The sequence below is a fragment of the Archocentrus centrarchus genome, unplaced genomic scaffold (assembly GCF_007364275.1).
Source record: "Archocentrus centrarchus isolate MPI-CPG fArcCen1 unplaced genomic scaffold, fArcCen1 scaffold_24_ctg1, whole genome shotgun sequence".
Lineage (NCBI taxonomy): Eukaryota > Metazoa > Chordata > Actinopteri > Cichliformes > Cichlidae > Archocentrus > Archocentrus centrarchus.
In genome coordinates this window covers 1,625,630-1,697,718 of record NW_022060254.1, presented here as the reverse complement: position 1 = coordinate 1,697,718, position 72,089 = coordinate 1,625,630, and the positions used below count along the sequence as shown (strand labels likewise).

At 40.6% G+C, this 72,089-nt stretch overlaps 3 protein-coding genes across 3 annotated transcripts; 2 read left to right on the top strand and 1 right to left on the bottom strand.

The window, feature by feature from the left end:
- Positions 1 to 7,805: 7,805 nt before the first annotated feature.
- cunh4orf54 (chromosome unknown C4orf54 homolog) lies at positions 7,806 to 12,453 on the top strand. The gene has a single exon (XM_030723347.1). It carries the CDS (start codon positions 7,873 to 7,875, stop codon positions 12,451 to 12,453), a length of 4,581 nt encoding a protein of 1,526 aa, XP_030579207.1. The 5' UTR covers positions 7,806 to 7,872.
- A 29,625-nt stretch (positions 12,454 to 42,078) lies between these two features.
- Positions 42,079 to 49,912, top strand: trmt10a (tRNA methyltransferase 10A). The gene is made up of 7 exons (XM_030723272.1): positions 42,079 to 42,501; positions 43,134 to 43,291; positions 43,490 to 43,563; positions 45,784 to 45,858; positions 47,614 to 47,763; positions 47,854 to 47,959; positions 49,040 to 49,912. The coding sequence occupies exons 2-7, from the start codon at positions 43,234 to 43,236 to the stop codon at positions 49,228 to 49,230; spliced, it is 654 nt and encodes a 217-aa protein (XP_030579132.1). The 5' UTR covers positions 42,079 to 42,501; positions 43,134 to 43,233; the 3' UTR covers positions 49,231 to 49,912.
- A 1,443-nt stretch (positions 49,913 to 51,355) lies between these two features.
- On the bottom strand, positions 51,356 to 70,913 carry slc1a1 (solute carrier family 1 member 1). The gene is made up of 12 exons (XM_030723303.1): positions 70,625 to 70,913; positions 66,366 to 66,506; positions 63,840 to 63,932; positions 63,568 to 63,682; positions 62,967 to 63,009; positions 61,465 to 61,560; positions 60,906 to 61,090; positions 59,837 to 59,944; positions 57,123 to 57,245; positions 56,762 to 56,956; positions 52,043 to 52,177; positions 51,356 to 51,950 (listed from the first exon to the last, which is right to left on the bottom strand). The coding sequence occupies exons 1-12, from the start codon at positions 70,722 to 70,724 to the stop codon at positions 51,710 to 51,712; spliced, it is 1,575 nt and encodes a 524-aa protein (XP_030579163.1). The 5' UTR covers positions 70,725 to 70,913; the 3' UTR covers positions 51,356 to 51,709.
- Positions 70,914 to 72,089: the final 1,176 nt, after the last annotated feature.

Below are 72,089 nucleotides of genomic sequence, written 5' to 3'. Positions count from 1 at the left end.
CCTTTCATCAGTGGTTATAAACCATCTACCTGTCATATAAGGCAATGCTAGTAGAGTCCCCTGGTATAGAATCATGCTGTGCTGATGTAAATAGATCACTAATGCTCAAATAATTTAGTTGATCTGAGTGACCATTATCTCTTTAAGTACTAGTAGTACTAGTGTACTAATAGGACTATGCCCTACCCAGAACACATGACCCTGCTTTTTTATCTGTGGACCTCCAAAGAGCCACAGAGTTGCCTGAGGAAAGGAATCAGGAACACCAGACTTAAGTACATGTAAGTGCATTGAGGAGCTCTTAAACAGTAACAACTCCAGATACATGTGGCAGGGGAGAAAGACTCTTACTGGCCAAAAGGACAGGTACACAGCCACAAAACCACAAAGCCCACAAACTGCACATTATCAGACTGAACCATTTCTTTTACCATTTTGACTACCAGAACGAAGAGTACATACATAAATAATATAAATAATATATAAACCATACCATGGCAGTAAAAGAAAAACAAAAAACAAAAAAAACTATCCTACTAGAGAAGGATAATCCCACAGAGCTGCACCAACATCAGGTCAGATCCACATGTGTATGGAGAGAAATTTGTCTCAAAAGGTTCAGAAATGTGTATGATACAATCCACAAGTGTAAACTAAGATTCACAAATGTGTACAGTGATTTCTGTGTTGAGGACTCCCAAATGTGTGCTCCAATCCTCATCCAAATACAAAGGAATCTGACCACATATTAAACCACTTTATAAATACATTCCTCCGGCATTTTTTTCAAATAAAATGCAGCTTCTCACGCCTCTACTATAAAACATAGATTAACCAATTACAGCCACTACACAGTAGCCTAAGAAGGTTAGCATATGATTTAAGCTGCTGCTACTGGATATTCTTCTGCTGGGTAAGTAAGTAAGCCAGCAGTCTGACAGTAAAGAGCTCTATTGGGGTAATATGGGACTATGAGGTCTTTGAGATAAGATGGGGGCTGAATATTCAAGACCTTGTATGTGAGGAGAAGGATTTTAAATTCTATTCTAGATTTAACAGGGAGCCAATGAAGAGAAGCCAATATGGGAGAAATCTGCTCTCTCTTTCTAGTCCCTGTCAGTACTCTAGCTGCAGCATTTTGGATCAGCTGAAGGCTTTTCAGGGAGCTTTTAGGACAGCCTGATAATAATGAATTACAATAGTCCAGCTGATTAATTTGTCAGCGTGCAGGTGGTTGCCTTTTGCAACACCCCCTTTTTTTTTTTTTTTCTTTCCCCTCTTTTTGTTCCCCCTTTTTTTTTTTTTTTTTTTTTTTTTTCTTTCGGAGTATGTGTGTTCGGCTACCTCCCTCTAGACAAGTATTGGTGTTACTTAATATGTATGCGTATCACAGTTCACAGCCATTTTCATGTGTATCACATCTAGGGTACTATGCAAAGTATTAACGCCCCATTAGCACCAGGGGGTGCTTTAAGATTTGTCAGTTGGAATGTTAAAGGCTTAAACTCTCCTATAAAAAGTATTTAGTCACCTAAGGCATCTAAATACAAGAATTGCCTTTTTACAGGAAACCCATTTAAAATTGTCAGACCAGCTTAGGCTCCAGTGTGGGTGGGTTGGTCAGGTCTATCACTCATCATTTAACAGCAAGGCACGTGGGGTTGCTATTCTAGTCCACAAATCTGTCCCCTTCTCTGTGAGTAAAGTGATATCAGACCCTAACGGCCGTTATATTATTGCTCTGGGAAGAATTAATGGTTGTAACTTGGCATTAATAAACCTGTATGGTCCGAACTGGGATGACGAGGATTTCTTTAAAAAAATGTTCTTTTCGCTTCCTGATATAAATAGTAGTCAGCTTATTCTTGGGGGTGACTTTAATTGTTGCCTTGACCCGTTACTTGACCGTTCCTCAAATAAGCCATATTTAATTTCCAAGTCTTCCAAAGTTATACATTCATTTATGCAGCAATATGCAGTGTCAGATGTTTGGCGTCATTTCAACCCTAATGCCAGACTGTTTTCATTTTTCTCTCCAGTGCATTCTACCTTTTCTAGAATTGACTTTTTTCTTGTGGACAACAAACTGCTCTCCTCAGTTAAGTCATGTTGCTATAATCCCATAGTAATCTCAGACCATTCTCCCGTCATTCTGGATCTCTCTCCCGGGTAGACCTATTTCACGATCTCCATGGCGTTTCAATTCAGTTTTAGTTAATAATCCAGATTTTGTCAAAACTATTAATGACCGTTTAGATCTTTTTGTTTCCACTAATGTCACTCCAGATGTATCTGCCACGACGATTTGGGAGGCATGTAAGGCATATTTACGAGGCGAGATAATAGCTTATTCAGCATATCTTAGAAAAACAACCACACAAAAAAGTCTTGTCCTATCTAGCGCTATATCCGAATTACAAAGAAAATGTGCAGAGTCCCCTGCTCCAGACCTGATAAAAAGCTTGTTGATAAAAAAGGCTGAATTTGATACTCTTGCCTCTGACACAGCTGCGGCATTACTATTGAAAACTCATTGTAATTATTATGAGTTTGGTGATAAGCCCAGCAAAATACTGGCTCACCAGATTCGGCAGAGAGCCTCAACCCAGCATATTCCTGAAATCAACACGCTTAACGGATTTTCTATTAATCCGCTAACCATCAATAATCAGTTTAGAGATTTCTATTCTTCTTTATACACTTCAGAGTGTTCACCGGGCGAGGCTCATTATGAAAGTTTCTTTAATAATTTTACCATCCCTACTATTGACCTGAAAACAGCCTCTGAATTAGATAAACCCTTTACCCTTGCTGAGGTCAAAAGTGCTATATTATCAATGCAGAGTGGAAAATGCCCTGGACCTGACGGTTTTCCATCAGAATTCTATAAGGTTTTCTCAGACAAGCTATCTCCCCTTCTGCTTAATATGTTTAAAGATGCATATGAACTTGGTGTTCTTCCACTCACAATGCGACAAGCTACTATCTCTCTTATCTTAAAGAAAGATAAGGATCCACGAAGTTGCAACAGCTACCGCCCGATTTCATTACTTTGCACAGATGTCAAGGTTTTGGCAAAAATGCTGGCAAAACGTTTGGAGGCAATTATGACGAAAATCATTAACCCTGATCAGACAGGCTTCATTAAAAACAGACGCTCCTTTCATAATATTAGGCGGTTACTAAATATAATATACTCATCTTCATCAGCTGGTAAGCCGGAAGTGATTATCTCGATGGATGCTTTTGATCGGGTGGAGTGGTCATATTTGTTTTACACTCTGAGTCGTTTTGGGTTTGGCTGTTCCTTTATTTCTTGGATTAAATTGTTGTATGCTTCTCCGTTAGCCCGCGTTCGTACAAATAACGACCATTCAGAATACTTTCACCTAGGCCGTGGTACCCGTCAGGGGTGCCCGCTCTCTCTCCCTTGTTGTTCGCTATTGCTATAGAGCCTCTGGCTGCAGCCTTCAGATTTAGTCCCATGCAAAGCATCACAAGAAGTGGTCTAGAGCATAAAGTATCCTTATACGCTGACGATCTGTTGCTCTTTCTTTCAGACCCAGAGACATCTTGGCCCCCAGTATTAGGCTTACTTGAGCAGTTTAGACAAATATCTGGATACAAATTGAATTTTAATAAAAGTGAATTATTTCCCATTAATAGTGCAGCCATAGCCGACCCATTCACTAGCTTACCATTCAAGACCTCACCGCAAGGATTTAAATACCTAGGAATACATGTGACTAAGAATTACTCACATCTTTTTATCTTTTTAAAGCCAATTTCATCCCTTTACTTGACCAGTTGACTCAGGACTTACAGCGTTGGTCTATGCTGCCACTGTCTCTAGCAGGCAAGATTAGCTGTATCAAGATGAATGTGTTGCCAAAATTCTTGTATCTTTTTCAGTGCATACCAGTATTCATCCCAAAACAGTTTTTCCGCTCACTGGACGCTTCAGTTTTTCAGTTTATATGGAATAAAAAAGCTCCTAGGATACGAAAGAATATCCTACAGAAAAGTAAAGAAATGGGGGGCTTACCGCACCAAACTTCCTTTTTTATTATTGGTCTGCTAATATCCGTACAATGTTATTTTGGTGTAGCGCTAAACCTTGAAATTCCTAAATGGCTACCAGTGGAGGAGGCCTCATGCGGTTCTGCCTCTTTGCATTCTCTCTTATGTCTTCCTCCAGCAATATCGCCCCTATCTCATACTAACAACATAATTGTCAAGAATTGCCTTAGAATATGGGTTCAAATTATAAAACATGTCGGGAGCCAGAGAATACCTCTCTTATCACCTCTTGATTCTAACCCCTTATTTCCAACTTCACTCATTGATAAGACTTTTGCAGTGTGGAAAAGCCATGGGCTACTGTTTGTGAAGGATCTATACTTAGATGGAACTTTTGCCTCATTCACTCAACTGTCTTTGAAATTCAACCTGCCGAGTGCCCATTTTTTTAGATTTCTGCAAGCTAGAGACTTTATTCGTCACCGTTTCTCTGGTTTCCCGATAATCCCCACCTCCACTATGGTTAACAGACTGTTAGAAATGAATCCAACTCCAAAGGGTACAATATCAAAAATATACAATATTTTGATTTCCAACTTGACCCCTGGGTTTAACCATCTTCGCGCTACCTGGTCTGACGATCTGAACATAGAAATAGAAGACGAAGTGTGGCAAACTATTTTAAAACGCATTCACTCTTCATCAATATGTGCGTGGCATAGAATCATACAGTGTAAAGTAGTCCATAGAGTACACTGGTCCAAAAGTAAGTTAGCTCGAATCTTTCCTGACGTAGATTCAAGCTGTGTGAAGTGTGGTTTGAGTCCAGCCACTCTTGGTCATATGTTTTGGACCTGTTCCTCTCTATCCTCAATTGTAAATCTGTCTTTAATTCACTTTCTGGAATCACCTTAACCACAATACGGCCCTCTCCACTCACTGCTTTATTTGGGGTCCTCCCCAAAAATCAGTTACTGTCACCCTATCTTGCTGACTTTGTGGCCTTCCTTACATTATTAGCTAGACGTGTTATTCTGATGCACTGGAAAAATTCTCTCCCACCTACACATTCTCACTGGATAAAAGATGCCCTCTTCTTCATGAAACTGGAAAAAATTAGGTACTCTCTTAAAGGCTCCGAAACCACATTCTCAAAAATCTGGTCACCGCTCTTGAATCATGTTATGTCTTTGACACTGGATGTGACTCCATGAGTGGCGCTATCTCCACTCATCCCAGCTGTAGCTGCGCATACCTGGTACATAACTCTTATTAATTATAGTAGCACAGAATACATTAAGCCCTGTATCTGTTTTCTTTTTGGTGTGTACCCCCCCCCCCTTTTTTTTTGTTTTTCTTTCCACTTTTTATTATTTATGAAACTTATGAAATGTCTGTTTATTTACTTCCCCTTTTTGGGTTTTTTTTGGGTTCTTTTTCTCTTTTTTTTTTTTTTTTTCTCTCACCTACCTATTTTGGTATGGATGTGTGTATGTACATATATATATATATATATTTTTTTTTTTTTTTGTTTTGTTTTGTTTTGTTTTGTTTTTTTGTTTTGTTTTTGTAATTTACTGTTTCATGTTTATTATTCCAATTAATGTCTTATGTTATAACTGGAAATTATATGATGATGTTCATCAATGTGTAAAAAACAGAAATAAATCATATTTAAAACAATAGTCCAGCCTAGAAGTAATAAATGATGAATTAGCTTTTCGGCGTCAGTTTGAGACAGGATGTTTTTAATTTTAGAAATATTGCACAAATCCAAGAAAGCAGTTCTACACATTTGTGCATTGAAGGACATATCATGGTCAAAAAATCTCCAAGATTCCTCACAGTGTTACTGGAGGCCAAAGTAATGCCATCCAGACTAAGTATCTGGTTATACGCCAAGAATTTTAGCACAATATTCAACCATAATTAACCTTAGTGTGTGAAGAAGACTCCCCATTTACATGAACAAATTGGAGTCTATTAGATAAATATGATTCAAACCACTGCAGTGCAGTACCTTTAATACCTATAGCATGCTCTAATCTCTGTAATAAAATGTTATGGTCAACAGTATCAAAGCTGCACTGAGGTCCAACAGGACAAGTACAGAGATGAGTCCACTGTCAGAGGCTGGAAGAAGATCATTTGTAACCTTCACTAATGCTGTTTCTGTACTGTGATGAATTCTGAAACCTGACTGAAACTCTTCAAATAAACCGTTCCTCTGCAGATGATCAGTTAGCTGTTTTACAACTACTCTTTCAAGAATCTTTGAGAGAAAAGGAAGGTTGGAGATTGGCCTATAATAAGCTAAGACAGTTGGGTCAAGTGATGGCTTTTTTAAGTAATAGTTTAATTACTGCCATCTTAAAGGCCTGTGGTACACAGCCTTAGAGATAGATTGGTCATATTTAAGTATTATGGAACCAGAAGTAATGAGGGAAGAGGAAATAGGTGGGGAACTGAACACATCTGAAAGCAATCTACACAGCAAGCAGGGGGGAGAAAAACTGCAGACGATAAATAATAACAAACTGCTATCAAAATAAAGCATGAAATAAGACATGAGAAAAAAGATGAACTTGACAGAGAGGACAGAGGAAGGCAGGGGACACTGAAAGACAAAAGACAGCACAGAGACAAGACTGAAGGAACAGAATGAAAACATAACAACTCTTATGAATAGAAAACTGAATACTATCTAGAACCAAAACATACAAACCCAATCCTAAAACGCAAGGCTTGAATAAGCTAAATATGTAAAAGAGCCATTTGGGAAGGATAATATATAAAATACAAATAAACAAAGGACAAAGCCCCAAAACAAGAATTTTCCTTTTGTTTTGTCAAGTGACTTATGACATCATGATGTCATGAGTCACTTGGACACTTTACTCCACTGCCATCACTTATGCACGCAGTACACATATACAGGTAGTCACTCCCACCCTTAATGCATACTGTGTATGCTGTGTACAACTTTTTTTTATCGGCTACAAATGTATATAATGTTTTTGATATCTGTATATGTGTATTGATGTATTTTTATGTATATAGTGTTTTCTATTTCATTTTATTTTATTTTATTTCGTCCTTCTTCTCTGTACTTGAGCTGCTGTAGTGTGCAGATTTCCCCGTTGTGGGATCATTAAAGTTTATCATATCTTATCTTCAAGCGCTGTGCTGTTGTGTTTTATGACCCCTGGAAAATTCAGCTGTTAAATGTGCCCTGCGGATCTTTTCTGAGCGGGTGGTGTGTTGATGCTGAGCTGTTTTCACTTGGGTGTGTATCCGCGAGACAGCCTTCATAAGTGGTGTCACAAAATCCTCCGTGCATTCTCTTCCTACTTAAAGCACATTTTGTCACCATGACAAAATGACGCCCTCCCTCCCTCCTCCATCTACCTATCTATAAGCAGCTATTACTGTATATCTAAGCTATATAACTCCTTTGCCTGTTTGATTAAAAAAAAAAAAAAGTGAAGTCTTGATGAGACTTGTCCAAAAGCTATATTATTTTATTAATATCCAGGTTTAAACTGGATGTTCATTTAAAAAAATACAGGTTTTGTAAATGCGTTGGTCCACGAACCCCAGACTGAGAACCATGTGGCCTAGACAGTAGTTAGTAATGTCTCTGTTGCTTTTTAGATACTCAGCTTTAGGCTTCATGTCGCGATGAGCTGGAATGTCTGGAGCGCTTTGGTGACATCGGAGTCTGTCTGTCAGACAGACTTTTGCGCGCAGCACCATCTCTAGCTAAAGGACCGCGAAATCCTGTCGGACTCCATCTCTGCCATCTCTTTCCTCTCAGACACCAAATGTGAGCTGAAATTTGCTACTTGAGCAATGAAGACTGAGAAAAGCTGTGCGGAAATATCGGCGACGCGCCGCCAGGTGAAAGATCAGCTCCAAAAACCAAGAGAAGATGTCCCTGAGAAGCAGGATGAACGGAAATACGTCGATTTGGAGTTAGTAAATGTGAAGACAGAGGCGACAAAACCGCAGCCAGACCGACGTTTTAGTGAGAGAAACCAAATGTCTTTAATTGTCTCCAACAGTGGAACCGGAGCGCCGTGCGCACCAGAACGAAAGGATTTGGCGATAAAAAGCGAGACAGCTAATAAGACGAGAGATAAAGTCACAACTGGGAAATGTGGAGATGATGTCAAACAGCATCACGCTGATCTGTCATCACCATCAGTTCCTTTTCGTTCAAATGCAAATTCAGAGGATTTTCTCAAATCGGGAGACACTGGGGGTGGCTCCATAACGCAGCACGAGGTGTCCAAAACAGAAAGCAACGGAAACCTACAACCAGATGAAGAGTTAGACAGTGGCGATAATTATCTGGGGGGGAGAAGCGAGCTTGATGATTATGAAGTGGACGATGATGTAAGTTTGGTGCTTTCTGATGACTGCGTTCCGTGCGCAACGGAAGACGAATCCCATTACATTACCACGCACGAGATCCAGCTCTCAGAGCTTTCTGACCATGAGGAAGACTACGAAGCCGGCGCGGGCTCTTCCACGAGCTGGGACATTGAAGATGACAATCAGGTTTACTCATTTGTTGATTACGCTTCTTTTGACGGCGATGGAGCGGTGGGCGAGAGGGGGGACGGCCACCGGCCTCGCTCTCAGGGCGCAGCAGCAACAGTCAGCACTCTGCTGGAAAGTGATCTGCGCGACGCGGCCAAATTCACCAGCTCAAATGAGAGTGTGTCAAAGCCCGAGCAGCAACACTGCAGTGGCAACAGTACCGGACAGATCCACCTGTCAATCAGAACCACCTCTCGAGCTATAAATGACCCTAGCAACATCCAAGAACAGGAAAATATTCTTTATCATGCCAGGCGCTCCGGAGACATGAGTCACTATGTGTGTAGAGGAGTTGATGGGGAGGCAGAGACGTTGTGTGACAGGGCAAAATGTTTTGTAGCAGCACCCGGGCGCTTACACTTTGGCGGCAAATTGAGGGGGAAAGAAGTCACCGAATATTCCAGCGGCACGTCCAGTGCTGTCAGCGAGCTGGACGACGCTGACAAGGAGGTGCGCAATCTGACAGCCAGAGCCTTCAAGAGCCTGGCCTATCCTTACTTTGATGCCATTAATTTCAGCACCTCCAGTGAGTCCTCTGCATCAGAGCATGGGGTTGGGATAAACAGATGGTCCACGTTTGTCGACCTGAAATATGGCAACATGAATATGGACCAAAGTGTTGTTTCTCATCAAAGCTCAGCGGCCTCATTTGAAATAGCCAAAACCATAGAGAGTAGGGGTTATAAGGGCACTGGATTGCCAAGCATCAAAGCGCCCACCAACAAGATATTAACTCTAAATGAAAATCCCCAAAACGCATCGTCATCTTCAAAGAAAATAGAGCTAATGGGGAAATTTGGTCAGGGCCACAGTGGTGTGATAAGGCTCACAGAGACTCTGAATTTTCGTTGCAATGTTAAATCTGGAATGTCTGCGGGAGAAAGACGCACTAACTTCACGCAAAACGCAACAGGATCACGTTCCACAGATGAAGTTACCAACGGTTTGCTAAGAGGCCAGAGTAGAGGGGCCAGCAAGCCGCCCTCTAAAACCATGGAAGACACACACAAGAAAGCTATATTTGCTTCGAGCCTTATCAAAAATGTGATTTCTAAGAAGATGCAGTTCGAGCAGGAGCGCAAGATGGAAAGAGGAGAAATAAGTGAGCCGCAGCAGACGCCTTCACCCTGCTTTTTGCACCAGGATAGTGACTGCCTCAGAGGGAAGGCGAGCAGGGAGCTGCACAGACAGAGCTCCAAGTTTTCCGAGAGCAGCTCCGACTACGCCATAATATGCTTAAATGAATTAGGGGATGTCGTGGACAGCGGCTCGTGTGATACCAAGAGCGACTTTCAGAGAGAAGAAACAGCCGCTCCAGCAGCAGAAACTAATTTGGAACCGGCGAATGAAGTTGGAATTGATACTAAAAAAGGCGCACGGGAAGCATCCAAAAGCACGCTGCTTCGCAGCCAAAATAGCGCCTTCAGATGTTGGAAGGATGAGGAGCTAGAGTTTCAAAAGGATCATAAAAACGGTAAAACACCAGGGGAGAAGCTGCTTTCAGCTAACGACAAAGAGGGTGAAGTGGATCGGTACTCTGCAGACAACAGCAAACTGAAGAAAATGTCTCATTTATTTGTGCCAAGTATCCAACTGCTACCCAGTGAAGGAGAAGCCACACACCAGCTGCAGAGCAGGAATTATTCTCCGTGCGGACATGGAGGTGCAACGAAAGTACACCCTGACAACTCTCTGTATATTACAGACTCCAGGAGTCTGACTACATCTAAATCTCCGGAAATTAAAATTAACTTAAGGCGCGTCAAAGATAATAAAACTGAGCCTTTTGGCGTCTCCAAACTGCGCGCTCATAATATAGGCTGCAACACGAGCAACCTCACGAGTACAGATCACTTCAATTGCCAAGCCCTTGCTACAGCTTTGAAGGGTGAGTCTTCAGATAAAGTTCCGCATTTCATGGTTAGAGACATTAGAGATAATAAGGGGAAGCTGCAGACACCCATTTATCAAGTGAGAGACGTGCGTAAGCTGGTTAAAAGTTCCTATCACTTTGTTTCTTTGGATAACAACGAAAATAAATCCAATATTGCTTCTGCTGACAGCCACCCAGAACAACAGCAAAACAAGCAACTGCCCAATCAAAATATTCATTCTGTGTCCCCGATAGTGATTAAGTGTCAGTCTGTGAATACTAACGGGAAACAATCTGGAAATCCTGAAGTAACTAAACGGGAGCCGTTTGATGCAGACAGATCACCACTAGAGGGCGTTAAAAATGCTCAAAGGGCTGCAGGGACCGCATGTCAGCTCCCAAATAATTCCGCACAGGGAAACACTGGTTTAAGAACTGAAAGCAGAACATCGTCAAAGAAGCAAGAGAAAATCTCAGATATCATAGATAAAAAACCTGCATCAAAGTTGCCAAACCAAGCAGCTCTGGAAAAACTCCAGGCTGCTGTGAAAACAATGGAGCAGCTTTATGTGTTTGAAAAAAATGAATGGAAAAGGAAGAATGAACCCCAGCCCCTTACAGACAGCCACGTGCTTTCACTGATAGCCAGCGAGGAGCATGCAGGATACGAAGAGGAAACTGCAAGGGGGTCTAATGTGGACAAGTCCGCCAGAAGAGACTCCCACTCTAACACAGACAAGGCACTGGCGGCAGGAGCAGGAGAGAGCCTGCTGAGACAGGATGAGAAAGACCTACTCAAAGCCCTTCCCACACCTGGTGGCTGTGATGGCAGGCCTAAGTCAGTGCAAGCCCCTAGCACCACAGAGAGCAAAAACATGTTCAGCCTCAGCTCCAGTGTCAAGGTCTCCACAACTTCAAAGATGCCCCAACCAAACACCATCACACAAACACCTTTTAGTACCAAAAGCTTTGTACCGAAGTCCCCCAAATTGCCCAGGTCATTAACAATCAAAGAGACAAGGCCAACTGGGAATGAAGAAGTGGGACTGAAGGAAGTGGACAGATTTGCACAGGAATTTTCAGCTGACAGTGAGAACTACTTAGCTATTCCAGTCAAGTCTCACCCTAGCAAAAGTAAACAGTCTTCATCTGCTGATAAAGCACCGGTCTATATGTTCTCCACCCAGTCACACCCAACTACACCTCCAGGACATGTGGACTCTGGCAGCAGAGGTCCAGAAGACTACAAACAGACTGCTAAACACTCCAGCATTGTAATGGAGACACGCTCACCAGAGATCCCTTCTGCTACACTCTACCATTCGTTGCCACTGGGCATGTCCGCCAATCAGTCACAGGTCTACTGCTTCTCCCCAGCAATCACCCCAGCGCCCACCCTGGACCCGTTCCAGGCCACCCAGAGGAAGATGCTCCTGGATCCCACCACTGGAAACTATTACTTGGTAGACACTCCAGTGCAGCCTGCTACTAAGCGTCTCTTTGATCCAGAAACAGGCCAATATGTGGATGTGCCTATGCCACAGCCGTCCATGACACCTGTACCTATGGCCATCTCACCTTTAGCCCTCAATCCTGGCTTTTATGGTCACACATACATGATCTACCCGGGTCTCATGCCACCACCTTCAGTGATACCTAGCAGGGCATTTCTACAGTCGCAGATGTCCGTGCAGTCAGAGGTAGAGAGCGATGACAAAACCTCTTCACAGCAGACTGAGGGCATGTACATTGAGAGTCCTTTCTACATGTCCACTGGAAAATCTTCCCAGGTGGCGTCAGGTGTTCAACAGCAGGCTGCTGCCAACAGGCCGCAGCAGGGCTTTTCCAGCATCAAGCAGCCGGTCATCAGCATCACCTCCCAGCAAGGCCCCCGGATCATTGCCCCACCCTCATTTGATGGAACAACCATGAGCTTCGTGGTGGAGCACAGATGAATGGCAGCTCAACTGGACAGGTGAGCAGCTCTGGCTTATGCTTGCTTATGCAGCAGGTCTGAGTGCATTGGAGAGAATCAGGCTTGTGTACTGTGTCAAATAAAAAAAAAAACATAGAGAATTTTACCTTTGGACACAGCATCTTCAAGACTATTAGAGCCAAAGATAACATTTATTTAATGATACACTAAAAGTATAATATAATATACAATCAAATGACCAAATGGCTTAATAAAAATGGCTAAACTCTATAAGTGAAAAAAGAAACATGGTAAAATAGCATTTCAAACAGGAAGCTGCATTATGAAAAAGTTCATTGCATTTTTTTATTTTACAGTGATATATTAAACTGTTTATGTTTATTTTTACAACAATAATTCAAAAATATAGGGAAAATGCTTAAACTATAAATAAAAACAGAATGCAATTATTTGCATCAACCCATATTTTTTTCAGAATAGAATAAAGAAAACAATTCAGTCATTTAAACTGAGACATTTTACTATTTCATAGAAAATTTGAGCTCATTTTGAATTTGATGGCAGCAGCACATCTCAAAAAATGTGGGACCAACAGTAAATAGCTGGAGGAACATTTTGCAACTAATTTGGTTATTTGACAACAGGTCAGTAACATGATTGGGTATTTAAAAAAAAGCATCTTTATATGAGGTTTTCAGAAGTAAAGATGAGCAGAAGATTTGTAAAAATCTCTGTCTACAGACTGTGTAATAGTTTCTAAAGAATGTTCTGTAACAAAAATTTCTGAAGACTTTGAATATCTCATCATCTACAGTACATAATGGTGACAAAAAGGTGACATCATCAAAAGAGTCCAAGAATCCTTGTAATTATTTAACTTTAATTAACCAGGAAAAAGATAATACTCTTGAGAATAACAATCTCTTTTGAAAGAGTGTCCTGTTCAAGAAGGACAGCAGTACAATCATAAGTTGCATAAATTAGTAGCACATACACACATATACATCTGTGCGTGCAAGGGACAAGGACAAAACTCAGTGCCTGTGATCTTTGAGCTGTCAGGTGGCACTGCATTAAAAACAGGCATGAGGCTGTCATGGAGATCATTGCATGGGCTCGGGAACACTTAAACACTGTGTAAACACGCAAAGAGCCATCATGCAAAGAAGATGTCATATATGAACGTGATTCAAAAACAGTGCTGTCTTCTCTGGGTCAAAGCTTATTCAAAATGGACTGGGGTAAAGTGGAAAACTGTTCTGTGGTCAGTCAAATCAAAATGTGAAATTCCTTTTGAAAAACATGGATGCCACTTCCTGCATCCATGTGTGTTACCAGCACTCAGTTCAAAAGCCTGCATCTCTGATGGTATGGGGGTGCATTTGTGCCTATAGAACTGGCAGTTTGCACATCTGGAAAAGCATCTTCAGAGATGAAAGGTATATACAGGTTTTAGAGCAACATTTGCTCCCATCCAGAACGTCTTGCATATTTCAGCCAGACAATGCTAAACTGCATGCTTCAGCTCTTCCAACAGCATGGCTTTGTAGTAGAAGAGTCTGGGTGCTGAACTGATCTGCATGGAGTCCTACCTTTCACCAACTGAAAACATTTAGCACATCCTAAAATGAAAAATACAAGATTGAAGACCCAGAACTGGTTAAGCACTTAGAATCTCTTCAAAAAGCCCAGCAGATGGTCTCCTCAGTTCATGTTTATGGACTGTATTTATGAACAGGAGGTGATGCTACACAGTGGTAAACATGGTCCTATCCCAACTTTTCTGAGACGTGTTGCTGCCTTTCCTGTTTAAACATGATCTGTTTTTTACTGTGAACAAAACGTGGCTTTATGAGGTTTGCAAATCATCATATTCAGTTTTTATTAATATTTTACACAGCATCCCAACTTTTTTGGATTTGGGGTATATTTATGTGTGAGTGTATGTTTGAGTGTGTTACACATCGTTTGGCAGTTTAACCAAGAACTTTGCATTATATCATTTTAACCAGGAGTCTGCATGAGACATCTTATTCTGTGAAAGTAACTAATGAGAAAAGAAACAGAAGGAATCTGATTACTTTTCTGGATGTGGAGGATTCCACTCGTTGCTTAGCATCACATGCTAATGATGTGGACTTATTACTGGTTCTTACTCTACTACTGCTAATGGTACTACTATTGCTACAACCCCCTGCTGCTACTTTGCTGCTGTTTGGTATTAAAGCACTTAACAGTTTTGAGGTGAAAACTGTGGATTAATTCAGTTATTAAACAACTATCAATAAAATGGTTATATGACAAAATACTAACAAAAAGCATAATAAAGTAAGTGTGCAAAACATTTGAATTAACTTAAATGAAAATTATAACTAGACTTTTAACCCCCCCCAAAACAAAACAAGAATGAACTGAAACTGTAAACATAAATCCATCCGTCCTTGCATCATTCCGTCCATCCCAACCATCCCAAGTCACAAAAAAACTTAAACCAATGAAAACTGAACTAATGCTAAACATTTTCAGATGATTTAAAACCAAATCCAAATGATCAAACCCACTCTGAAACTACATTATAAAGCAAAAAATTCAAAACAAAATAATAATAAAAACTATTTAGAAAATACAAAACTATATGTGAAAAATAATCATTTGAAAAAAATAACATGGACACTCCTGTTGACCAAGCCTAATCACCAACATTAATTTCTTAATTTTCTAAAACTATTCTAATTACTGCCTGTTCACGTGGCAGAGTAACAGAAATCCTACCACTTGTTTAAGTATGTACTGGAAATTGGAATTATGAAATACGTCTGCCATTGAAACACATCCCCTTTGCGGAACAAACAAAACAAAAAAGGATGTCTATTTATTTTTGAACACCAAACCAAATGTGCTGTCTTTTCTTGGAAGTGTCGATGTTTTAGCAGAGTGTAAAAATGGCTTACACTGAGAGAAAACCTGTAACATTGAAGGTTTATATCTATTTATTATTTATTTTAATAAATAGCCAATCATATAATAGGACTGGTTGCATATACTGGTATATGCATTTACCACTGAAGTAGGAGGACACATGGTGTGATTGTAAAGTTTGCAGATGAACACCTCAGGTAACTAGCACTCACAAGCTTGTAAATTCTGATATCACAGCAGAGATACAAAGGATTATCCTTATATAAGATTCTCCATGGGCAAGGTGTTTGTGTATGTGTGTGTAGTCAGCATGTATACAGGAATTAAAGGTCAGGCAAGCATTTGTTATGTGTGGACAAGCTTCAGCTGCTGTTGGGTATCAAGAGCCTTGCTGGCAGATCCTGCAGGCTCAGCCGGCTTTTTATAGGAGCAGTCATTTAAAGGCAGAGTGGGTGAGACGCCAGGTTCACATGGCTCTGATCAGCAATTACATAAACACACATAGCAGCAGAGAGCTTCAGCTGTACAGTGAGGGAACATTTGGAGTTCCCCTTCTCATTTGAGTTTCTGACCCACATACCGGAGAGCTCAGTTACGTTTATAAAGTAAACAGATAGTCTGCAGTCTGAGGGCTGGAGAAACTGGAACTTGATTGGGTGAATTCTCTCTCTTCCTCCTGAGAGAGAGATGAAAATAATGGGACCAAGATAAAAGAATTATCTTGTCTTGACAGGACTGGTGAATGGCATCTATCTCCTCCTGTGGCCAGCTTATTATTCCAGCTGGGAATCGGATGACAGGTACAGTTTATGTATTCCTACCGAGGGGTCAGTGTGCTGGCTTTTCAGCACCTGGCTTATCTTATCGAGTTATTTCCCTGTGGCTAACCTTCGTGCATCCTCATCATGGCTCCTGTTGGAATCCTGTGAGTATACCTGGGTACTTGTAGCTATCCTGTATGTCTGCTACCTTGCCTTCTGGCAACTCCATCCCTTCAGTCCAGCTCACCTTCGTTTTCATGCAACCAATCAGCCACACTAGAGCCTGGTGAGGTGGATCAGTGAGTCAATGTCTCTCACTTCTGGCATACAGCTTGATGTCATCCATGTACAGGAGGTGGCCAATGAGTCTAGATTTGTATGCACTCTTAGTGATGAGCAGGATTAGGGGGGGTGAGGCCTGTGCAGAACAGCAGTATAGTCTACACTTCATGGTGAGTTGTGCGATTGGCTTGCCGTTGTCCTCCAGTGTTTTTTTCTACAGTCCCATTGAGTTCCTGATGGATGTTATTATTGGACTATTAGCCTTTTACAGTGCCAACACTCACGTATGTAATAAAATATAAAAGGGAGGGGAATAGCCAACATTATAATAAAGTCAATATACATTTACTATTATTTCGTTAATTAATAAAGATGTGAAAAAACAATAGGTCACGCACAACTGAGATTGTATTATAAACAGTAGAACACTTCTACTGCTGTATATCAGAAAGGAACACTTGTTGCTTCCATAGCTATTCTATTCTATTCTATTCTATTCTATTCTATTCTATTCTATTCTAGAGTTTGTTCCCTCTGTTCTGTCTAGTGCAGCTTTGTATTAGAAGAAAATGTTAAAGTATTTACCATTTCTCTTTATTTCAAATCATAACTGAGTAGAAGACATAAATCAGAGGTGTGTAGGGGTAGCTATCTACTGAAAGCTTGACCTTTCTTACCTTGTTTCCTTGTGTTATAATCTATAGCATGTGCAAATGAAGGGGCATAAAATTGTTCTGGTCCTCCAATGTACCTGCAGGAACCAATATTTATTGGTATTTGATCCACGTAGTTTCACTGCATGGATCAAATGCAGAGCAGTGTGATTATGATTTATCTGTTGACATGTTCATAAGAAGTTTAAATTCTGTGTTGTTGTTGTTTTTTCATTCCAACAGGACTGAGCTGTATGCCGGACTGCTCTGTGTTTTGATCACTTCATTGCTCGACATATCTTTTTTTTGTATTAACAGACATGATTGTTGAATGCTTTGTATGAAATGGCTCATTTACATCCTGTGTCAACAAAGTAGCCAAAGGTTACACAGGCTCTAAATGAGCCCAGTTTGTATATATTTTTGTTTTGTTACTGTGCTGTAAATAAATACATAGATAAATAAAAAATAATAATGAAAGAAAGAAATTTGAAATTAAAAATGTATGCATACAGTGCTTAACAAATGTATTAGACCACCTGTCATAATAACAGGAAAACACAAGTGATATTGTTATTCATTAGGCAAAGAATAAACTGAAACAACTAAATAGTGCTCACACATAATTACTAAAATTATTGCACGGCCTCATTTGGCCTTGATAACAGTTGAATGCTTGCTGGCATTGTGTTTATGTACTTTTGACAGTCTCTTGTTACTGAGTTCCAAATAGTTTATAGTTATTCCCAGAGACTTCCCAGATCGATCTTTGAATCCACTAAATCTCAAATCTATTCAATAGGATTCAAGTCTGGACTTTGACTCAGCCAGTCCATCAGTTCCGGTCCTCTAGATTCCTTTTTCTTGGTCAAATAATTGATACTGTTGATTTTCACCAATTTACCCAGAAAATGGAACCCCATACCATAATGGAATTTCCACTGTGGGTGCAGCGCATGAAGCATCAAAATGTTCTCCAGCTTTTCCGCAGACATAAATACAATGATGCTGACCAAAGAGTTGGACTTGGACTCGTCCATTCGGAGTACCTTCATCCAGTCAGCTACAGTTCAGTTTTTGTGCTCCCTGGCAAATCTGAGGCGTTTCTGGATGTTTGCAGGCCTCAATAATGGCTCCTTAGCAGCTATTCTACCTTTTAAGCCTTGTTCATTGAGTCATTTGATTATGGTCATTCTGGTGACCTTCTCAGACTCTGATCTAGAAGCATTTATCTCTGCCTCAAGATCAGGAGTGGTCTTCTTTCTGTCACTAGTATTGACATCTGCTTCAGTCACCTTCCATTTTCTGCATCTTCCTTGGCACATTTTGCAAGTACCACTTTCGGGAATCAACTCTAAAGCAAACCTGACCACACTGTGAGAACAGACAACGTGCTTTAATGCAGGCTCCTCCTTTTCAGTGAATTCTCCATTTTTTACCATTTTCAACAGGAGTGCAGAATTTTAAATCGAATTCACGCTTTTATATCCAAATTTGAGCTGGCACATCCCTGAAAAGTCTGAAATGAATCAAGCATAACATTCAACAATTAAAACTATATTTTCTCTTCAGGAATGAAAGTAAAAAGCTGTAATTTGGCATCTTAATAAAAAATAATAATATGCTTTACTGTTTTTTTTTTCTTTTTGTAAAACAATAAACCTGAAAATTCACGGATACAATTATAGTTTAGAATTCAAAAAATTTGGAGCATGGTGGTGCAGTGGGTAGCGGTGCCACCTCATAGCAGGAAGGTCCTGGGTTTGAATCCAGTGTGGGACATTTCTCTGTGGGGTTTGCATCTTCTCCCCATGTCGGCATGGATTCTGTTGAGGTACTTTGGCTTTTACCATTACAGAAACATAATACATAATTATTGATAATGACCACTAATAATAATTTTGGGGCAGCTGTGGCATAAACCTTACACTGGGTGGTGGTCTAATAAATTTGTTTAGCACTGTATAATTAATAATCAAACACAGGCCTACGTTGTGTTCACATTGTTAACAGAGTGATTAGTCACCCCTTAAACTATCATTGTTTTCTTGTGATTTTTGTTGTTATTTCCAAGAGATAGTCAGACAAATATTTTGTATATTAGTAATATGTCAGTTGACTCTTTCTGATCAGTTCTTGTTTGATATCACTTTTAAATTAATCAGCCTATTACTGCTGTGTAATGTGTGCGATGTCCATAAAGAACATGGAAAACATCCTGGAAATCTGTCATCACGATCTACTCCTGCATTTACCTTATAGCAGAATATTCAATTAATTTGTTTATGGTACAGAAAGCTGAAGAGGAAACACATATAATAGCAGAATCTTTTCAAGAGGTCACCAGTGATCATACAAAACTAAAAGTGGCCAGTTATTCTTTCTTCTTATGTCAATATAAAGAATACGCCACAATATAAAAAAATAAAATAAAAAATTTAAGTATGTAAAAAGGCCTGTAGATCATCCATTTTTGTTTTATGGGCATATCAATGGGAAATGGTAAAATTAAATTCGCGGTTGAAAATATGGAGAAAAAAATCAATCAAGCATGAACACATAAAATTCCTTTATTTTAATATTGTACTGTATTTTTACAGATTTTTATTTTAGTGTAGAATTGTTTTATGAGATAAGGAGTGGAAATGCAAATAGTATTCAAATGTGAAACATCTGTGTCTCTGTCCACAACAAATTCAATTCACAGCTGTAAATTTCCATATTAAAAAGTATACTTTGAAAGACATCGCTGGTGTTTAAGCAACAGGTCTCAATTGTTACTTTTATGACATAAGGTGGCAAAAAATTTGGTTTCTAAATTGTGTTCCCACTTACAGCGAGTTAGATGATGAAACAGATGAACAGGGTGTTTTATTGTGACTGCTTAAAGGTTGAAAGAGCACAGCTGTTAAACTTGATGTACTTTTTAGCTCTGTTTGACATTCACTGTTTTAAGACATTATGCTCGGCATGTGTTATTGTTTTGCACTTAAGAGTTGCAGAGTGGGTCTGCTGGACAGTCCATTCTTCTTTCATTTTGAAACAACTGTTGGAAACATGTTACATCATTAATATGAAGCCAGAAAAATATTCTTTTATAATAATCTTTGTAGGTTTTTCAGAGTGTTTGTTTTAAAAAAGAATACCACATATCTCACTGAGACTGGACAAGTTTTTACTGCTCAAAGTTTTACTGTAACATGTGTTTAGCTGTAGTCTAAAGGGTTCAAAGAGCAGTGCAGAAGTTGTACTGAAGGGTTTCACTGTGCTTGAAATATGCACTGTACTGCACTTTTATCCAAGCTGGCATCTTCCCATAATATTTAATATTTTTATACCTGAGCCTAACCAAAGCTTTACCATATCTCATGTCTCACCCACGAGGTGGGAAATACTCGTACAAAACATCCAAGTCTTCTAAATTTATAACATTTTACCATCATGTTAAGTTTTTGATTGTGCATGTTCTTTCTTTCTTTCTTTCTTTCTTTCTTTGTGTAATGTTTGAAATGTTTTGTATGAGTGTAAATACATTTTTCCACAGGTGGGCCTAATGCTTTAATACTTTTGTTGATCCAAATACATTAGGACAATAAATATTGTGAGAGTAAACGACGGAAGGTTTGTCATGGAGAAGAATGTTGTGGACATTTGAGACTCTGAAAATAAAGAGGTGATCAGAGGAGAATCAATGGCTTCATGTGGATGGAAAGAAAAGAAGCAATGAACAATATGTAGGTCTTATTCAAGGCCAAAACTGCTGAAGATGACTTTTTTCTTTATTTTTAGCTTTTTGTGGTTTTTCGATTTGATCTGTTTTGCAAATGTATTTTGTGAAGTCAACATTCTGTCATGATTACATCAAGGAATGTTACACTGGATGGTGATAAATGTAGCTGTGCACTGCAAAAACTTAAAAAACAGGAAAACTGTTTAATCACTTGTTGACTGACCCAGTTTATATTAAGTAACACACTGACACTGCTGTATATTATAATTTAAATTTTACATTTGTAAAGGTAAGAACCTTTGATGTTTTAATTGATTAATTGAGGCTTCTTGTGCTAATTTCCAACACCGTGTTTTTACTCTTGGACACCTGCTTTCTAACTAGCCCATGATTCTCGTGATCCCCATAATTCACAGTTCAGATTCTTATTTATCTCATAGTGGGCTTTGTTGCACTGCCCCAGTTCATCCACTATCTAAAACAGTGTGTCATCTCTGTTTAAGGCCCTCCCCCTAAACAACTTTCTTCTAATTGGCTGCCCCTCGTAAACAGACAGTAAGTGTGTATAGGTGGGGCTGATATGCATACAAACAGAGTTGTTGTCCTTGAGGAGAAGATATTTAGGATATTTTTGGTCGCTGACATTAAGATCCATCCATGTATCCATGGAGGGGTTACGGGAGGAGAGTGCTCAAGACTATTCCAGCTGGGTACAATCTGGACAGGTTACCAGGCCCTATCAGTCATTAAAATCCAAAAATAGAAAAAGAAAAACCTTTTGAGATGGTCCCTCTTGTCTTCCAGGTGCAGCATCTGGCCCTTTCTCTGTCTCTACTCTTTGCTGCTTTCTTTCTCCCCTATCTGTGTGAGTGTAGGCATGAGTGACTATTAACCAATGTCTTCCAGTGGTGGGCATGGGCTCAAGCATAGGTGTAGGAACCGGGGGGACAGAGGGGACATGTCCCCCCCAATATTGGAGACAGGCGCATTTGTCCCACCCAAAAATTACACCGCAGAGGAGAAATTTTTTTAACTTGCGGTGCTTTTATTTTGAAGGCGCAACATAGCGTCATGCCACTGCGCTCCCCCCCGCCCTCCTCTGAACGGCTCCGGAGACAGCGGCAGGAGTCTGTCTGAATGAGGTCAAAAGGTCTGTCGGGAATTGGTGGGACAGATACGGAGAAGATGAACAAGGACACCTGCACAGGTGAGCTGACAGGTGGTACCACAAGGGGTCACATTTTCCCTGGGCTTAAGCCTCAATAAAAGGAAGCTGGCAGTGTTGTTGGGAGGTGCCAATTTCCGGTGGACGGCCAGGTGGTTGTTTTATGGAGCTAAATTCGGGCCATAAAGTTTGTTCGAAAAAAAAATTTTGAAACTGAAAAATTATTTTGAACCCGAAAAAAAAATTTAAACAGGAAAAAAAAAGTTTTGCAACTGAAAAAAAAAAAAAGATGTGAGACTAAAAAAAAAAAAATTTCAAAACTACTTTTCAGATTCAAGTTTTTTTTTTGCACTTTCAGATTTTTTTTCGCGGTTTCTGATTTTTTTTTCGAGTTCAAACTTTTGGCCCTGTTCTGCCGTGGGGGGCGGAGCCTCAGATGACGGGGGTGTGGAATCATGACTGACAGCTCAGCACAGTGGCTGAACAACATAGTCCCAGCTGTTGCATTCAGGGGCCGTGGGAACTGGGAAGGGCTCTAACGCAGGGGTGTCCAAACTTTTTGGACAGAGGGCCACACATGGAAAAATATACAAAAGGCCGGGCCACTTAGTTCAGGACAAATTTTATATATCACAAGTTATTAAACCAAACACATGTGAATAATCATTGACATTGCCTGGATCACAGTTTTTTTATTAATGATTTTTCAATTTTTCATTTATTCTGCTGCTTTACGGGTCTTTTCACTGTTGGCAGCCTCACATTGCTTCTTACTCGGGATCATGATTCCCTCTTCACACCCCTGTATAAAAATGGGGAAATATAAGGGGGAAAGAGGAAGGGTATATGTGAGCTTGTTATGCAAATATGTATGTGGGCTTGTTAACAGATTTATGTTTGTTGCAAAATGTTATCAACTTAAATTGACTGAATTTATAAATTAATTACTTATTTACACATGATTATATAATAATGTGTATTTTTACCTCACCTAAAATGGGAACAGTGCTGCACTCAGTGGGAGCAGTGATGCTGTGCTTTGGCCTGAAGGATGGCTGGCAGATCAGGAGTAAGTTTGGTGGTTGAGATGCGGAGGACATCACAGAGATGGCTGTCAGTCATTTTGGTTCTCAGTCTGCTTTTGTTCAGAGTTAATAATGAAAATGTTTGCTCACATATGTATGTGGAGCCAAACAGACTCATCATTCTTTTTGCATGGCGTCTCATCAGAGGAAACTTGTCCTTTTCCACGCTCCGATAGAAGTCAGGTAGGGACAAAAGCTGGTGTTGATTTCTCAGAGAATCATCACACTGCATATCAATAAGTTCTAATTGCAGACTCTCGTCCACTTCCTCTGCATCCACCAGGAAGGGAGTCGAGAACAGTTTGATTTGTTTTTCAATATTAGAGAAATCTTGGAAGCACTGACTGAATTCTGTCATCAGAGATGTGATAACAGACAAATATTTCCCTTTCTTAAGAGAAAGATTGGCCTTTGGAAAAGCACACTTGATTTCTGACAGCGTGGGGAAGTGCGCAAAATTAAAGTTGCGTAACACTGCCTCAAAGAGACGGAGTTTCACGCAGAATGCCTTCATCTGCGTATAAAGTTGTGGTACAAGCTGGTCTTTGCCTTGTAGGCTCTTGTTAAGTGAGTTAAGATGATCGGTAAGATCAACTAAAAATGCTAGGTCGGCCAACCATAAAGGATCACTCAGCTCATGAAGCGGGCGGTCCTTTTCTTTCAAAAACTGGTCAATTTCCGACCTCAGGGCATAAAACCGCTGCAGCACGGAGCCGCGACTTAGCCAGCGCACATCACAATGGTACAGCAGGTCTCCGTATTCAGCATCGATGTCTGATAGGAACGCTTGAAATTCTCTGTGGTACAGCCCTCGTGCTCGAATTATGTTTAATTATGTTGTTTTCACAACAGTGTTCATCACATCGCCGAGCTGGACTGTCTTGGAGCAGAGGGCTTCTTGGTGAATGATACAATGCATTTTCACAGCCTCACCTCCACTCTCTTTAACCTTGGCACACACCATAGAGGCCATTCCTTTGCGCTCTCCGGTCATAGCTGGGGCTCCATCCGTTGTAACTCCACACAACTTGTCCCATTTAAGTCCCATGTTGTCAACTGCATCTGATACCGCTTCAAAAATGTCCTTACCCGTCGTTGTGCCCTTTAGACTTCTAAGATCAAGCAGCTCCTCCGTGATGCAAAAATTATCATCAACTCCCCGCAAAAAAATTAACAGCTGTGCGGTGTCTGTGGCATCTGTGCTCTCATCACATGCTATCGAGTAAAAATCAAAAGCGCAAGCTTTATCTGACATTTGATGTTTTAAGTCAGCAGACAAGTCTTCTATTCACCGCACAACTGTGTTTCTGGACATGCTCACGCTGCTGAATTCCTGCAATTTTTCCGGGCACATTATTCCTGCAACTTTAGTGAGGCACTGTTTTATGAAGTCTCCATCTGAGAAAGGTTTCCCGTGTTGTGCAATGAGTTGAGCTATCTCGTAGCTAGCCACTGTGGCATTTTCTTGTGCCTTATTAGCACGAAAAAAATACTGTTGCTGAGCTAACAGGCTGGCTGCCATTTGCTTAACTTTATGTTCTCGTTCGGCACCAGTGTAGGATGCATACGTCTGATGTTTGGTTTCATAGTGTCTTCGTAAATTATACTCTTTCATCACTGCCACAGTCTCAGTACAAATCAAGCAGACACACTTCCTCTTCACTTCTATAAAAAAGTATTCATTTGCCCACCGTGTCTGAAATCTTTTGCATTCACGCGCTACCTTACGTTTCTTCATAGACGCCATTTTTTGTCTGCCCTGACATTTTTCTTCACTTATCTTGTTTTGCTGAGAAACTGCCTTGTTCAAGATAGTAGCTCCATCTAGTGTTAAAAAAGTGCAGTGCAGTCAAGCAGAAATTTGACGCTTGGGCCATATTGTATTATACTTATTTTAATTTGCTGCGGGCCAATTAAAAATGGACGGCGGGCCGCAGTTGGCCCGCGGGCCGTAGTTTGGACACCCCTGCTCTAACGCATCATCGATATTCTATATGTATGTGATTGGTTTTGAAAGATAACATGCTTCACCGATACAAGCAGCTTATATGAATACATGACTCGAATCTCAGAGGAAAAAATATGATCTTGACAGATTTGTACAGCATTTTAAGTCCGTGTTGGAATTTTTTTTTTTAGTCTCACATCTTTTTTTTTTCAGTTGCAAAACTTTTTTTTCATTTTCAAACTGTTTTTTTTTTCAGTTGCAAAACTTTTTTTTCCTGTTTAAATTTTTTTTTCGGGTTCAAAATAATTTTTCAGTTTCAAAATTTTTTTTTCGAACAAACTTTATGGCCCCAATTTAGCTCCATATTGTTTGGTATTACATGCTCTGGGTGTGCGATCGTGGTAAGTCGGAAAATTGTATTTAAATTGTTTGAAACAGTCTTGTGTGTACCGACGTGCGATGTATATTTTATAACAGGGCCACACAAATTTTAGGAGCGCAAAAGATTGAATTGGGATTGTTTAGGCCTGGGGTTCGACGCCATATGGCCACACTAGATGTCCTGCAGGATTTGCCGTGACAGGGTGTGGGCTCATGAGACGTTACAGGTATGCAGTGTTTTTAAGTTGTTTTTAAGTTGTTTTTAAGGATTGATGTAGAATAAAGTGTTTTTTGTACTTTTAATGTGTTGTGTGTGGGTTTTTTTTTTTTTTTTAACAGTTTACACTGCTTACCTGCTGTCCTTTTTTGGTTTTTGTGTTTTCTTTTTCCCTCGTGAAAAAACAAGGGAACAGTTTACCCTGCCCGGGATAGGGTTACCGGGGCCCCACCCTGGAGCCAGGCCTGGGGAGGGAGCTCGAGGGAGAGCGTCTGGTGGCCAGGCATTAGCCCGTGCATTAGACTGCAATTTCCCCATTTGTGGGACTAATAAAGGCATTCTTGGTGCTTGGCCGGGCGCAGCCCGAAGAGGTTACATGGGCCCGCCCTCCTGCAGGCCCACCACCCGCAGGAGGTGTCGTAGGGGTCGGGTGCAGTGTGTGTCGGGCGGTGGCCGAGGGCGGAGGCCCTGGCGGACCGATCCCCGGCTATCGAAACTGGCTATTGGGACATGGAATGTCACCTCTCTGGTGGGGAAGGAGCCTGAGCTAGTGCGTGAGGTTGAGAGATACCAGCTAGATATAGTTGGGCTCACCTCAACGCATGGCCTGGGCTCTGGAACCAGTCTCCTGGAGAAGGGCTGGACTCTGTTCCAGTCTGGAGTTGCCCTCGGTGAGAGGCGGCGAGCTGGGGTGGGTATTCTTGTATCCCCCCGGCTTGCTGCCTGTACGTCGGAGTTTTCACCGGTGGACGAGAGGGTAGTTTCCCTGCGCCTTCGGGCTGGGGAACGGGTCCTGACTGTTGTTTGCGCTTATGCGCCGAATGACAGTTCAGGGTACCCACCGTTTTTGGAGTTGCTGGGTGGGGTGCTGGAGAGTGCTCCATCTGGTGACTCCATAGTCTTGCTGGGAGACTTCAACGCTCACGTGGGCAATGACAGTGAGACCTGGAGGGGCGTGATTGGGAGGAACGGCCTGCCCGATCTGAACCCGAATGGTGTTTTGTTATTGGACTTCTGTGCAAACTACAGTTTGTCCATAACAAACACCGTGTTCGAACACAAGGATGTCCATAAGTGCACATGGCACCAGGACACCCTAGGTCGCAGGTCGATGATCGATTTTGTAATCGTATCATCAGATCTGCGGCCGTATGTTCTGGACACTCGGGTGAAGAGAGGAGCTGAGCTGTCAACTGATCACCACCTGGTGGTGAGTTGGATCAGGTGGCGGGGGAAGATGCTGGACAGGCCTGGCACACCTAAACGTATTGTGAGGGTGCGCTGGGAACGCCTGGCAGAAGCCCCAGTCCGGGAGATCTTCAACTCCCACCTCCGGCAGAACTTCGACAGCATTCCGAGGGAGGCTGAGGACATTGAGTCCGAATGGACCATGTTCCGCACCTCCATTGTTGAGGCTGCTGCTCAGAGCTGTGGCTGCAAGGTGGTTGGTGCCTGTCGTGGTGGTAACCCCCGAACCAGATGGTGGTCACCGGAGGTGAAGGGAGCCATCAAGCTGAAGAAAGAGTCTTATCGGGCTTGGTTAGCCTGTGGGACTCCGGAGGCAGCTGACAGGTATCGACAGGCCAAGCAGAATGCAGCTCGGGTAGTGGCCAAAGCAAAAACTCGAGTGTGGGAGGAGTTCGGTGAGGCTATGGAAAAAGACTTTCGGACGGCATCGAAGCGATTCTGGCAAACCGTCAGGCGACTCAGGAGGGGAAAGCAGTGCTTCACTCACACTGTTTATAGTGCGGGGGGGGTGCTGCTGACTTCAACTGAGGCTATAGTCGGACGGTGGAAGGAATACTTCGAGGACCTTCTGAATCCCACTGACACGCCTTCTGTAGTGGAAGCAGAGTCTGGGGATGAGGGGGATGACTTGACCATCACTGGGGATGAGGTCACTGAGGTAGTTAAACAACTCCTTGGTGGCAGAGCCCCTGGGGTGGACGAGATTCGCCCTGAGTTCCTGAAGGCTCTGGATGTTGTAGGACTGTCTTGGTTGACACGCCTCTGCAACATCGCGTGGAGATCTGGGGCAGTGCCATTGGATTGGCAGACCGGGGTGGTGGTCCCCATCTTTAAGAAGGGAGACCGGAGGGTGTGCTCCAACTTTCGGGGTATCACACTACTCAGCCTCCCCGGTAAGGTCTATGCCAGGGTGCTGGAAAGGAGGGTGCGTCCGTTAGTCAAACCTCGGATTCAGGAGGAACAATGCGGTTTTCGTCCTGGTCGTGGAACGCTGGACCAGCTCTTTATCCTCTCAAGGATATTCGAGTGTGCGTGGGAGTTTGCCCAACCAGTCTACATGTGCTTTGTGGACTTGGAGAAGGCATTCGACCGTGTTCCTCGGGGTGTTCTTTGGGAGGTTCTGCGGGAGTATGGGGTGTCTGGCCCATTGTTGCGGGCCATTCAGTCCTTGTACAACCACAGTGAGAGCTTGGTCCGTATAGCCGGTAATAAGTCGGATTTGTTTCCTGTGGGTGTTGGACTCCGTCAGGGCTGCCCTTTGTCACCGATTCTGTTCATAATTTTTATGGACAGAATTTCTAGGCGTAGCCAGGTGGCGGAAGGCTTCTTCCTTGGTGGCCTCAGAGTCTCATCTCTGCTTTTTGCAGATGATGCGGTTCTGTTGGCTTCATCAGGGGGGGGCCTCCAGCTCGCAGTGGAACGGTTCGCAGCCGAGTGTGAAGCGGCTGGCATGAGAATCAGCACCTCTAAGTCTGAGGCCATGGTCCTCAGCCGGAAAAGGGTGGAGTGCCATCTCCGGCTCAGGAACGAGTTCTTGCCTCAAGTGGAGGAGTTTAAGTATCTCGGGGTCTTGTTCACGAGTGATGGGAGCAGGGAACGGGAGATCGACAGGCGGATCGGGGCTGTTTCTGCAGTGATGCGGACGCTGCACCGGTCCGTCGTGGTGAAGAGGGAGCTTAGCGTAAAAGCGAAGCTCTCGATTTACCGGTCGATCTACGTTCCTACCCTCACCTATGGTCACGAGCTTTGGGTAGTGACCGAAAGAATAAGATCGCGAATACAAGCGGCAGAAATGAGTTTCCTTCGAAGGGTGGCTGGCCTTTCCCTTAGAGATAAGGTGAGGAGTGCGGCCATCCGGGAGGGGCTCAGAGTAGAGCCGCTGCTCCTCCACATCGAAAGGAGCCAGTTGAGGTGGCTCGGGCATCTGATTAGGATGCCTCCTGGCCGCCTCCTGGGTGAGGTGTTCCGGGCATGTCCCACCGGGAAGAGGCCCCGTGGTAGACCCAGGACACGCTGGAGAGATTATGTATCTCGGCTGGCCTGGGAACGCCTTGGGGTCCCTCCGGATGAGCTGGAGGAGGTGGCTGGGGAGAGGGAAGCCTGGGCTTCTCTGCTTAGGCTTCTGCCCCCGCGACCCGGCCCCGGATAAGCGGAAGAAAATGGATGGATGGATGGTGTTTTCTTTTTTTTGGTTAGTCCGCCCAGCGTTGGGCTGTGTTCTTTTTTGGTATATGTGAGGGCGGACTAACTATTTTATATTTTTTTGTTTGTATGTCTTCTGTTGTCTTTGGGTCACTTCCCCGACTAGACAAGTATTCCATATTTGCTGTTAATGATAATCCTAAAACCCGATCCTGTTTGCAGTGTATCCTGGGTGTTTGCATGCGATTGAATTGCAGTGAAATGAGTGCATCATATGGGTTGCAGTGTTTATGCGGGTATGACCGCCTGAAGTGGTGTTCTGATTCGGGTTTAATGGCATGTGATTAACAGTGAATGGAAAAGATTTTCAAGAAGGGGAAACCCCCTATTCTGTGTGACAATAAATGCTATTATTGCTATAACTTGCATATTTATTCTTTGTGATTTATTCTGGCCACGGGACTCGTAACAGGATGTTTTTATCTAGCTTTTATTTCAGTTAGCTAACGGCTGCAGAGATGCTCTTTATTCCAGGTGACGTACAGGATAAAAATGTTGAAGGAATTCCCTGACTTACACTGTCTTTGTGTCTTTGTTTAGAAGCAGAGCCACACAGATGGATCCAGTTCTCAACCCTGTCATCGCTGTGGTGGTGGGAAAGCGTTTCTCTGTGACCTTTGTGGGAAAACTTTCAATCAGCAACAGAGCCTAAAAAGACATCAGCGTAGACACACTGGACACAAACTGAAGGACTGCAGAGAATGTGGGAGAAGCTGCACCACAACAGGTGCATTAAAACGCCATGAACTCTTCCACAGTGGGGTTAAAAAGCACCTCTGTGACCAGTGTTACATCTGTAAGAGGGTGTGTTTGTCTGTGCAGGTGCCAGGTTTCAGTTGGTACAGTGTGCTCCCTCCTGTGGATGATTGGCTGTGGTTGAGGTTCACGTCCTATTTAGGAGGCTGGATGAACAATGGTGAGGAGAGCATCTCCTCTGGATGGTTTTGTTACTGTTCAGTGTGGGTCATCCTTCATCACTGCAGGTGAACTTAAAGTGCACAAACGAACACAAATGATCCCATGTGTGGTATAATGGTATGGTATGAAAATGTCCACATTCAATGGGGCTAAACTGACCTGAGCAGGTCAAATTAAAAAAAAAAAAAAATCCATTTTAGTTTTGGAAAAACTTGTTTCATTTGTTCATTTGTTATTGTTATTTTTTTTCTGTTATGCTTGTTTTATGATGCATGTCCTTATTATGTTACATTTTAATTAAAAAAATTTTACCAAAACGAGTGGCATTTCTATTCATAAATGTGATTTAACAAAGGTAAACACCACAAATTTAACCCATGTGTTATTTATATTACTTGCAGTTGGGATAAAGTAAACATCTGCTGAGTATATTAACAAAAAATTGATTATGTTGAATTAAAAGCCCCAAAATGCAATGGGTCCATCAGACCAAGCAGGACTCTTTCTGTAACAAAAAAATGAAGACCCTATAAAGGTTAAAGTGCATAAACGAACACAAACGATCCCACGCTGCAAAGAAACTGTTTCACTGTTACCAATGTGCAAAAACATTCTCTTCATTATCTGCTCTGTGCAAACATCAGCGTGATCGTGCAGGTCTGAAATCATTCCCATCATTGGATCACAATGAATCTGCAGACACACAAAGATCCTCTTCTGGTCAAACTTAAAAACCTTGAGATCTGGCTCCACAGAATTCTGATGGATCTCCTGTAAAGATCTGATGAGGGAGCTGTGAAAGAAAATGTTACCATAGTTACATTTTTTTCTAGAATTTAGTAACATACAGTTATTTATATTTATTTTTAGTATTTGTATGATAAAGTTGCAGAAATGTGTTTAAATGTGTGCAGATTAAAAAATCAGTTCTTATGTTAGTTTGTATTGAATCTGTTTTATCTTCATGTTGTTGCTGTTTTATTGTTTGTGTTGTCAAATCTTACAAAGTTTCAATAAAAATATTCTGTGGAACCAGCTTCCAGCTTGGATTCTGGAGACAGACACCCTCTCTATTTTTAAGATTAGGCTTAAAACTTTCCTTGATGATCAAGCTTATAGTTGGGGCTGGATCAGGTGACCCTGAATCATCCATTAGTTAGTTATGCTGCTATACGCCTAGGCTGCTGGGGGGTTCCCATAATGCACTGTTTATTTTCATTCACCTTATTTACTTTGTTTATACCCCACTCTGCATTTAATCATTAATTGTTATTAATCTCTGGCTCTCTTCCACAGCATGTCTTTTGACTTGTCTCCCTCTCCTCACCCCCAACCAGTCACAGCAGATGACTGCCCCTCCCTGAGCCTGGTTCTGCTGGAGGTTTCTTCCTGTTAAAAGGGAGTTTTTCCTTCCCACTGTCACCAAGTGCTGCTCATAGGGGGTCGTTTTGACTGTTGGGTTTTCTCTGTATTATTGTAGGGTCTTTACCCACAACACAAAGCGCCTCGAGTCGACTGTTGTGATTTGGCGCTATATAAATAAAATTGAATTGAATTGAACTTATTAAAAACTCTGACATTAACACGAAGAAAAATAAGGCCTTAAAATGTAGGCTCCAGGCTCCGACCCTGAACAAGATAAGTGGAAAAGAATGGATGGATTGGTTTACATATTTGTTTTTTGTATTTTCCCTTTTTTTGGCCTGCTTTAATGATTTTAATAGCATCAAAGCTTCGTAATCAATGTTACATAACTATGTATTTGCGTTTCTTAGATTTTATGAACAGCCATTTATAAGCCATTATTAGAAATCTAATTATATGAATCAACAACTCTTACTACGTAGGCAAAGTTTGCTGTATAACAAAAACACTAGTAATCAGTGTGAGGGGGTATCTTGGAATGGAGAATGACTAGCGTATGTTCCCTATGTGTGTCACCCACACACACACACACACCCCAGTGCTCTTGAAAAAATTTGAACTTGTATTAGGGGAAATGTATAACCAAAAAAATTATATGCCAATAGCACAATATGTTGCATGGTGTTGTAAATATATTTTAGGGATTTACACAGAGAAATGGGCATGTTTTTTATAATATATTTTTATTGCTGGAGCTCCATGTTTTCCGTATTTTGAAAGGCAAGTTATATCCCTTTATTAATGTTATAAGTAGTGCTATACATTAAATATACTTATACAATTATATCCTGTAGAAAATGAATACAATAATTCACAATGATGTGTGACTTAGTTATGTATGTTTTAATTTGGTCTTGTTCTTACAGGCTTGTAAAATTAGACTTAAAGACAAAGACATAGTAAAAACCAGAGACTTTCATAGCCCCAGGTGTGAACATAAAGAAATATAGCATTCATAGAGAAAGTGGATTCTGGGCAAATGTCTGTAAAGACTTGGGAGTGCCAAATAATTGTAAAGTTCAGAAAAAAAACTCTCCCATGTGGCTCTGCATTATCATAAGGTAAGTGCTATTTTTCAAATTTATATTTGCAAGAATGGTTTTAAAATTTTTTTGAAGTCTTTCATAGACATGAAGAAAAAAATATATATGTGTGTGTATATATATATATATATATATATATATATATATATATATATATATATATATATATATATGTATAGTTAGTTTTCAGAGCATTAGTTTTTATATTTGGTTTCATGCTTAGTTTTGGTTTAGTTTTCGTCAGTTTTAGTTTTTCATACTTCAGGTCAGGTGCAAGAGTGACTATTGTGTAATAATAACTCAACAAAAGATACCGTGTAAAAAATTGCATTCAACAACCAACTGTTCACAAAATAGCAGCATTACGTGTTTAATGTGTGTAATATTAAGGAAACACATGAACATCAACAAGGAGAAACATAAAGAAAAACACGAACTCCAAAACTGAATAAACTACAACAAACTTCATTTTGTCATTTCATTTTGGCGGTTACAGAAGGTCAGCAAATTCACTAAAAAATCCCCAAATGAAGTCACTTGGGAAAGAAAAGGCTAACAATAATGAATATTGAGAGAAACTGATGGATGCTTGAATGTGTGTCTGTGTGTGTGTGTGACTCTGAGTACTGCTGTGTATTTGTATTGGCATGAGTGTCTCAGAGAGAGAGAAAAAAAAATGTGTGCTTCATTTAGTATGTGTGTGCAATGGTCTTTGTATCTGTGTGTATAAGTGAAACAGTAGTACAGAGAGGAAGAGAGAAATAGGAAATAAGGACAAAATATTTTGAGGTGAATTACTTCGCAAAGTATGGTGTCATTTGTTGTTTGAATAGGAATAGAGTTTAGAGGAATAGAACAATTTTGCAATAACAGATTCAAGATGAGTGCATTCATTAGATTTAAAATTTAGATTTGAATAACATTTCTATTCTCATGTATTATTTTATATTACAATAATATATAATGAGGTTCAGTTAGCTTTACAGAAAAATAGCAGGTAGAAACGCCCTCCAAAGAGCTACGTTTACTTTCGTACTTTGAGTAAATTTCAGAGCCTGTACTTTTTAACTTTTGCTTAAGTAAGGAAGTTGAACCAGTACTTCGACTTATACCAAAGTATTTTTTCAGGCAGTGACCATATTAGGACATTGCCATCTAAAGCACATTTCTTTAAAAAAAAAAAAAAAACCTTTATTAAGGATTAAAGTGCAAAACAATATAAGGAGGCACACATTTTACAACAGCGGCTAAAACAGAATTTAACTTGCATGATAAAAGAAAAATGGTGTCGATGTCCTGTATAGACCATAGACGTCATCAATTTAAGTCATCAGTGATGGCCTGAAAAAAAATTATATCTCATACATAAAAGAGGCACAAACAGAGCACTAAGAAAAGTAGACCACTGTGGTTTGTTTTGGAGCAGGATGGGGGGATGGTGACGTCTTCGGCCAAAATTATGATTCATAATAACTCAGAAACTAAAGCAGCACAAACAAAAATTTAAACGGCACAAACCAGCACAAACGGAGCACTAACCGCTCAATCTATTTGCTGAAATTTTTCACGTGGGTGGGGTGTCAAGCGATGGCTTTTTAAGTAGTGGTTTTCCAGGCTAAATGAGCATCTTCTAATTTAGTGAGACGCCATTCCCTCTCCAGCTTACGGGTTATCTGCTTTAAGCTGTGCATTTGTGAATTATACCACGGAGTCAGGCACTTCTGATTTGAAGCTTTCCTTTTCAGAGGAGCCACAGTATCCAAAGTTGTACGCAGTGAGGATATAAAACTATTGACGAGATAATCAACCTCAATGGGAGCAGAGTTAGCTGCTCTGCACTGTGTTGGCACTGAAGAGCATAACAATGAAGGAATTAGATCCTTAAACTTAGTTACAGCACTTTCACAAAGACTTCTGCTGTACTAAAACTTATTCCCCACTGCTGTGTAATCCATTAAAGTAAATGTAAATGTTACTAAGAAATGAGCAGACAGGAGGGGGCTTTCAAGGAATACTTGCTTCTTCAGTCTTGTGTCAGAGAGTTTTCTAAGGCTGTGGAAAGTTATCAGAGTCAGAATCAATTTATTGTCATTACATGTCTGTTCCAGAACACCCATCCATACCAAAAAGAAAGAACGGCCTGAGCCCCAAAACAGTGTCAGTTTTTTTATTCATGGATAAAAATTAATAAAGCACCCCCACCTCCACCCAAGCACTTCCTGTAACTGTTTATCCACAAACACACCACACACTGTCTATATACAATACTGTATATAGTGTTTTATATAGTGTTCAACACTTTTTACCAGCTTTCCTTCCTGGCTTTGACTGCTGCAGCTGTGTTTGACACTGGAAGACATTTTTAAATTATTCTGCACTCTTCATGATTATAGTTTATTCTTTTTGGGGAAATGCAGCTTTAAACCTTCAAATGGTTCAAGTGAACCCAACCAATACACAAAATACACAAAATAAAATTCAACATTTAATCTAAAATGTTCAAATCTAAAAGCTCAACTGCTAAAGTTAGCTCGATGCTTACATTAGCTGAGCTCACAGACAGAGATTAACGCTGTTCTCAGGTCAGATTCAGGAGATCAGGGTGCGCGGATCGATTCAAGTATCTGTCATGTCCTGGGCCGGTGGCCCAGTGTTATGTTTTCTTGGTGTTTGTTATTTTCTCGGTTTCTATGTTGTCATCTTGTTCCACATGTTTTCCTGGTGTCTAGTCTGCGTCTGCGTCTTTGTCTCCCCCTTTCTGGCTTCCTGTTTTACTTTGATGGTCGTCTGTTCCTTGTCTTCAGTTTTGCTTTCCCCCCGTTAGGGTAATCATAATCACCTGTGTGCCCACCTGTTTCCTCTTCCCTCATCAGCCCCTCTGTGTATTTAAGTCTTGTGTTTCCCATGCTCCTTGTCGCGTCGTTGACGTTGTGTGTCCGTGTGTTCCTGTGTTCCCTGCGCCTGCCCTTCGTCTCCCTGTGCCTCCCTTCCAAGGTTTTTGTATTTTTGTGTTTCCCCGGTGGAATAAACGCCTTTTTAAGTTACCTCTGGAGTCCTGCGTTTTTGCCCTTCCTTGCCCGTTTCCTCCCCGGCCATGACAGTATCAATACAAACTTTGGCAGTGATGTTGGTTCGATGCTTTAGTTTGTTTCTTCTCTTAGATTCACATCTTTTCTTCCACGAAAAAGCCGCTCCTTCAGCTACACCTCACCCCGACCCCTCGTTCCCACTCTCGCTCGCCCGTGTATGGGGTAAGATAACTGTCAAAAAACAAAAAACAGAGTATGCGTAGGAGTCTAAATTCGTAAATGTATGCTGGTTAAAAATTCTCGGAAGGAAGGTTTTGCTTCGGATACATATGAGAAATAAGCCAACCATAGAGGAATAAAAAGACTAAAAAAATTGAAAAAAATCACAAAAAAAAGGAGTCAGGAGTTTATTGCTTTAAAAAGAATAATTAGACAAAGCCAGTATAATAGATGCCTTGAAAATCCCAGGTTTAAGTATTTTTAGCAAGTTATTAGAGGTCATTTTTTTTCCAGAAGATTGTTGCTAAATTTCAAGAAAAAGTCTACGTGAGAAGCTCAGTTTTAGTAAAACCTCAAAAGAAATGTTAAAAAAAAACAAAAAACAGTGCATGTAAACACTTTGTGATACAGCTGAATTGAAGACCCAAAACAAAGTGCCAAACCTTGAACTGCTGCTCTGTTACAAAGCAAAACAGAGAACTAAAAAACCTATTTATTTACCCATGTAGGATAAAATACAAGTTACCAGTTTACACTTTTGTGCATTTACATTTCATCATTTGGTAGCTTTGTTTAAAGTTAAGTTTATAAGAGAAAAGGAGAGAACATTGGAATTTTGAATGTCTAAACAATTTGTTATTGAATCAAGCATTAAAGGAAAAATCCCAGAAGCTAATAATATAAAAATCAGTATGCCCTTTAGATAAATAAGCTAAATGATGGTAAACTAATGAGACACAAACAGAATTGAGTCTCAAAAGGAGGGAGATAGACCAGGAGAAAGTTAAAGATTTAACTAATGAAAAACTCTCAGTTTCATTCTAACAGGAAGCCTGAACATCACTGGAGCTGCAGAGACTGGATTGATCAGCTACCAACAAAGAAACTCTGGTGCGCTAAATGTGTTCAAGCTCATGCCAAGATCACCTGAACAGACTGACAGCTCCACAGACTCATAAAAAAAGGTTCCTGGTTCCACAAGGAGGAGGCCAACCATCTCACAAACAGGTGACCTGAGAGTTCTTGACCGATGATCTTTGTGTACAAGTCTGAGCCCAGAAGGAGGGTCATCAATAGGAGACCTCTTTGACAACAGGTGCGACCAGTCACAGGGTCTCAGTGAAGAACCAGAGCATATTAGAGGGTCAAAGATCAAAGAACTCTCAGGCAGAAAGCAATTGATTTCAGTGTTTTAATTTTAGTTATTCAGTAGTATGACCCCTACAGGGGGCAGAATTAGAACATAACATTTTTATTTTTATTTTTGTTTTTTGTGGTGAAAATCCCACTGCGGGGGATTTAGATTTAAAAACATAGAATTACACAAAATGAAAAGAAAAAAAGTAGTTAAAGCCACTTTTATTTATTTCACTGCTGAACTAGTAACAACTGCTGATGTTGTTTTAGGTCAAGGTTATGCATTTTTCCCCATCACAATTTAGTAACCTGAGGTTTTAAAGCCATATTTTGTCTGCCATAATTATCCTTTTTGGGGGGGGTACAGACCCTTACAAAATATAATTTTGAGTACAGTAGACTACCTTGGAAATGATTTTGTTTGTTAATCCTTCTAAAATATTTTATTTCCACAGATTTTCATGCCAAAGGAGTCAGAATTGAACAGTAATTTTACAGGTACAGACAAACTTATCCAAGAGCTGTTTAAGATTAGAGAACTTTAAAATGATTATTTTTAGATATTTTGAGATTCATCCCATGTTTTTTTTGTTTTTGTTTTCTTGTGTTCTTTTTGTTCCACTTTAGCTTACATAGAAGGTGTGTCAAATCTTAATTTAAGGACATTAATTTGTATTTTGAATTTTCTGATGAGTTTGAGACCAAAATGCAAAAGTTAACTTTACAATTGGATGAAAAATGAGACAGCTGACACTGAGCTTATAAAAAAAAACACAAACACTTGCAATGAAGAAGCAGCTTACACACACTCACTCACTCACTCACTCACTCACACACTCACTCACTCACACACAGACAGAAGCTCATATTAGCTTTTTGCTTAATCTGACATTTAACTCGAGGTGCATTAAATCAGGTTCACTTGTGGTGGATTGAATCCACTTAGTTAGTAAATTAGTAAACTAGTGGTATATGAAAATTGCAAGCTCATTTTTCTCAGGCTGATAAACCAAATAAAAGATTTATAACTAAAAGCCATTGAATAAATAAATTCTTAGAATATTTATGGGCATTTTGATTTCCTGTTTTAGTTTGTGTAAATTTAATTATTGACCCACAAGACCTGCAGTTCATGGTATTTTGTTTAATTGACAGGAAAAATTGGAACTTTCTCTTCACTGGACTTTTTCCACAGGTACCTGAGATCATACCTGAGACATTATGAGCCTTTAACAGGAAACTAACCAGGATGACGGCCATATGTGAACAGCTGATGTCTAAAGAGGTGCAGGAATGCATCTCAGGGACGAGTGCTGACTACTGTGGTTTGAACATCCATGGCTTTGGTGAATATGAGCACAGTGTGCTGCATATAGAACTATTACCTGTGCACTGATCAGTGATCATTTCTTTATATTTGCAGTAAGATTTTCATCATGGAACTGGATTTGATCCTGAAGGGATGCAATCCACATTTTTTAATGAATTTGAGTAAATTATTAAATAGTGACTGTTCCATGTTACTGTTTGTCATGTGGGCCAATTTATATGCAGAATTTACTTTGGACTGATTAAATTTAAAAGCTAATCCACTTCACTGAACAACACTGACATATGAAAGACTAATGCTTGTTTTCTTTTTGTTTTTCAGGCCATAAGAAAGTATAGAAAGTAGGTACATCCATTATAACCATGACATTATTAAACCCTGACTTAATTTTTTGCTAAATTCACAATCACAATAGTATAAGATTAGTTTTCACAAGAATCCTCTTCTGGCTCTTAACATCAGTGCAGTCCTGGCTGACTGACCCAGGTCAGGCTGGTGAAGTTGACCTTAGAAATGTCTGAGCTCAAAAGGGGGATTGTTGGGATATTCATGATATATGCCACATATATATCTTATGTACATTTACTTCCCTGAGAAATTTGTCTGATAAATAACAACTGATTAAAAATACTGAAGCTTATAATGTTCTGTGTCATCATGAACTTTGTGTTCTGACTGTACAATGAACCACACTGATGAAGACTACACAATGATAGAAATGGAGACTTCGAGGTCACCCTGTTGTTGAAATTCTCTGTTTTCCATTGTTTTCATTGTATGTTTTTAAATCTCTGAATGGGTTGGCTCCATCATATCTGGCCGAACTAACAGCTAGTGACACCTCAGGGTCACTGAGATCAGCTGACCTGCTCCTCCTAAAGTGTTCCTAAAGCTAAATTTAGGAAGGGGAGGGTCGAGCTTTCTTTTTACATTGTTGTGTTTTCTTATTTATTGCTGTGTGTGTGTGTGTTATATTTATTTATTGTGTTATCCCGTTTTCATGTCCACGACTTTGGTCAACTTTGTTGTTTTAAATGTGCTTTATAAATAAATTTGGAGTGGAAGTGACATCATGGCTCAAATGATTCATTATTAAACCGTTTCTTTAACATTTTAAAATATTTTTATTGAAACTTTGTAAGATTTACAACACAAACAATAAAACAGCAACAACATGAAGATAAAACAGATTCAATACAAACTAACATATAAGAACTAATTTTTAATCTGCACATTTAAACACACATTTCTGAAACTTTACAATACAAATACTAAATCTAAATACCAATAACTGTATGTTACTAAATTCTAGAAAAAAATGTAACTGTGGTAACATTTTCTTTCACAGCTCCCTCATCACATCTTTACAGGAGATTCCATCAGATATCGTAGAACAGTTTATGGTAAAATACTGGCAACCACAGCTGCCAGTATTTTACCATAAATTCAACTGGGTTTTTTTTTTTACAGTGTAGATCACACCTGTCCCTGCCTATCTGTCCAGTGATTAGTTGGAAGTACTTTTCCAGAAGCTCCTCCAAAGTGGCTCTGCAGAATGTCATTGACAGTGACTGCAAAAGTACAAATAAGCCATAGCACATTATATCACTGGCCTTCTGTTTGCACGTTTGCCACACATCCGTTTCAGTTCTCTTTGCAAAGCTTGTAGAAAGTAGGTTACTGAGGCTGTGGTGTGGTCACACGTCACATATGTTGCAATTGGTATTGGTGATGATTCTCTCGATGGATCCTGGACTATTATTTCATATTCTCCATATTTTAGTATGGAGCACCAGAAGAACTGTCTTACGGATAATGCTTCCAGTGGCATCAAAATAAACAATGTCCTCCTTGCATCTGTGATAGAACACAAAGTGTTTTTTTTTGTTTTTTTTACCACAACATTATCCCTTTAGGATGCAGGACTCTTTGGAGGACTTCATTTTCCAGGCCTTGCTGTCTGTCAATCAAGAGTTGCCGACTGGCCATCTCGTCTCCTTTTTTTGCTTTGTGACCACGAAATAGTTTTAAGCACATCTTTTAATGGCGTCTCATCCCTGCGACCTGCCTATAAGACTTGTTTTTGGATTTTCTGAAGAGACTAAGTACAGACTTCGTGGTAATTTATTTTCAAGTTTTTCAGCTATCAACTGAACTTAGCACGTTCCGGTCTTGTTTTCAGTTCTTTAGTGCTATGGCGCACTTCTGCTCCTTGAAAAACAAAAACATTAGCTGAGCTCACAGACAGAGATTAACACTGTTCCCAGGTCAGATCCAGGAGATCAGGGTGCGCAGATCGATTCAAGTATCAATACAAACATTGGCAGTGATGTTGGTTCGATGCTTCTCTAAATTCACATCTTTTCTGAATTTAGAATTTAGAAAAAGCCGCTCCTTCAGCTACACCTCGCCCCGACCCCTCGTTCCCGCTCTCGCTCGCCCGTGTATGGGGTAAGATAACTGTCAAAAAAAACAAAAAACAGAGTATGCGTAGGAGTCTAAATTCGTAAATGTAAGTCAATAAACGTGCATAAATTTAAGATTTGTATTTGTTGTGTTTTCCAGCTCATGCATACATGTGAACTCAGGGAGGAAGTCCCAGGGTAGCAGCATGTTTCTGTGGAGTATCCTTGTCTCACCTTTGCCACATTCGGGGCGAACCTCAAGCACAGGACTATTCTCTCCTTTCTGACTCTTGATGACATAAACGTTATTGTACCAATAGGAGCAGATTTTACCTGTCCCTCCTCGCTGGTCACATTCTTCACCTGGACACAACTGCCCACCTGTAGTGCAGGAGCATGAACGTTTTATCATGCGGTTTCTTCCTTCTGTCAGCTGACTTGGAAGCGTAGGAACCGGGGGGGACGTGTCCCCCCCAATATTGGAGACAGGAGCATTTGTCCCACCCAAAAATTACACCGCGGAGGAGAAATTTTTTTAACTCACGTGCTTTTATTTTGAAGGCGCAACATAGCGTCATGCCACTGATGTGAGCACAGGGTCTGAAGCAGAAAGCTGGGCTTAAAAAATCCATCCATCCATTCTCCCTCTTATCCTGATCAGGGTCGAGGGGAGGCTGGAGCCTATCCCAGCTGGCATAGGGCGAGCAGCAGGGTACACCCTGTAGAGGTCGCCAGAGAGACAGAAAACCATTCACACTCAGGGGCAATTTAGAGTGACCAATTAACCTAACCCCAGTAACTGCATGTCTTTGGACTGTGGGAGGAAACTGGAGTACCTGGACAAAACCCACACAGACACGGGGAGAACATGCAAACTCCATGCAGAGAGGTAGACTCGAACCCTGACCTTCTAGCTGTCATTGTAACTGTGAGGCAGTAGTGCTAACCACCATGCCACCGTGCCAATTAAATATATCAATAAATATATTTTTAAAATTACATATAAAATATAAAATACAATTTTAAAATTGTTATCTTCTATGACAGCTGAGATATGGGCTCCAGTGTCCCCCATGACCCTGAATTGGATAAGCGGAAGATGGATGGATGGATGGATGGGTGTTTAAATTTTGTAAAGTCAGCTAACACAGAGATAGTCTGCCTTTGTTGAACTTTGTTCGTAGAACTGATGTTTTCCCCCTGCAGTTGAACACTAATGAAAGATTTATGTTTATGAGGTAATGTCATATTTTAGATTTAATGGGTATATTTTAAAGAAAGAACACAAAGAATAACCTTGGATATCCTCCAGTTTGTACTATTTTTTTATGCTTGCACGTGTGCTTATTAAAACAGCACGCAAAACTGTCAGAGATGGATATTACAGGTTATAACTTAAATACTCAGCTTGGCTCACTGGGGAACAATAAATTCTGTAAGGATTTGATTCTCTTGTTGGAATTCTACGAATGACCGGAGGGGGGCAGCAATACGTCCTTGATGTGAGCAAATGCTTGTGGCGCGCCTAAAAAACGTCACAAGTGCGCTCAAATAAAACGTAGATTTGTGGTGAGTCGCTTGCCAGTTGCTTAGTTTACTGTCTTGTTTTGTTTGACTGTCAGGGGTAGGATAACTGATTGTTGTGATATAGTTGAATGACTTGTGTTATCTGAAAATACAAAGTAATTAGGATTTTGATTTGCTATTAAATGCCGCCTGCGAAGCTCACATCAGCAGGTAAGGGACAGCAGCGTTGGAAACAGACATGACTGCAGTGGAGAGTCCACACATGGCTAACGACAAAATGAAAACGAAGGTTCGACTAAGGAAGAAAATGAAAACGGGACTAATGAGAGCAGTGAGAAGACTGTGAGTAGTGCCGGAGACCCTGAAAACCAAACTCTGTCCAAACGACAAAGGAAGAAACTTCTGAAGCAGCAGAAGTGGGAGGAAGACAGGGAGCAACGAAAGTAAGCTCTTAAAAATGCTGGCAGGTGTGAAATGCGTTACGTAGAACATTTAGTGTTTGTGCTTGTTAAACGCACTATTACGATGTGCTTTCCTTAAAATGTCAGACTGTCAAAATGTCAAAAGCCTCTTCCCCGTATTGTTCAATCTTTCACCATATAGCGATTAACTGCTACCTAGTTCCAGCTTTTTTAGCCAAACTACTTAGTTATAACATGTTAGCAGTAAGCAACAAAGTCCATCAGTACCACAGTTACCCTATCATTTCTTCTGAACCTGCATAGTCTATTTATCCTTCTTCTATTACCAAAATGTAGTGCTCTCTATCTAAATGCTAATTATTAATTATTAATAATTGTATAACTGAGCCAATAATCAGTTACTTGTCAGTTAAAACAAGCCAGACTGGGTCAGTGAACGTCAATGGCAGCTTATCATTAAAAATGGATACATTACAAATAGGTGACAAGGAAAAGCCTGACCCCAGCTCCTTGTATGAGTGGATCCAAAGGCAAAGGGAACCAGAGTCCCCATAGAATGACCAAAACCGATGTTGAATTGATCCAACGGACAAGCTCAAAATGTTCACCAGGTGCCAAATGTTCATTTGTAACTTTCTTTTCTTTCACCGCAGGCAGAAACGAAAGGAGAGGAAGCAACAGCGTCGGCTGCAGAGGCAGGAAGAAGCAGGAGGAGATGTTCAGAGTGCCAGAAAACGTCCTCACAGGGAGGCAATGCCCAGCTCTCTGAGGCTGGTAGTGGACTGCAGCTTCGACAGCTTCATGCTCATCAGGTAAACGGGTCAAGAGCCTACTGCAACTACGTGTGTGTGTGCGTGTGTGTGTGTGTGTGTGTTGTGTGTGTGTGTGTGTGTGTGTGTGTGTGTGTGTGTGTACATAAGTGTTCCATACAGAGAAAGAAAGGCACAGCCAGCACTTTTCCCCAGTGTGTTTTGGGACAAATCATAACCAACCATCTTATTGCTTCTTCAGGATGTCCGGAAGCTTCACAAACAGATCCAGCGGTGCTATGCAGAAAACAGACGAGCCTTGCATCCCGTGCAGGTTAGTGGCTAATAAGTATATCACCAGATGTGATATTATATATGAAGGATGGGACTTTGTGTCAAGATCTGAAGGATATGATGTATATTCTTGCTCTCAAATGCCTTGCTTTAATGCCCTACAGCACCAACAATAAGCTCCCCTGGTTATAGCTCCACATAAGGACAATAAACAAAAACAACTGACTTGGATTCAGTAGTATTTAGACAGTATGAATATGTTAGTAAGGAAGTAAACTCAAGTATATTTGTGGATTAATCTTTGGTCATTTTTGAGGGGGATTACATGATTCTGATGTATCCTTCTTTGTGCTGTTGGTGGTAGCTTCCCTGTTTACTTGTGAGCAATTGCAGACTATCTTAGCTTAATATTTTGAGTGTATTGGGTGTATAAAGTGGGCTAATTCATCCAAATGCCTGAGGTTGATCTGGTTGTTATAATAGCTGGCCTTTTTTAACTCTATTAGATAACATAATTGCAAGATCTATGCAATGTAGCTAAGTTGCGGCTAGCTGGCTTATCGTAGCTTTAATGCTTGCGAATGTAATTATAGACAAAATCATATCTGGATGGAAATGCTAGCTGGCTAGTTTGCTAAATTACTTCATCAGGTAATGTATATTAACTTGTGTGTAATGTAAATGGTAAATGGACTGGTACGTGTGTATAACTACATACTTATAGTTTGGATGCATTTTTTTACTCTTAATTGTGCACGCAAAGTTTAGATACCAAATTTTATTGATTCTAGACACAGTGGTACAAAGTAAAGGTATTTAACTAACAATTGCTGTCAGGCTAGGCAAAGACTTTCAGCCAAATATATATATATATATATATATATATATATATATATATATATATATATATATATATATATATATATATACACCTACTTCAATGTCACCTAGCAAGTTGTACCTCAACCAAGCACTTTTGGTAGCCCTCAGCAGGTTTCGGGCATTATTCTGTCTGAGAATATATGACTTCTTGGCAGAATTGGCAGAGTTAATTTAAATTTTCTTTTTAAGCATAGTATAGAAATTGTCTATAGGGTTGAGGGTGAGGCTTTGGGAAGGCCGTTCCAGAAGCTTAATGTGTTAGCCTGCTTTATCCATTCCCAAACCAATCTTGATTTGTGTTTGGAATCATTGTCCTGTTGGAACACCTAATTGTAATCAAGTTTCTGCTGTCTAGCTGTTGATTTGCTGTGAATTTGAAGAATGTGGAGGTGGTCCTCCTTTTTCATTATTCCATCCTAGGGTTCTAGCCAGTGGTTGATTGCCCAGCGCTGCACCTTGCAGAGCTGCTGAGAATTTCAGCAGTTAGCTATCGGATCGGATCACTGTCGTAGGTAGCAACACAGTCATTAGCATTAGCAAGCAGCCGTTCGTTTCTGAACCCTCCTTCCACTTTGTGCAGCAAAACAGGCTCAGAGCATGATGCTGCTACCGCAACGTTTGACAGTTGAAGAGTGTTAATAGGTTTGAAAGCCTCAGCTGTTCTCCTCCAAACAGACCTCTTGTCATTGTGGCCAAATAGCTCAGTCTTTGTCTTGTGTGACCTTAAAACTTTTCTCCACAAGGCATTTGGCTTATGGGTAGCTGCAAATTTTTGTTGTTGTTGCTGAGATATTTTTTCCATTAATATGATTGTGCTCCAAGTGTTATAACAGATTGGTGCTATAACATTTAGTGAATGATGATCACTAGCCCTGGCCTTGTGAAGTTAAAAGATATTGTAGAATCTTCAGCACCACTTATTAAAATATTATATATATAATGATGTATATCTGTGTGCCTGTATGTGTACCTTTGACTGTGCGGATTGAAGAAAATCCAAAATAAATTCAAACTCATGCATCCAGTTCTTGCTTTTTAAAGTCATTAAAGGTGGGAAAAGAACAGTTCAAAGAAATTATTAAAAGCCCAAATTACCATGATATTCATCTAACTGATGAGTGTATGTAAATGTCTTACCACAGCTGTACCGGGCATCAGTTTCTGCCTCAAGTCAGCTTTGGTATGATGCTGATACTCAGGCATACAGTATACCTGCTGCTCTCTGTCACTGTACAGCATATAATATAGCCAAAAGTGCAACATAATGGTGCAGGACAGACTTAACTTCCACAGACGTCAATAACAATGTTCTCTGGACTTTTACATCATGCACCTTTTTTAAAATCCAGTATTCTGTAACTTCTTCTCACCTTTCCAGTTTTACCTAACAAGCCTGGGAGGACAGCTGAAACAGAGCATGGATGAAAAGGACAAAGGATGGGTGAACTGGAAAGTAAGCAGTCAGACGTCCCCACAGAAACCAGGACGTTTTACAAGATTACATCACATTTCCAGTTTATGCCGTGTGGAGGTTGTGAAATCATACACAAACATTATATTGCCAAACGTATTCACTCCTCTGTCTTCACACACATATGAACTTGAGTGAGATCCCATTGTTAATCCACGGGGTTTAATATGATGCCAGTCCACGCTTTGCAGCTATAACAGCTTCAACTCTTCTGGGAAAGCTTTCCCTGACATTTAGGAGTGTGATTATGGGAGTCCCTTTCACTGGAACTAAATGGCTAGCCCAAATCCGGTAAAACAACCCATCATAATACCAAATACCAGTTCTTCACCAAACTTTACACTTGGCACAGTGCTGTCAGACAAGTACCGTTCTCCTGGCAGCCGCCAAACCCAGAGTCATTCATCGGACTGCGAGACAGAAAAGCGCGATTCATCACTCCAGGGAACATGTCAGCACCACAGTAGCGGCGTGCTTTACACCACTGCGTTCAATGATTTGCAGTATGCTTTCTGATGTAAGGCTTGGACGCAGCTGCTCGGCCATGGAGCTCCCTATGCACTGTTCTTGAGCTAATCTGAAGGCCACATGAAGGTTGGAGGTGTGTAGTGATTGACTCTGTAGAAAGTTGGTGTCCTCTGCACCTCTCAGCATCCACTGACCTTGCTTTGTGATGTTACCTGGACTACCACTTTGTGGCTGAGTTGCTGTCGTTCCCAGTCACTTCCATTTTGTTATAGCGCTATACTGAATTCACTGAGCTCCTGAGAGCGACCTGTTCTTTCACAAATGTTTGTAAAAGCAGTCTTCATACCTAGATGCTTGATTTTATACACCTGTGGCCAAGGAAGTGATTTGAACTCCTGGATTCAATGATTAGGATTTCTGAGTGAGTACTTTTGGCAATATAGTGTATAATGTCACCTGTTGTTGGTGCTATTGCCAGTCCCCTAGGAGTGATGCACAGACACAAGTCAGCTCTACCACCATCGGTTCATGTGGAAGAAAAATAAGTTTCTGAAGCTTCATCCGTACAGGATTAACGTTATGAGGTCAGATTGTTCAGAATGGGATTTTTTTTAGAAATATTAAATAATAGAAACAGCAACATCAATTACAGTCTAATGTTGTGCAAAAAATATATTAACATAATTTAATATGACAAAGATTTAAGCCCCCCCCCCCCCCCCCCCCCCCCAAAAAAAAAAAGAAAACAGGTTATAGGCCTAATTATGTAAGGGAAGTATGTATAATATAAATAGAATTGGTCTGACCACAGAACTCTGTGAAGTTTGTGACTAATGTTTGTGTGCAACGGTTTTTTGATAGATACGGTTCAAACCAGTACAACGCAGTTCCCAGTAATACCAGCAATGTTCTAGTCTCTATATTAAAATATTGTGACGATACTGAAGCATTGAGATCCAGTAGGACAAGCACAGATGAGTCCACTGTCAGAGGCAAAAGAAAGTTATTCATAACCTCCACTACTATTTCATGGTGAAATAGACTGGTTATTTTCATTCTTTACCAAAAGGTTGCCAAAGCAGTTGAGCGATTGTTTGGTCTCATGGGGACAATAAAGCTTACTTGTGTGTTTCTCCTTTTAGAGGGCTGTAACAGCACAAATGTTCATTTTATCGGGGTAGTGTCACAAATAACTCGTGATGACTAAATTTCTTTCAGATCGTTGGATGCAGTAACTGTGTATAATGTGCATACTGCTACTTTGTGCAGGACATAAATATTAAAACGGAGCATTACACTGAAGTTGTGGCCCGAGAGGACCTGGTGTACCTGACCTCAGACTCTCCAAATGTGCTGAAAGAGCTGGATCCAAAGAAGGCGTACGTGATAGGAGGCCTGGTGGATCACAACCACTGCAAGGTCTGCCTGACTTCAAACCCTCTGTAACATGAACGCCGCAGTTCTTCCTTGTTGATTTTATTTGTTAATCACTCTGTGTTTTGTTTGCAGGGAATTACCTTTGAAAGGGCAAAGGAGCTAGGGATCAAGCACGCCCAGCTTCCTCTGAGCAGCTTTGTCAAAATGAACAGTCGGAAGGTCCTGGCTGTCAACCACGGTAAGAAATGGTGTGAGAAACCACGCTGGTGATTTAAAAAAAGCTTTTTGCACAGTTTGCATTGTAGGTTTTAGTTTAAGAGGAAAAAAATTTATTTTCCCATTAATTGACACGCGATACCTTATAATTGACAAAGTAAAAACACAAACTTACCATGAAAAGTGGGGAAATTTGTTTGGCCAATTATTTTTTTGTTGTAACAGTGCTTCTTGGCAATAAATCTTATAACACTGGAAAGCCTCAGTGTGCCACATTTGTAAGGAAAAATCATTTGTGGGTTAAGCAGCAGAGTTGAATAAATGGGTTACACCCATGAAAAACTTTCCAAATCTTCTTTGCCAATGCCAAACAGCTTATTCTGCTATTGACTTTTATTTGGTGTCATTTATTAGATTGGATGATTGAACCAAGACATGTTGGCAATTTAACAATTTATTGATTTAAGAAGCCGGGGCCTCAGCAGCATGTGGAAGAACCACACACACACACCCACAACAGCCTGGCGCCTCCTCCTCATGCTGGTCGCCAGCTTGATCTCACACTGCTGGGGGATGGCATCCCATTCTTCAACCAGCATTTGTCTCAAGTTAGCCAATGTGGTTGTGTTGGTCCCTCTGGCATGTAGTCAGGTAGTCTCTTCTCATCTTGGAGGATGGAGTTTGGTCCCAGATTTTGGACAGATGGGATTGCCACTGGTTGCAGAATCTCATCTTGATATCGCTCTGTATTGAGAGTGCCTGATTGTCAGCATCAGGGGTACCAGAAGCTCAAAATGAGTCAATAGCAGAAAAGGTTTGGCATTGGTAGAGAAGATTTTGCAAGTTTTTCATGGGCACAGCCCATATACTCACCTCTGCTGCTCAGCCCACAAATTAAGGGGTGGCTGTGGCTCAGGAGGTAGAGCAGGTCATCTATTAAGTGGAAGATTGGTGGTTCGATCCAAGGCTGCTCCAGTCTGCATGCCGAAGTATCCTTGAGCAAGATACTGAACCCAGAGTTACTCCGGTGGATCCAGCAGAGTGTGAATGTAAGAAAACACATAGAGATTGGTTCTGAAGAGTGTTTTTGTCCCTCCTGCAGTGTTTGAGATCATCCTGGCATATCTGGAGAAAGGCAGCTGGCAAGAGGCCTTCTTCACCATTCTGCCTCAGAGGAAAGGAGTGGTGGCAGTCAACCGGGATGCCACAGATCCTCAGGAAAAAGAGGATGAAATGGATTCAGATTCTTGCTCTGACCCAGAAACAACAGATCAAACAGAGGAAAGAGCTTAACATGAGCCACAAATGAACACATATGAACATATTGTTTAAGACTGATATGATGGGAATGAAGGATGGGAAAATTTAAAAGGTTTAGAGAATGAAATTTCTGTTTCTTGACATCTTTTTGCTTTTAAGTATCGAAAGGATTTCAGTTTAACACAGTTTAATAACTGTATTTAATAACATTTAACAGCTCAGATATTGGTTTTTGGGCACATTAAATAGTTGTTGCAGCTAAATTTGTTTCTTTGTTTGGAGCTAAAGCTGTCAGACCTCTGCCAAACTGACCAATTAAATACAAATGGTATAAAGGCAACACTTTGACTATGTTTGTGTCTCAAACAGGGTGCAACTTTTGAGAGTGTAAGCAACATATTTCTTAACAATCCTCAGACTTACTTCAGATCATGCAGAACACTTCCTGTATTTGCCATGGCTGTTTAAACAAGTTGAGTCACATAAAGAGGCGGTCACGTGATTTCAGTAAAAGGGGCCTTGTTTCTGTTTGGTCACATGATATTCTGAAAAACGGTAAAAAAACGGCCTCATCACAGGCTTCATTTGGAAACATGGAAACACCCCCTTTGCTTGACACAGGCCTTGGGACTTTAGTATAAGATGTAACATCAGTACCCCAGGGTTTATAATGACTGACTCCAGTACTGCCTTGGCTCGTGATTTTGTGTTGTAAGAGGACTTCAGCATTAAAGCTGCTTTGTTACGTCTAAGTTTGTTTGCCTCTGCATCCTGCACTTGAGCCTACCCTTGACATCTGCTGAGAAACCCTGGGTCCTGCCATCCATATGGATATTACTTTGAGGTATACAACCCACCTGTTACAGGCCATGTACACACTTTCCTGGAAACCATATTCCCTGATGGCTGTGACATCTTTCAGCAGGATAATGTGTCCTGGCACAAAGCTAAAATGGTTCAGAAATGGTTTGAGGCGCACGAGTTTGAGGTGGTGACTTGGCCTCCAAATTCCCCAGATCTCAATCAAATTGACCATTTGTGGGATGTGCTGGAAAAATAATTCAGATCCACGGAAGTCCCACCTCGCAACTTACAGGACTTAAAGGATTTACATCTTGGTGCAGATACCACAGGACACCTTCAGGGGTCTAGTGGAGTCAACGCCTCAATGGGTCAGGGTTATTTTGGAGCCAAAAGGGGTCCAACACAATATAGGCAGGTGGTTATAATATGCCTGATGGGCGTAATTATATAAAATAGATGCAGAACAGTTCAAGTATAATATAATAAATAAAAATACTCTGGCATCTAGCTGGCTAGTTAGCGCAATGATTTCCTTGGTAATCGTTAGGCAGAAGTTCTTAGATGCAAAACATTTGTAGCTTTATATGTAAAATCCTTTTTTTTCCCCCCATCAATTACCCTGCAAATTGGTGAATAATGGATCTGGTTATTGCAGCCATGACAGGGAATGATAACAAAAGAGGCAGTTCTCACACACCTGTAAAGTTACCTACCTATTATCAGGCTTTTTAAATCAACTTCATCAGCTCCAAGGTTTGTAGCCCTGTGGCAGTAAACAAAACTGAGGGGTCAGGGCTGTTTTGGCAGCAAAAGGGGGACTTGCACAATATTTTGATCAATTAGTTTGATCATTGTGTTGCACTTGTCAGACTAAAGCACTTTTACGCACTGATCATTTGATTTTTGACACATACATCTATATGTCCTTGTTTTAGTAGGTATTTATTTGAGGGTATATATATATATGTTTTCCCACACTGCCTAAACACATACATAATAATTATAATATTTTGCAATGTGACAATAAATGTTAGGGTTTTGGCTATGAAAAAATGTCCTCAAATTTCACAGTGTTCGTTGATTTCATCAGCCTTCATTAAGCATGTCCAGTCTCTGGAAGGCCCGCGTAGAAAATCAGTCTAACCAGTAGTTAGCATTTCTTTAACATATTGCTTCATGCAAATTAGTGAAAAAAGCTGTTTGGCACAGTTTAAATATACAGATAGATATACAAGCAGTGCATTATAGGACATAGACAGAGCCATGCAAAAAGAGATATTTTTGAGCATTAGTGTCTAATTAAGAAGTAAAGTTAATTTTTATTTCTGTTCCCTTAGCAGTGTTTACTTGATGCTTTTTTTTTTTTTTTTTTTTTGCAGAAGTCATCAGACTCACCCATAAAAAGATGCACAAACACACACACTAGCAAGCAGCTCGTTTTTTAAGCTCATCTTTGCAAGCACACACTCTTACTGTCAAAAAAAAAATCCAAGCCTTTTTAAAATCACGGCATGATTTGAGATAAAGAAGGAAGCACTCTAATCTAGTCATAGTTGTAAATGTCCACCTTGAAGGTTGGCAGTCTTGATTAAGCTTAATGAAGGGCTGCTATTGCTAATGTCTGTTCTCAGATGGGTTTGGCTGGATAGCTTTCCTCCTTGGGTGTTGCTGATACATGATGGAATAGCAGCATGGAGCAATCCAGAGGCTAAAACTGGGAAGTTTCCGTAAAGGAGATTGCATCTGTCTTGTCGACCGTGAAACCTCCGTTGATGTAGGATTTCTTCTCACACTCCTCATCATCCAAAGTGACTTCCAGTGCAAAGGGGTTGGCGACATCCACGTCCGATGTCATGTCCATTCTCTCCAGTTCTCTCTTGGAGAGTTTCTGAACAATACCGGCTCCATAAGCGTCACCAAGAACGTTGATCATAGTGCGGAACCGATCCCTGAAACACACAATTCAGTTAATCCACAGCAGTGCTCCTATGTCCAAATTTAAAGAAGAAAGTGCACAGAAAGACAACAGACAAAAGCTCACAGCAGCCAATCTACAGCAACTATCAGAGTGACATCACTTGCTGGTAATCCAACAGCTGTTAAGACTATCACCATGGTGACAAGCCCAGCGTTAGGGACTCCTGCTGCTCCAATGCTGGCAACTGTGGCTGTAATACTGAAACAGAAAGACACAGTGTCACAAATATGTTCTCATAAATATATATATATATATATATATATATATATATATATATATATATATATATATATATATATATTCCAATTAAAATGTGCAATAAGAAACTAAAGAAAATAAAAATATCTCTGTGTTTAGATTTGGCTAAACCTCCCCTTCACAATCACAGCCTTGCACATGCTAGTTTTAAAGATCAATGTTAAAATCCTGTTCTGACCACTTCCACTTGTGCACCTGTGATGGATGTTGGATATCCGCATTGTGTCAAAACAATAACCCTTCAACTTGAGGCTTGATGTTACAGTGGAGGAGTATGGCGCTTTATGATTGTGGTGGCGTGGCCAAAAAAATCCTTTTTAATGTTGGTTTAATTGTGCACAAAGGAGTGCTGGCATAGTTATACCTGAATTTGTTTGTGCATCAGAGTTGACAATTCAGATCAGTTTTTGTTTATATAACACCAAATCACAACAAGCAGTCGCCTCAAGATGCTTTATATTGTCAGGTAAAGACCCTACACTAATTACAGAGAAAACCCAACACTCAAAACAACCCCCTATGAGCAGCACTTGGTGACAGTGGGAAGGAAAAACTCCCTTTTAACAGGAAGAAACCTTCAGCAGAACCAGGCTCAGGGAGGGGCAGTCATCTGCTGTGACCAGTGGGGGGTGAGGAGAGGGAGACAAGTCAAAAGACATGCTGTGGAAGAGAGCCAGAGATGATTAATAACTAATGATTAAATGCTGAGTGGAGTATAAACAAAATAAATAAGGTGAATGAAAGAGAAACACTCAGTGCATCATGAGAACCCCCCCAGCAGCCTAGGCCTATAGCAGCATAACTAAGGGGTGGTTCAGGGTCACCTGATCCAGCCCTAACTATAGGCTTGATCAAAAAGGAAAGTTTTAAGCCTAATCTTAAAAATAGAGAGGGTGTCTGTCTCCTGAATCCAAGCTGGGAGCTGGTTCCACAGAAGAGGGGCCTGAAAGCTGAAGGCTCTGCCTCCCATTCTGCTCTTAAGTATCTGAGGAACCACAAGTAAGCCAGCAGTCTGAGAGCGAAGTGCTCTGTTGTATGTAAGAAGAAGGATTTTAAATTAAATTCTGGGTTTAACATGGAGACAATGAAGAGAAGAGAAATATGCTCTCTCTTTCTAGTCCCTGTCTGTACTCTAGCTGCAGCATTTTGGATCAGATGAAGGCTTTTCAGGGAGCTTTTAGGACAGCCTGATAGTAATTAATTGTGGTAGACACTGTGTTTCTAAGACTTGTGGGGCCGAGTACAATAACTTCAGTTATTCAGTGAACAACTCTGAACAAAAACAAGGCAGCATGGTGGCATGGTGGTTAGCACTACTGCCTCACAGCTAGAATGACATCTAGGCCTGGGTTTGATTCTACTTTGGCCCGGGCCTCTCTGTGTGGAGTTTGCATGTTCTCCCCGTGTCTGCGTGGGTTTCCTCCCAGAGTCCAAAAACATGCAGTTACTGGAGTTAGGTTAATTGGCTACTGTAAATTGCCCATAGGTGTGAATGGTTGTCTGTCTCTCTGTGTTAGCCCTGTACAGGGTGTACCCTGCCTCTCACCCTGTGTCAGCTGGGATAAGTTTGTGTCACATCTAAAGGTTACATCAACAGTAATAACCAAATCTTACTCAAGAGTTTAATAAAATGTGCCATAAGTCCAAGTTGCTTTTGGCTTTTCACTGTTTTATTGTTCAAAACACTCAATTTGAGATCGATCAAGAAGCAGATAACTCGATGACACTAATGAGAAGGGTGGTACTGAGATCTGGACTTCAGCAAAGAGGCTGGTTTCAGGGCAGTGGTTGACATGCTGAAAATGTCACGTATTAGCAGTCACTTAGTCTTGACCTCAGTTGGTTCTTGTTTAAGCTCATGACAGAGAATCTGTGCTCACACAAATATGTGGTGCAGAATAAGCTCAGCATTTTCTTAGCAAATGTTCACATGTTACTAAGAAATGATCAGACAGGAGGGGGCCTTCAGGGAATACTGTTAAGTCTTCAGTTTCTATGCCATATGTCAGGACAAGATCCAGAGTATGATTAAAGTGGTGGGTGGGCTCCTTTACAGTTTGAGAGAAGCCAATTGAATCTAATAATAGATTAAATGCAGTGTTGAGGCTGTCATTCTCAGCATCTACATGGATGTTAAAATCACCCACTATAATGATTTTATCTGAACTGAGCACTAAATCAGATAAAAAAGTCTGAGAAATCAGACAGAAACTCTGAGTAAGGACCAGGTGGATGATAGATAATAACAAATAAAACTTTGAATTTCCCAGTTAGGGTGGACAAGACTAAGAGTCAGGCTTTCAAAAGAATGAAAACTTTGTCTGGGTCTTTGATTAATTAATAAGCTGGAATTGAAGATTGCAGCTAATCCTCCTCCTCGACCTGTGCTTCGAGCATTCTGACAGTTACTGTGACTCGGGGGTGTTGATTCATTTAAACTAACATATTCATCCTGCTGTAACCAGGTTTCTGTAAGGCAGAATAAATCAATACGTTGATCAATTATTAAATCATTTACTAATAGGGACTTGGAAGAGAGAGACCTAATATTTAACAATCCACATTTAATTGTTTTATTCTTTAGTGCAGTTGATGAAGCTGTATTATTTATTGTTTTTGAATTTTTATGCTTAAATAGCTTTTTGCTGATTTTAGCTTTGGTTTTTGGTGGTCTGGGAGCAGGCACCGACTCTACAGGGATGGGGTTTTGGGGGGATGGCAGGAGGAGAGAAGCTGCAGAGAGGCGTGTAAACTCTGCTTCCTGCTCTCAATCCTAGATAGTCATGATTTGGGGGATTTAATAAATTCAAACAAATTTCTAGAAATGAGAGCTGCTCCATCCAAAGTGGGATGGATGTCACCTCTCCTAACAAGATCAGGTTTTCCCCAGAAAGTTTGCCAATTATCTATGAAGCCCACGTTGGTTTTTTGGACACCACTCAGACAGCCAGCGATTCAAGGAGAACACGCGGCTAAACATGTCGCTCCTGGTCTGATTGGGGCCAGTGTGGTTGGCTTAACCAGGTGTCATCTCTGCTGACGTGAATTATTATTTTACCAAATCTATGTTTAGCCTTAGCCAGTAGTCTCAAATTTTCTTCTAAGTCGCCTGCTCTGGCCGCTGGAGGACATTTGTCTATGGTTGCTTCACATTTCATGTTTCTCAAAACAGAGTCACCAATAAATATTTTGTGTTCCTCAGCAGGTGTGTCACAGAGTGGGTAAAAAACATGAGTGGGTTGGTGGTGTTCTTACCAAGAACAACAAATTCACATTATGCAACAATGTGTGTCAAAACGAAAATGGTAGAATGCTGCTCGTTTATTTGCTGACCTGATGTACTACATCTGGTTTTGAACATTAATCAAGATTAACTTGAAATTTAAGGATTTTGGAATCTAGTTCATGAGCAAAGGCAGACTGAAGTGGGAGACGGGTGGACAGATGTAGTGTCTGCTGTGATGTGGACATTATAAAGCGCTGTTCCGGTCAAGTGAGTATGAAACTAAAGCTGTTGAGTTGTCAATAAATCAAGAGCTTTGCTTTGATTTATTGACCAGCAAATCAACAAATCAATTCCCAGTGAAAATTGTGGAATATTTGACCTATGGCCACTAGCTGTGGTCAATGACCAAAAGAATAAGATTATGGATACAAGTGGCAGAAATGAACTTCCTCTGCAGGTTGTCTAGGCTCAATCTTAGAGACAGGGTGAGGAGCTTGGTCCTTCGGACATCAGGCAAGAATTACTGGATGCCTCGTAGGTGAAGTTTTTTGACCAATGACATGCTGGAGAGATTGACTCTCAGGTGGTTTGGGAACACCTCCGTATACACCAGGGAGAGCCGGAGGAAGTTCCTGAGGAGTAGAAACTCCAGCCTTCTCTTTTCAGACTGGATGGGCGGGTGACAAGTGCCTGACAATAAATGATGACCTGTTTTATCTACACATCCAACAAGAAAACTGCTACATATAGAATCCAGGTTTCCCTCTCATTGGTCTACACAGCAATGCCGTTTCCTTAGAAAAACACATGCATAAAGCCAGTGCAAATTACAATTAACAGGCTGCACTTAAGTTATTTATAGATTACTTGCACCCAGGGTGTGATGTGTGGAAATCACACACACACAATTTTGGGTCGTCTGTGAAAATCAGTTTCTGATTTGACTGATGTTTGCATTGTAGACTGTTTCAAGTTGCAGCACACCTAGCATCGTTATTCCATCTGTTTGTTTGTGTTGCTCTCGGTCGATTGCTCTGGTCATGATAATAATGGGTGGTTGTGAACTCCTCTATTTAGATTTCATTAGTTCAGAATTTTGGCTTAAAAGCAGAACATTACCAAGCCCTTAGTAACATGCAGGTTAGCTCTGTGGTCAGTCACATTTTAGCAGTATCCTTTAAGGCTGCTAATGTTTACAGGTTTTATACATCTACATGCAGCTGTAGTTGCAGTTGACAAATTTCTGCTCTAGTGAACAATAATGTTGTATTTTACAATGCGCAGTAACATCGATGTACCTGATGGTAACAATCTGGCCCACGTCTAGTGCATAATCATTCAGCTGGGCGATGAAGATGGCAGCCACTGCCTCGTACAGTGCTGTGCCATCCATGTTAATGGTTGCACCCACGGGGAGAACAAAGCGGGTGATCCTCTTGTCAATGCAGTTGTTCTCCTCAGCACACTGAAAGGTGACAGGGAGGGTGGCAGAGCTGGAAGACAGAACGAGAGCCATGACTAATTAATAAGTAAATATTTTTCTAAAAAGTATCCTTGTTGCCTGGAATTAAATATTTGGGAAGATGTTCTTTCTGCCTGACTAGTGTAATTATTTGAATATGTAAAATACAACTTTGCAGGCAGTCTGAGGATTCTGACCTGGATGAGATCATAAGAGCAGTCACCAGTGCCTGAGCCATTCCCAGTGTGAACTTGTATGGGTTCTTCCTCACAATGACAAAGAAGATGAGTGGCAGACAGATGGTGGCGTGGATAGCTAGACTGAGGGACAAAGTACACAGAGTTATAGAATTACAATTACAAAGCAAAATATTAGAAGAAGTAGAAATACGCTACAGTGCCAAAAGTATTTGTTTGTCTGCCCTCACACTTATATCCCTGCCAGCACACATAGGTGGGCCCCATATGGGATAAGTAAGGGCAAACATTATGGGCCCCATAAGGTTTTGTCCACAGTTTCCATGGTGGCCCTACAGGGGTTTGCCTAGATAGATTGTAACAGGCCCTGAATATGTGTTCACTGGGACCCAGATGGTTGACTTACATGGGGCCTACAGTATGCATAGCCCATGCATGCATGGACCATCTGGGTCCATCTGGAATTCGGTGAGCTCCTGAGATTGGCCCATTCTTTCACAAATGTTTGTCTGCATGCCTAGGAGCTTGATTTATACATCTGTGGCCATGAAAGTGATTGGAACACCTGAATTCAATGATTTGGATGGTGAGTGAGTACTTTTGGCAATATAGTGTAGGTGCACTCTTGAGAGTTGATAAATGAACAGACACAACTTCAGGACTGAGCAAGAATTTTTAGGCTACTTTAACCATTTAACCATTTATAATTATTTAAACTTTTCTAAGAAATCATATTTTTCTATAATTTCTGGCAGCCAATTCGAAATACTTCACTATCCATGAGCCTTGCTTACTTTGCCATTGGAAAGAAGTTAAAGTCAAAGAGAAGTGCCTGTGAATTCAAAATGCTTCAGTGACCTAAAACACTTTAAAGTTTCCATATACATAATTCAATTTAATGGGATTTTGTCATCTTGAGGTATCTGTTGCCATTTCAAGATATTTTCTACTGTATGGTAATCAGAGAGAACCCCAGTGATCCTATGAGTAAAGGAATTTAATGCAATATGAATGAACATGAAGGGACTGTTACTTGGGATCAATGTTTTCTTAACACCAATCAAACAATGAATGATTAACTAATGTGGATGCCTTTCTGGGGTATTACACAAAGCAGAGGCATTAGCTAACAGTCACTCTATTGTCTTGGAGTAATTTTTTGACCAGGATATGTCCTGTAAGTCACACATTAGACAAATCTACAGGACTGCCTTCTTTCATCTGTGCGATGTTGTCAAAATTAGAAACATCCTTTCTCAGAATTATCATCATATTTCTACCATGTCTGATACCCTCCATTGGCTCCTAACAGAATCCATCCAAAATCCTTCTCGTCACATACAAAGTCCTGGATGATCAGGCGCCATCATATCTTGAAAATCTTATCCCAAAAGAGCACGTCACTCTCAGAGTGCAGGCTTACTTGTGCTTCCTAGAGTTTCTAAAAGTAGAATGGGAGCAGAGCATTCAGCTGTCAGGCCCCTCTCCAGTAGAACCAGATCCCAGTTTGGATTCTGGACACAGTCACCCTCTATACCTCTATGATTTTTGCCCAGGTTTTCTTGTTAAAAGGGAGTGCTTCCTTCACACCATCATGCTTTATCCTAGAAGAATTTCTGATCATTGGAGTTCTCTCTTTAATATCATAGGGCTTTTATCTTAAAATATAAACACCTTGAAATTAAAGTAGTTGTAAACTGGCTTTACAAATGTGTATAATTTTTTGCTATTTTATTTTATTCTATTGAATTTTAGTTTTTAGTTTAGTTATTTGTTCTTACTCATCCTTTTCATTTTTTCTCTGTATTGAGCTGCTGTAATGCACAAATTTCCCCGTCGTGGGATCATTAAAGTTTTATCTTATCTTATCTTATCTTATCTTTACTTTAAAAAAAAAAAAAAGTACTTAAGTAAATTAAAGTGTAGTGGTGTGCAGACACAGATGTTAGATATGCAGTATATTATGTTAAAACAATTTGTAATCTGAGAGCACAGAGTAAATGTTTTTCAAACAGTTTTATTCTCAGAGGGAAGGGGAGGATTAGTCACTGTACAGACACGCTGCAGACATGCTTCAATTCTTCTTCCTGAGGTGCACGGCTGTTTCAAATGACCATACTAGAATCTAATTTTGTGATATTTAATTTTTGCACAGCCCCCTGTGCATACTCAGTGTAATAATCACTGACTGTAGCTTTGACTTTGTAGCTAGTGACTGTAACACCTTCCACTTCTTACAGCCCTAATGCGATTTTTGATCCACACTAATAGCCAATCCATACATGCTGATAAAAGGCTTTGAGTTAAGGATCAGATCACTTCTCAACAGATTTCAGCTACACTGATTCTAAACAGGCAGGTGTGCAGAGTGTTGTCTCAACTTTGATGTTCAGTTTAATTTTTCTTTAATAAGCATTGTATGCTGCATTAGGAACCAGAAAACGATGTCACACGAACCACTCAGAACCCTCTGGCCTAGCCTAGAGGGCTTTATAGTACAGCCTTTAATTGTGTCTCTTAGATTTAGAGGTATGAGCGGATCTTTCATTACTGCATCTTGCAGGTTGAGCAGTTTTAAATGTCCTTGGCCTTTATCAGTGCCCACACAGAGCTCAGCTTTTACTGTACACAGGAGGGTGAATTGGCCGAAATGTCAGCCATAAAGCCCAGTGTCTGGAACAGGCGGCCTGTTCCGGAGTAATGGGAAAGCTTACCCACTCAGCACTGTCACCATATAAAGACCCATCTTCCTGAAGATCTCCCAGTCTTCTACCTCGATGATTTTAGCAGCAATAAGGAACAGGATCCCTGCTGGCATGTAACTAAAAAGACACAAAGTTAACGGTGGACTACAGCTGAAATATGTTGGTTAATAGTTCAATCTTTAATAGTCAATCACTCAATTAATCTGTTGATTTTCACTGAAGCCATAAATTTTTTGTTGTTTTTTATGGTACTATATCCTGTATGAGTCTTGGTTTGAAAAAAACTTACCCAGTCCATTCACTGACTCTTTGTAGGTGTTTCTCAGCAGATGGAGCGGCCATCCAAAATTCAACATTTAAGGGTTTTAGGAACTTTGACTAGGTCAGAATGGCTGTGAGCGTGCTTTCAGCTACGTTCTAAATTCACGTCTCCTTCTCAACTCTGTAATTATCCTGAATCCCATGACACAGCAAACACACATCTGTGATCACACTGCTGTCCAAATAGTTGTTGCAACAACAGCTGCCAGCTAGTATTTCACATCTGCGCTACTACTGCGCTAGCATTACTATTATATTAACATTATTATTATTAATAAGTTATAAGTAGATTACACCATTGGGTAGTTACACTTAAGGTTTAGTCCAAAAGCACTTTTTGGAATACATTTGAAAGCCATTGCTAATAAAAACATCGTTAGGAAATACATATTTTGTTAAACCCTCCCCTGTCAGTTCTTCACTATTGGTCCAAATGAAAGCTTTTTCTTTTGTAGGAAAGTCTCTAATATGGCAGTCCCAATTAAGTAGGTTGGATGAAATAATTAAACCGTACAGGAAAGTTTTCACCATCCCATTCATCCATTTTCTTATCCACTTAGCCCTGCCAGAGACTGAGTTATCCCTGAGAGAGACTAGAAACCCATCCAAGGCACACCCTGCCTCCTGCCCAATTGAAAAATATTCAAAAGATCAGTTAATTAGCCTAGGTTTCACCATGTAGTTTTTTTTGTTTTTTTTTTTTTATCTTTGTGTACCTTTAGAGGCCCATGGGAGTGTATTGGTGTAGTATACATACCACATAATTATCTGGACCAGTTTCATGGTTGCTTCATTTAGGGCATTGAAAAAATCCAGGAGAATTCGACCCTTTTCTCCCATTTTCCCAATGACGAGGCCAAACACAACACAGAACACAATAAGCCCCAAAACATTGATTCCATCTGAATATGCGCCGACAATTTTATATTCCTTTGTGATGTTCTGCCAAGAGAAGAAAAAAAAAAAAAAAAAGACACAACTCATTCATTTACCAAACATCAGGCCAGGAGTCTACTTTCACAACTGCATTAGCGGACTCTAAAGATCCATTCATGAGCTCTGCAAATGTCAGCATTACAGCTGACTGACCTGTGGCTGCTTATAACTCATTTTTGGGCCTTCCGATCCATTTAATGAGATACTGGCTGCCAGGTGCCGAAACATGAAACTAGTGTGTAGTAGGTGGATTAACAAAGACACACTGTTCTCATGTCACCAGTGTCTAACAGAACACGCTGGTGGACATTGGTGCAATTTTACTTGCTTGACAAAAAAATACACACTATTAAGTTGCCAACTATAATTAATATACCTACCTCCATCATGGTCATGATAGTCGGTGTGAGAGAGGGCACTGTGGTGGTGTTCACAGAACGTTTTGGAGGCTCCAGTTCTTTGCGCTTTGTTTTATACTAGAGTGGAATTGTACATATTTCACAGTGTCAGAATTACACTCCTATAACAACATACTGATTAATCACCAGACTCTAGTGTAGATTAGGGTGACAGGTTAATATACTATATTCCCAAAAGCATTTGCTCATCTGCCTTCACACACATATGAATTTGATGGGCATCCCATTCTTAATCCATGTGGTTTTATTTAACCTTTGCAGCTATAACAGCTTCAACTCTTCTGGGACGGTCATCCAGGTCGTTACTTCTCGACCTGGATGACCTCTAATTTCCTGCTTCTAAATTCACATAAAACAGAGGTTACCTAAAAATCTTAGAAACATCAGGATATGTCCTTCAGTGCACATAATAAAGAAATATTTAAGACTGCTTTCTTGCATTTGCACAGTATCTCTAAAACTAGAAACATCCTGCTGAAAAGCTAATTCAGCATGAATTTATTACTTCTAGGGTGGACTATTGTAATTCACTATTATCAGGCTGTCCTAAAAGCTCCCTGAAAAGCCTTCAGCTGATCCAAAATGCTGCAGCTAGAAAGAGAGAACAGATTTCTTCCATATTGGCTTCTCTTCATTGGCTCCCTGTTAAATCTAGAATAGAATTTGAAATCCTTCTCCTCACATACAAGGTCTTGAATAATCAGGCCCCATCTTATCTCAAAGACCTCATAGTCCCATATCACCCCAACAGAGCACTTCACTCTCAGACTGCTGGCTTACTTGTGGTTCCTCGGATACTTAAGAGTAGAATGGGAGGCAGAGCCTTCAGCTTTCAGGCGCCTCTTCTGTGGAACCAGCTCCCAGCGTGGATTCAGGAGACAGACACCCTCTCTATTTTTAAGATTAGGCTTAAAACTTTCCTTTTTGATCAAGCCTATAGTTAGGGCTGGATCAGGTGACCCTGAACCACCCCTTAGTTATGCTGCAATAGGCCTAGGCTGTATTTCTTTTTCACTCACCTCTTTTAACTCTGTGTTCCTACACCACTCTGCATTTAATCGTGAGTTAGATGAATAAATCTCTGACTCTCTTCCACAGTGTGTCTTTTGTCCTGTCTCTCTCCCCTCAAACCCAACCAGTCGCAGCAGATGGCCGCCCCTCCCTGAGCCTGGTTCTGCTGAAGGTTTGTTTCAGTTAAAAGGGAGTTTTTCCTTCTCAAATGCTTGCTGAAGAAATTTCATGACTGGAGTTGATGCACAGGTGGCATCATGGTACCATGCTGGAATTCACTGCGGTCTTGAGAGCGACCCATTCTTTCACAAACGTTTGCAGAAGCAGTCTGCATGTGGAGGTGCTTGGTTTTATACACCTGAATTTGATGATTTTCACCAGTGAGTGAATCCTTTTGGCAATGTAGTGTATGTGCAGAGAGTAGAATGGACGGTGGATGGTTTTTGTCTTACCTGCTGAAAACAAGCTTGCACCAGATTCTCAGGAAACATGTTTCTGTTGATGGGAAAAGTGGAGGTTGAGAGTGAACAGAAGAAGTTGATGTGTACCATGATCACTGGTGATTCGTTGCGACAACTTTTAAATGCTTTTCATAATCACAAACAGGTAATGAATGTGTTGGACTTCAAAATTTAGCTACAACACTAAGCTTTCATCAAAGGTCTGCCATCAGAAAAGCTGTGGCGGAATTTTGCTTTCAGTCAATTCTGTCCATTGTTTTCAATGGAAGTAATAAATTAAATAAAAGTCTGATATGTGATTCTAAGAGTTCTGAAATTAAAAGCCTACCTATGCTACCAACAAAATATTTGTGGGATTATAAACTCCCCTGTTTTCTGACAATCTAAATCTTCCCAAGGTAACCTGCTGAGATGACACAGCTTTTGAGTTACTGTAACTTTAAGAAACTGACCGACCCCCAAATCAAATCAAAATCAGCCTTCATGCTTTTGTTCTTGTACAAATCTTTTGGTCTTTTCTGGTTTTATTTCAACATTTTCACTATCTTAATATTCCTGAAACATTTGCAGCTTTACGTGGAGAGAAACTCACCTAAGCAGGTCCAAGAGTGTGTCGACTGTGGTAACGTTAGGGGTGGTCCCAGCTCTGTCAATGTACTCAGCTGTCTGAGACATGCCTGGTTTGATAGTCATCACTAAAATAATTCCTGTCGAGAGAGACGCCACTTAGAACGCTGCGATGTGGATTTACAGTAAAGTAGTGGGATTTGTAAAGACAGCATCACTGAAAATGACATATTTTGATTGACTTTTTAATATTAAAGCTATCTAAAATAAAATGAGATGAGGAAAATATAAACTCACCAAGAACAACTGCAATGATAGTTGTTGAGAAGTAATAAATAACAGCTCGCAGACCTATCTTTCCTGACACCTCGGAGTCTAAGGCTGCAACACCTGTTGACAAAAAAAAAAAAAAACACAATTACTGTATTTAAACCGAAGGGTCACCCTACCAAGTGTCACAGGACACAGCTGGAAAAAAAAAAAAAAAAAAAAAAGTCAAATTTGTTTCTGTACATTCAACAGGGAAAATATTTACAGATTTATGGATGATGAAATCATAGACACAACACTACAAACCCAGATGCTCCACTGCTTACAGGCTAATGTAGTAAACTGCATTTATATCATGACTATTTATGCATATAGTAATCATTTGACTGCAGTTTAGAATAAAAATGATACAGTGATTTACAACCTTTGAAGGATGCTGATAAATCTCAAAAATTAAGTTTTTATAGCCCATCAGTACATTTAAAGTTTACTGAACAAATATTGAAAAAAATGGTCATATATTGTTGCAAAAACCAACTGAATAATTAGATTTAAAAAATATATAGCAAAAAGGCGTGGCGAAGCCATGGAGAATGTTATGCTGCCTGTAACATTATTCAGTGTGACTGGTTTGGTGGTGGGTCAGTGATGGTCTGGGGAGCTTATCCAGGGAGGGACGCACAGACCTCTACAGGCGAGGCAGCGGTACCCTGAGTGCCGTTAGGTATCAGGATAAATTCCTTGGACCCATTGTCAGACCCTACTCTGGTGCAGTGGGTCCTCGTGTGGTAAGAGTATGCAGGCAGTTCCTGGAGGATGAAAGAACTTGACTGGCCCCCACGCTCGCTTGACGCTCACTTGACCTAAGTCCAAAAGAACACCCCTGCAAAGTTATGTTTCGATCCATCCGACACTGGCAGGTTGCACCTCAGACTGTCCAGGAGCTCAGTGTTACCCGGGTCCAGATCTGGGTGGAGGTTGATCATTTTAATTTCCATCAAACAATGTGGCAACCTTGCGCTCCTAACACATTACCCAGTCTGTATCAGTTTAGATATCAAGCAGGAGTTTTTTTTCCCATTGAGATCTGACGTGTTTTCAAAGTCTTCTTTTAAATTTCTGAGGCGTATATTATAAATATAATATAATGAGTAGTGTAGCAAATTGCTTTCTACAGGGATTATTGCATTACTTAAAAAAGGTAAACAATAAACTGCAATGCATTACACTTTACTCGCATTAGAGTATTGTTTTGTTTTTGTTTCAGACCTTTCATTTTCAGTCATTGTTTGGTTACATTGAGGCAACAAACTTACTTGGTTACTACTATCCTACTTGGGATAAGAAAAAGATGATTTAAGTTAAATTTGTTAAATATTCTTTTTTACATATAGGCATGGCAAAATGTTACACTGACACAACATCCTGTCTGGAACCAGTAGGTCTATTAAAAACTTTGACTGGACAATATCTGTAGAGATTTTGCAGTTATTCAAATGACCACACGAGGTTACCTTTGTGTGATTAACAATAATTAAAGAGCATTATGTGCACCTTCAGATAAACTAATAGATGAGAGGCTAATTGGAATGACTGCAAATGGAATCATTGTTACGGAAGCTATAAACCGCCTGCATACACATAGCAGTCAGATGGGCCATTAACAGAATGAGTAATTATATTGAGGACTTTGCAGTGAACTAATGTGACCAGTGCTTGGTTTCCCACTGAAAACCCAAATGTTCAGCTATCAGAAGGTTGTGTTAAAGGCTTACATTTATTTATTGGTACAAGAATAACATTTCATTTTTGGAATTGTGTCCCAAAACATATAGAATCAAATCAAATCCTTTTTATTTATTTAAGGCCAGTTCACAACTATTGTGCCAGTGTGTTTATACAGTAAGGTAAGGACCTTACAGTATTAGAAATTATAAAGAGAACCCCAATATTGTTTTCATTGCATCTTGCATTGTATGCATAAACAATGTAATTCTGAAGAGTTTTAACATCAGGGCAGCACGGTGGTTAGCACTGCTGCCTCACAGCTACAATGACATCTAGAAGGTCCTAGGTTCAATTCCACCTTGGCCTCTCTATGTGGAGTTTGCACGTTCTCCCCGTGTCTGCGTGGGTTTCCTCCCACAGTCCAAAGACATGCAGTTACTGGGGTTAGGTTAGCCATAGGTCTGAATGGTTGTCTGTCTCTCTGTGTTGGCCCTGCGACAGGCTGGCGACCTGTACAGGGTGAACAGCATTTTTGCTCTCATTTGACAGTGGCAAAGAGAGCATCAATATGCAGTTATCTTTACTGGATACAGACAGCAAGGGGTTAAACTGTACACACACTCATGGCTTCTCTTTAATGGACATTTTTGGTTTATCATTAAGTAGGTACAGAAGTAAATGAATAATTTGGTCATTTTTGACCAGTATGCAAACAGAGACTTTGTACTTGACTGGTGCTCACCCTCAGCAAACCATCTAGTGATTTGTTGGTTCTGTTGACTGGTATGGACCTGTGCTGCTGTGCAGTAGTCTTAATCAAGTTACCTGTTATCATACTTGAAATGATGAGAGGAAGAATGACCAACTTCAGCATTCGCATTAGGATCTCTCCTGGGAAGCCAAAGTACTGCTTGTGGAGATGGGAGAGTGATGCATACTCTCTGACCACAACACCCAGACTGATCCCTGAAACAACCAGAGATGCACAGCAAAATCACGGTTTCAGCTAAAAAAAAAAAACTAGAATTATCAAAGAGTGCAAATCACGGAACAAACATTTATGCTGGTGATATGTATAATATGAAACAGGGTAGACAAGCACAGTTGGCATTTTGTCACCTAAACAAATGCAGAATTGCAACTGCAGAGCAACTTTCACCATAACCATACCATGTATCCTTTGGTCTAGTTCAGTACACAAAACCACAATCATGGGGAGGACTGCTGACTTTACAGACGATGATAATCGATACCCTCCATGAGGAGGGTAACCCACAGCAGGGGGCACAGAGTGCTGTTTCAGAGCATATAAACTGAGAGTTGACTGAAAGGGAAAAGTGCAGTAGAAAATGGTACAGCCATGAGAGCATTGTCAAAAAAAATAAATAAAGTAAATTCAAGAACTTGGGAGAGCTTCACAAGGAGTGGACTGCGGTTGGTGTCAGTGCATCAGGAGCTACCATGCACAGACATATTCAGGAAAGGGGCTACAACTGTTGCATTTCTAATATGGAGGCACTCCTGAACCACAAACGTCAGGAAGCATTTTATCTGTACTAAGGAGAAAAAAATCAGGACTGTTGCTGAGTGGGCTGAAGTCATTTCATTTCACTTGGAAATCAAGGTCCTAGAGTGTGAAATCTACTAGAGAGCTTAGAGCACTTTGTCCTTCTATCTGCTGAAGCTTTATGGAAATGCTGATTTCCAACAGGACTTCACACCTGCTCACAGTGCCAAAACTACATCATGTTATCACCGTGCTCGATTGGCCAGCCAGCCAACCTGCCTGACCTGAACCCTATAAGGAGTCTGTGGGGAGAGATGAGAAATACCCGACCCAAAAATACAGACAAACTGAAGGCCACTGTCAAAGCAACTTGGGCTTCAGTAACTCCTCAGCAGTGCTGTGCCGCATTGCATCAGTGGAGTTATTTGTGGTAAAGGAACCCCAACCAAGTATTGAGTGTTTAAATGAACATACTTTTCAAAAGATGGGCAGGTTACATTTTTTTTTTAATTGATCCTAAGAAATATTCAATAATTTGAGATACTGGATTTCTGACTTTCATCAGCTATAAGCCATATGCAAGTGTTTGGTTACTTTGGATAGGTCAAGCAAACTGTAGCATGTGTAAAAAAAAAACAAAAAAAAAACATGTTGTTCCAACTTTGTCCCATATGCAGAAACGGTCTATTTCTGAACAACACTTGTTGTTGACATCAGCTTAATTGGAATAAGTGTGTGTTTCAAAAGGAGCTTTGTGTTCTGTATTTCCCGTTTTAACTGACATGCACTCCAAACTTCAAACATCATAAAAACTGCTTGTAACATAACTACATAACTAAACCCATGAATCATAACAGCCCTATACTGTAATACATAACTGGCTTCTTTTTCACACACTAACACAGCCCACAATTTCAGGGCTGTTACCCACAGATGCATCTGTTTTAATTAAATATCAAACAAATGCACTTGTTCACTTGGGCTTAGTCACTGATTTCGAGTCATACTGAGTGAAACATGAAGTCCATTTTGTCAAGTTTCAGAAAGAAGGATTATCCCAGGGATACTCATCAGCTATAGACTTATAATTGACAAGTTATTAGCCAATGAATGTGTTTTCAAGGTCAGCTCCACCACTTGCTCATCAAAACACCAAATGGTAATAGTGAAGTGAGTGATGTCATCTACTGTTCATCTTTTATACTGTTTGTGTCTGCAGCCCACATATCTAGTTTTTATTTTCACAAATTAAGTTTTGCTTAGTACTTGGAACCAGCATCATTTCATCCCCCCCTTTCATAAATTTAAAATAAAAATCCCGGGAAAAAGACTGTTCAGTGTGAACCAATAAGAGTAAAAGAATAATGCTGGATGGCCAATGTTACTGCTGCTGGAATATAAACTCTGCCCTCAACCTCCAGGACATGAGAACCTCTATAAATACAGCATCACTGGGACCTGACCCACTAAATTACAAAATATGTGATAGTCTTTAGTCTTCAAAAAGAATATCCTAAAATTATTATGTTCAGCAAATCTACAAAAAAGACAAAAACATTTAGAAATTCACAAGCAAAAAAAAAAAAAAAAGACCTGAAAAGCTGGAATTAAATTGCTTTCAATTTGCGGTGTCCTTCAGGGAAGGCAGGAGAGCCACAGAGGAAGGTCTAAAATCAGCTAGCAGTCACAGGCTACAATAAATAACTGGAGAAGCAGCGGCTCTGACACACTCATGCTCATGGAGACAGTTCAAGTACTTAAGGCAGTCATGCAGTTAATACCAAAGATCATTCTCCTCCTCAGTCATAATTCAGCCAGATCTCATGGATTTAGAGCCACATTCTTCACACATATACATCTCTGATGTTGGGGGTGGCTGTGACTCAGGAGGTAGAGCAGGTCATCTACTAATCGAAAGTTTGGCGGATCGATCCCTGGCTGCTTGATGTATTCATCAGAGTGTGAATGTGTGCATGAATGTTAGGTAGAAAGCACTTAGATGCAGAAAAAAGTGTTGTATGAATGTGTGTGTGTGTGAATGGGTGAATGCAAACGTGTTGTATAAAGCCCTTTGAGTGTTCAAAGTAGAGTAGAAAAGTGCTATATAAGAACTAGCCCATTTCCCATTTTACCATGAAAGGAAACAGGCTGCTTTGAATCACAACACTGCATGAGAATAATTTCTTTTTACAGTACAGTACGCACCCAGACGTTCCTCGTGATCAAAAACATATACCAAAATCCCACTTCCATAATATGGGACCATTTATAGTGTTAAACTCCCATATACATGCAGTCTCTTGTAATAAATTAACCAGTTAATTAATTAATTAATTGCACGGCACAATAATAAAGGCTCATGGTTGTTATTTTTCCATAATGCAATGAGAGAATTCTCCTCATGTGGTGCTCCACAGGGGTCAGTTCATGTTCCTGTTTTATTCTCTATATGCTTCCCATGGGTCACATGATGATCTACGAATATACAAATTAATAAGTTCCACGCAAATCTTGTTTCTCTGATATTAAATGTCACAAAGTATAACAAAGTGTTACACAAAAAAGAGAGAATAATTATGATTATTAAAAAAAAATACAACTATTATTTTATAATGTCATTGAAATTTTAAGTACCATAAAGGAGTTATGTTCTGAAAACATGGCCAAACTACACTGTACAATATATTGTACTTTAATGCTGCAAAGTACTATGAATCAAGTCCAAACACAGATCTAATAACATCTGGAGATCCTGAAGTCTCAGATCTGCTTTGTTTGGTTGGTCTTCCACATTTGGGTCCTGCAGATGTAGAATGACACTATTTATTTGAGTTTTTAGGTTTATATCCTCTCGTTTATATGAGTGTTTCTGCAGGATTGTGCGACTGTGTTCCCCAATGCTGCAAGAAAGCTCAGCTAGCCGTTTCCCCCTCGGTCCACTCTTAAGCTAAACCAAGCTAAAACGTCCTGACTCCTGCTTCGCAGACCCGGGACTGGCATCTTCTCAGCTCTCTCTCCAAACGATGCATACTTTTAATTTTCTTAGCTCCAAGGGGTTATCAAATATACACGAAATGTACTTGAATAATAGGTAACATATGCGCGTGTGATCCACACTGGGTTAGTAATATAAACCGGGATTTTTAACTCTGTATCAGCTCATGATAGGTTAACACATCTGAAAAGGCATTTAAACTCTAAATTACATACATTTGAAGCATTTATGTGCACTGCGCTGTCTCAGCGTCGGTATCCTCACACAGCCCCATCAGCTGTCATTTTAGTCTGGTCACGTTTGGCTGAGACACATCCAGACACACAAGAACAGAGGCTGCGTCTCCTGTAACACCACAATGAACAGCCATCCTCCAGTCTGCACTGGGACACGAAATTAAAAAACACACTGCATGTACCCTCAGTCAGCACCCATTGTATTACTACTGTTTAGCTAATGCACAAGTCAGCAGCAGAGTACAACACTGAGAGGACGGGATGGAAACATAAACAACAATTAAGATAAGAAAACAAAAAATGACATCAGTGAAGACTCAGCAGATATTAAGGGGCTTCCACGTACCGAGCACCACTGATAAAATCGTAGCAATTAGAAGCCAATTCCTCTTCAGCGAGGCTTTGAAATTCACGCCCCGTCGCTCCTTGTTGCCCATCATATCCATTTTTTTTTTGTTTGTTTTTTTGTTGTTGTTTTTCCCCCCCTTCCCCCGAAAAGGGAAGAAACAACAATGACCCTTGTGGGGGACACAAAAGACTCCTGCAGCCTAAATGTCAGATGGAGCTGAGCCAACGCAGGACGGAGGAGCAGCCGCGCTGCTACGGCGAAGGATGCAGCCGTCAGACGCTGCTGATGGCAAGCGACGGTGTGAGGGAGATGGAGGGTGTGTGTGTGTGTGTGTGTGTGTGCGCGCGCGAGGGAGCGAGACAGAGAGGGGGGGACTCGCTGTTTCCTTCCGTCACCCTTCCCCCATACAGGCTGCCGCTGATTTTTTTTCACCTTTTTTATGAGAGTGCCAGGTAGATAAACCCAGATTTTCTGCTATCTTTCTGGTGCAGTGAGGCACTTGTACCCCGAGAAGTACTTTTGCAGTAGCAGAGGAGAATTTTGCTCATTTAAAAAAAAAAAAAAAAGACATTTTTCTTGAGACTGCGTGGAAAATCATTTATGCGACTCTAGAGAGTAATGTTTGTGAAAGCCTTACTAAATGTTGTTGTTGTGTTTTGGATATCTTAAGGCCACCACAGCTCTGGGTGTTTTTAACAGTGGAACACCTGTCTGTGAGGTAACTGTATAGAAACGCACAGACTATGTATTTAGAGCTGCTCTGACTCAGGTGGTAAAGCTGGATGTCCACTAATAGCAAGATCCACAAAGGCCCCCTCCACATGCCAAACAGGCACCTTAAAACTGTAAGTCTTAAATAACAAATAAAAAACTATCCTCACGACTCTCTAGCTGACCATACATTGGGACAGAGTTGCTCTCCTGTTGTTTCTCATTATTTCTTCTATGATTTATCTTTTGTTTAATGGTTCAGTTGTTCACCTGGAGTCCTCAGTATCAGCACAATTACAGTATAGACGGGAAGTACAGACAGTAAATCCAAAGCTGTTTTTGAGGACCAACTCCATGTTGAATCCCAGTGTTCCTTCATTCCTCTCACTACAACAGGGGTGGCCAACTCCAGGCCTCGAGAGCTGGTGTCCTGCAGGTTTTAGATGTGTCCCTGATCCAACACACCTGAATCAAATGGTTGCATTACCTCCTCAGTATGCAGTCAAGTTCCCCAGAGTCCTGCTAATGACTTCTATATTTGACTTAGGTGTGCTGAAGCAGAGACACATCTGAAACCTGCAGGACACCGGCTCTCAAGGCCTGGAGTTGGCCACCCCTGCACTAAAACATGCCCACCTTCCAAGTAGAGCCTCATCTGTTAGTGTTATGTGACTATGCTGCCATCTACTGTGCCAGTAGGTCTCTCAATTTTTAAATCATTGGTTTATATTTATACTCACAGCCACATTAT

Excerpts from the sequence above, each read along its gene's own strand:
- cunh4orf54 (XM_030723347.1), top strand. The coding sequence starts at position 7,873 with ATGAAGACTGAGAAAAGCTGTGCGGAAATATCGGCGACGCGCCGCCAG.
- trmt10a (XM_030723272.1), top strand. The coding sequence starts at position 43,234 with ATGCCCAGCTCTCTGAGGCTGGTAGTGGACTGCAGCTTCGACAGCTTC. Across the intron at positions 43,292-43,489 it reads CGACAGCTTCATGCTCATCA|AGGATGTCCGGAAGCTTCAC; the intron begins GGTAAACGGGTC and ends TATTGCTTCTTC. Across the intron at positions 47,764-47,853 it reads TGGATCACAACCACTGCAAG|GGAATTACCTTTGAAAGGGC; the intron begins GTCTGCCTGACT and ends TTTTGTTTGCAG.
- slc1a1 (XM_030723303.1), bottom strand. The coding sequence starts at position 70,724 with ATGGATATGATGGGCAACAAGGAGCGACGGGGCGTGAATTTCAAAGCC. Across the intron at positions 61,561-62,966 it reads TGCAAGCTTGTTTTCAGCAG|TATAAAACAAAGCGCAAAGA; the intron begins GTAAGACAAAAA and ends ATTCCACTCTAG. Across the intron at positions 61,091-61,464 it reads CTATCATGACCATGATGGAG|AACATCACAAAGGAATATAA; the intron begins GTAGGTATATTA and ends TTCTCTTGGCAG.